The sequence below is a fragment of the Carica papaya genome, chromosome 3 (assembly GCF_054855325.1).
Source record: "Carica papaya isolate Zhongbai chromosome 3, ASM5485532v1, whole genome shotgun sequence".
Taxonomy (NCBI): Eukaryota; Viridiplantae; Streptophyta; class Magnoliopsida; order Brassicales; family Caricaceae; genus Carica; species Carica papaya.
The window spans coordinates 10,600,556-10,671,971 of record NC_142311.1 but is presented as its reverse complement, the minus strand read 5'-3'; the positions used below and the strand labels follow the sequence as shown (position 1 = coordinate 10,671,971).

Sequence of the window (71,416 nt, the reverse complement as noted above, 5' to 3'; positions counted from 1 at the left end):
GGTGATGATGATTCATTATGATGGGCATTCAACTCAGTTTGGGGAATGTTGTGCGTTTTATGGTTAGCTTCGAAGGTAAGACAATATTAAATGTGGTAGCAGAGGAATCACAAAGTGGATTAGTTTTTTTAAGATAAAAGGAAAATATTATAAAAAGTAATTCCCTTACATATAAATCTTACTGTTTGGTGAATTTTCAAGTTAGTGCAATTTTGGGTCTTCCATCTTGTAGGTCTTTGAATTAGGTTTTCCTCTTGATGTTGCAGGACAAATAATTGGAAACCTTTGTCCTCACCACACTCTTTCTCCTCTCCTTTCTAATTCTAATGATGAGCCTTCTTATTCACTTTGCTTCTTGAGTGGGAATTGCATACTTGTAATATTGTATGTTTTTGGTTTCTACATTTAATTATACTTATCTAACCGACTTATTATCACTCATTTTTTTTGTTATTATTTATTTTTTTCTTTTTTAGTGGTAGACATTAAATATTTAAATTTTTATTTTAAAAAATAAATAATTATTTTAATGACATTATATTTTTATAATATTTTATTAAAACATGAACCCACCTCTTTGGTGTAGAAAGAAAATCTTTTTTAATAACATTACTTGCTCCTCCTCTCTCTTCATATTACAAGTGATTTTGATATAATTCAATTTTTTTTTTTTATAATGTAAACTATTTTAATATTACTTTCCAATAAGATAAAAAAATTTAATCACAAAAACAATGTAAATTACAGTAATTTAAACGTTATTTCAACTCATATATTTTAGTAGGAGTATGACTCGAATGTAATTATTTGCAAGCACAAAGGCAAATTTGGCAACAGAAGCTCTCCGTTGATTTCACCGTTGCAAAACGATGTCGTAATCTCTTCAGTTTCTAACTTAAGCAACCTGGACATGTCGACACAAGACGATGTCGTTTTCTTCTTCCGCTTCTGAATTCCTCGATCCTTGACTGATTTCTTTTGGCGCAGAGTGTAACCAAATCCGTGCTCCTGATGCTGGTCCAAGAGCAGGTTTGATAGATTCTGATTGAAAGAAGCAGAGAGTATGGGGGTGAGTCTGGAGGGTAAAAGAGTGATTCTGGTGCCATACATGGAAGCACACGTCCCAAAGTACCACAACTGGATGCAGGACCATGGTCTCCTCCAGGCCACCGGCTCCGAACCCCTTTCTCTTGATCAGGAATACCAGATGCAGCTCTCTTGGACCCAGGACCCTCTCAGTTAGTCTCTCTCTCTCTCTTTCTATGTGGTATATGTATATATGTTTGTTAATTTATGTATGCTATACATGTGTTTTAGTTGCTTTTGTCTTCGGTCACAATTTACTCAATTGTTATGTCTTTGTTTTGCTTGCCTTTCTTTGTCATCCACTAATATTAGTCTTTGATTGCGATTATTCAAGAGAATTTTTTGTTTTGATGGATTTGAGCATATCATTTTGCAGAACGCACTTTTATTGTGCTTGATAAGGAATTAGTAGAGGGAGAATTTGTTCATGGGGATCCTCGTGTTGAAGGTTGGTATTGAGCTCTGTCAGTAATTACTTTAGCCCTCCGCCATGTCTCACCAATTACAATTGGTTGGGGGAGAAGGGGGGCGAGGAGGTTTGAGGCCCGAATGAATGTTCATCCGGACTAGTGAAAAATGTCCATGTTCACCAATGACTAGTAAAATCACACCAGTGCATAGCCTGTCCTCTTGTGAGCAGCTGCAGATTACGGTGGATTTTATGATGATACTAATTGCAAAGGATGAGACATGAACAATCCACTGTGCATGACTCTTGTCATTTTCTTGAAATTTTTTTCAACTTCAATACTGTGGTTTGTCTTTTTTCCATTTTACCTAAAATTAGTAGTTGTTTTAGGTTGTTTCTTTTAATATTCGAGTTTCTTCTCCAATTTAGATTTGTTTATACTTCAACCTCCACATGTACATTTCTCTATAAGCACAAGCATCTGGAGATTTTCTATAAAAGAAACTAACTGTATTATGTAAAGTGGCAAGCCCTAAAAATTACTGGAGTTATTTGTACACATAATAATACAAGTACAGAAAGTGAATATATCTTAGTCGTAAGGTTAATCAGTACTTTTCATGAGAAGTTAATATTTGCTTGGGTTCTCCAAGATCCATATTAGTAGGTATCTTTATCTAAAATCCATTTTAGTTTTTAGGGGAGAAGGAAATTGTTTATCAGATAATAGAAGTTCTTGTGTTGTCCTACTTGCAATTTCACATTGGTTATTCTTTAATTATTATTTTTTTGTTGTTGCCATTTACAGCAATGGTTGGTGACGTGAATATTTATATGAATGACTTGGATGATATGCAATTGGCAGAGATTGAAATAATGATAGCTGAACCGAAAAGGTACCTACTTTTTCATGTCTGCTTATGTCATTCTTGCCTTCATTCTCCTTTTTCCCCTCTCGTCATGTGCATGTCATGTGGTATCAGAGCACAAGTAGTAATTCTTTTGTTTTGGTTAATTTAGCATTCTTCTGAAGAAAGATTGTTAATGAAAATAGGTCAATTGTTGCACAGAGCAACATTACTTTGTCATATAATTTCAGAGGTGGTTTCATTTTTATGGTGATTGTCTGATTAATACGAGAGGACTAATAAATGTAACCATGGAGATCTTCCCTCCTTCATCACTCAACTTCAACAAAATGCCATTGAGCTGTTTTTCCATCCATCTCTATTCTTAACAACTTAAAATCATAGCGGATCGTCATTGGGTTTCTGTCTGTCTCATTGTAATCTGTCTCCTTATATGTCAATGTTTTGCTCAAAGAGACATTTGATTAAAAAGATCATGTAGAGACAGTTCAGAAAAAGGGAATCAGAACCTAGAACAGCTATAACTTCTTACAAACTGGCTTAACCAAAAAACATATGAATATTACAAATTGCTCATGCTGAAAAAGTTTGTTGGCAGTTTATACCATCCCTTAATGACCTTATCATTTATTTGCATTGTTCTTTCATACACACGCAAACACAGGCATACCCACATGCGCATATCTAACATCATTTTTTTTTTATCCATTCTTACATATTCTCTGCTGAATGAGAGATGCTGCTCAATGTGTGGCGCCCAAGAGAAATTAGTGACACAAAAAACTTGAACAGCTAGTGACATACTTATAAGAAAAAGTAGTTAAGAACTAAGTAAGTTGAAAATTTGAAATTTACCAGATAAAAGAGTGAAAATGTTCATAGAATACTGAAGCTTTTTAGTCAAGTTTAATTAATACGTGAAACAAGATCAGGAACAGATTTCCTCCATTTTGCATTATTTTGATTATTATTTTTACAATCCTCATATTCTCTTTCTGGTTATTATTTGGTTAAGAGTTTGTACTTTAGGTGTCGCGGTATTCTCATGATAGGTTGACGACTCAAGTTCAAGTCAAATTTTCCATACTAACTTTAAAAAAATCATGCTGGAAACATAGGAAGGTTATTAAGTGTCTCTTTAGCCAACTAGTAATATGATATGAGTGGTTAAAAGTGATGTGAAAATGACTTTTGGTTTAATGTTTGTTAAAACTAGTAGAAGTGTTGTTAATATAAAATGTATATTATTAATTATATTATAAAATAAGCAATAAATTTTAAAATTATAAAAAAATTGCATAAGAAAAAAAATTTCTTAAATTTTTTATTAGTTAAAAGATATTTAATTTGATTTAATTATCTCATCTATTTAATTTATTATAGTATTAATATTAAATCATCGTTATTTAATTTACAAAAAAATTATTTAAATACTTCATAATAAACATAAATTATCAATAATAAAGAACGTCATATTTATGCTAAAAAAATTAAATTAGCAACTAATGAAACATAAAATATATAAACATAGTTTTAAAACTATTAATTATCTCCTGCAGCATTAAGTAAATCCCAAAAGTATCTAGGTCCAGCTTTTAATTTCACCTTTATCAAAATCCAAAAACAATTATGCTTTTACTTATAAACATTACTTTTCTTAACATTTCACCCAACTTTTACTTTCTGGTAGCAGAAACAGAAGAAGTCTGACCAAATAGACACTAAATGCTTAAATCGAGCTTCAGTATGTTCTATAGTACCTTGTTTATTCTTAATGTTATTCCTCTTTGTTTTTCTCTTGGTAGAATAGCCGGGGTAAAGGACTAGGCAAGGAATCTGTCCTGATGATGATGGCACATGCAGTGCAGACTTTGGGAGTACACATGTTCCGTGCTAAGATTGGAGAGTCAAATGGAGCATCACTTAATTTATTCCGTAAACTGGTCTGTTGTCAGGATACTTTTTTTTTTTTTGAAATAAGTCTAGTTTTTTTTATGTAACATAAGCCATCCATTCAATGAACCAACATGTTCTTTTGGGTTCATCCTTTATGATTGATGCAGGGCTTTGAGGAAGTTTCATACAGTGAAGTCTTCAAAGAGGTGAGCATATTTCTTTACAGCGAATTTTAGACAAAGAGACACGGCTATATGCCTACATCACCAAGATTGTGTTCTTGCTTGTGTTTATATTGGCCTTTGCGGAATTAGGGGATGCGTATATTGCTTGACTGAAATAGGGGCTACTTAACTCGCATTGACTTGATGAATGAAGAGAATATTCTTCTCTAATGTTACCTTATGTTGGTTTCAGCTTTTCCATTTAATCTTAAAATCCTGTAACTGCTTGATCTAAATTGTGAAAATTCCAAGAAGGAAAGAAAGCACAAGTTAGTTTATCACTTCTCTTCCTGCTAAAATGGAGAGGGAGCATATGTACATATACAAATATAAATTCTTTGTTCAATATAAGATCCTTTTGTTTAAATTTGCCAATTTTAACTAATTTTCTCTGTCACATCCAACAGGTGACACTGGATTTTCCGGTGACAAAGCCCAAGCAAGAGGAGCTTCTGGATTTGATTGGTAATGTCATCATTCATACATAGCCTGGATTAATTGTATGTGTTGCCAATAAAGGAAATTCATTAAATCCGCAAGAATTGTTACGAGATACATCATGCAAGGTTATTACCATATCATCTTCTATATGTTCCGTCATATTGGATGGCAATTAACTTTTGATTTTATGTAATGTAAGCACCGACGATCCCCATTGGATTTGAAACTGATGTTGAAATATGAAAATAACCAAATTCTCAGTTCCTAACTTTCTTTATGAATCTTCTTATTTTCTCTGGGCCAAATTAGGAGTTGGTGAATGTTTTTATTATCATTTCATTTCCCTGTAGAGGTAAGATGCAAGATGTATATGAAGAAAGAGAAGACATGTTGAAATTTAGAAAAAACTTTCACTAGATACGTCAGACTAAGAGTAATAAGCAGTTTTTAGACCATCATGGTCCACAAAAGGAACTGCATGATCTCCTGTAGTGGGCCCTCCTCTTATTTCACTCCCACCCTAAATCCTACCTTGATGTTTGACCTGGAAAGCCGAATTGAATTTAGGACATTCAATGGCCTCATTGATTGAATGTTTGACTCGGATGTTGAGTAATTGTGGGTCTAGCTGAATTACCAGCTTTAAGACATGATGTAGAATAGATCTTAGTTACTCATTGGTAATATTCTGTAGAGATGCAGGAAACTGGAAAGCTGAGAACTCCAGGTTGCATTAAAGGGTTGTAACTGGTTATCAGTTTTGTATAGCAGGAGATCATACTCCGTCTGAAGGCAAAATGCAATAGGTCCAACCATGAATGTTCCTGTTGGATTGGTTGATTGTCAATGCAATCCACCAGGTGGCAGCTTGCCCCTGGCTTCCTTTATGTGCAATATGAAGACTTTCTATAGATGCAATATAAAAATTCGGGTAGAATATGGGGATGCAGGCTGAAATTTCGATGCAATAACTGAAGCCTTGGTTGCTAAGGAAGTTGTAAGTTTACTTTTAGCAGGTCTGAGCTGATGAATAGGCGGGGAATAGAGAGACAGCCAAGTTTATAGGTCATCAAAATGGTCTTTGTGATTATAGCTATGAGGCATATTTGAAAGCTTGGAGGTACTTCTAATTAAATGGATTTCCATATTGGAGAGAGAGCTACTGTTAGACCTTCTGTGCTAGGTTAAACTAAGATGCTGATATTGTGAGGTAATGATGAAAAGAACTGTATGGGTTTTGGTATCATTAATAACGATGTTTGGTAGGGATTAGTCAATGAGAGATTAAGAAATAATCTATAGATTTAGGATGTGAGAAATCTTGGAAATGTATTTGGCATTTTTATAGGAGAAGTAATCAAGATTTGAGAAAGTCTCTAGTTGTTGGCACTTAATGTCCAAGAAGTAGGAGTTTTGATGATTAAAAGTGACCAAGAGATTTCTTATACCTGTATGATGACATTTAAAGAGACATAAAATTCGTATTTCCTTTGCTTGTTTTACAAGTATACAAGAAAAAACATGCGGGTAAGTGGGAACATATGAAATGTAAAGAGAAAAAGTTGGAAGAATTAATTATGTGGTGATCATATATTATAGAACTTTCTGGGTAGAGAAAATTCTTCTTGTTCATTCATGTATTTAAGATAAAAAGCTGTGTGAAGGAGGAAATATGTTTTGGTTTGTTGTTCAGACTCCTAATGTTTGGTATCAGAAAGTTCATCATATTCTGTTCAGACTCTTAGTTTTTTGACAAATTGTGAGTCAGATCTCAAATAAGTTAGGAAATTGAATGAAGAGGGTGTTTTTCTTTTTTCCTTTTTTTTTTTCACTTGAAATTATTTATTAACCCTTAACAATGAGTGTGTTTAAGAAAATACATTTTAAATAAAAATGTAGATGGAACACTTTCAGTCGAAGAGATTGAGATCACTGATTACGCATTAATTACCCAAGTTTACCCATATTTATTATCTTGTTATCATCTTATATTTTCCGAAATTATTAAATCAATCAGACAGCTTTTTCTTTTTTTTTTTTCCTAAAAGTAATACGCAGTCTTTGTTGAAAGTTGTGGATGGATGGCATCCATCTCAATCTCTCAACATGAACGAAGATTCCACCCACCTAACCCTTTTCTGTCACCTCAATCCCTTCTGCTCTTCCCTTGTCTCTTTCCCCTTCATTCAATTCACATTTAATTATTTTTTTAAATAAAATTTCACTTTTTTATATGTCCTTATTCACTTAATTAACAAGATATATAAGTTTTTGTTAAAAATATTTAATCTATTTCGTAATTAATTAATTGTATATATTTTCGTTTCTTATTAATATTTTTCTCATGCATTAGAATTGAAAATGATTATTTATTTATTACAGATATCATATATTTTATAGTTTTTATAAGATGAAGTTGTAATATAATAATATTTAATTATGATTTAATTTCTCCTATCACTAGTTGATGGTATTACGATCACTTAATTATATTCACAAATATTTTTTTTTTCAATTTACATTAATTCGGAACTCTAAAATAAAACATTTTCATGGACAATGCCCAACCATATAAATACAATTAGCAATTGTTGCCTTATCAATAATTAAGCAAATTATTCAACTATTTCTTATGGCAAAAAAATAAAAAAAAGAAAGAAAGATTAAAACAGTGAAAAATAAAAAGTGGATTAGTTAAAATGGAGCTATCAATCTCTTGCGTGAGAAATTCAATTGCAAATATGACATAATTAGCTTTGTAATAATCCTAATTTAATTAACTTTTTTTTTTCACATATTGATATCATTAGGTGACAACATAGTATTTGCTTAGTTTTTAAGATCTGATAATTATATATCTATGCACTTTTTAATATTTAGTAGATAAGTGTCCATTAAATAAATGTCAGATGGTGTCACTTAAAATAATTAAAAAAAAAATCATATGTGATGAATATTGTATTAAATGATAAAATATATTAATAATTCGAATCATTGTTGACATATTTTCATATCTAGGAGTGGTAATTTATCAAAATTATTTTGATCACTTACAACACAATGACATTAGAAAACTTGTATATTTTTTAAAACTTAATCTTCCCAAAAAAAAATGTTACATTCTCTTTTTATAATCATCGAGTTGTTTAAAAAAAAAATTTAGTTTCAGTCGGTCCAATTAATAACTCCTTCATTATTAATAGACATAAAAAAAAATTATTTCAAAATATATTATTTTTGAAAAATAAAAGAAGATATTTATATATGTACATATCAAAATTAAGTGTAAGTGTGCAGTTTGAATGTGTATTTTCAATCAAAAATATATATATAACCACAAATAAATATTATATTATGCAAAATGTTATGTAAAAACCCAAAACCCTACCTAAAATTTGAAGCGTATAACTAAGTAATAGTAAAATAAATAATAATAAAATTTATTATTTAGCGGAAGCAATAATATTTGTAGGTTACATTTCTTGCACGTTTACTTAAAATGCCCAATAAAGTTATAAGAATATTTTTGAAACTTAAACGGAAAAAAATATAAAAAGAAAACAAATAGAGTTAACCTCTACTCGAAACTGACGAAGTAAAAAAAGTAATTCTTTAACTAGTCTCTTGTTATTCACTATCTGGATCTTAGTCGTCATAATCTGAAATGGTTACTAAGAAATTGGTAAGATACACTAGTTTAGTAAGAATATCAACGTTTTATCACTGATACGAAAAATTAAAAGTTGTAGAAAAGATAAAAAAACCAATGGAGCCCATTCTTAATAAAATCCGAATGCTAGTGGATTCATTATTCGTTTCACTGAAAACGTTAGCATTTTCGAGTAACCTGTAACTTCTCAGATACCATTCATTACAATAAAAATTACAATCACAAAAAACAGTATACGTTTCTATAGGCATATAACGTTTGGTTCCTCACTTTTCCCAAGCCGGATTTCTTACCAATGTCGCTGAGGGTCCATAGGGATCCCCACTACACGTGGATACGAAACATTTTCTTATAATTAAATGGTCATCATATAACCCGTCTGGTAATGAACGCCACAACCAACAGTCACCTTAATACCTTATCTAGTATAAGCGACACAAATAAACTCCTAACTCCTTCCGGTATGGGACTTTTTAGCCCTGTATGACTGAGGGTGACGTCCATGGTAGGGTTCACCCTATGTTCCAAGTCCGTATACTCTTACTCGTGACACATGGTAAGCCCTTTTCATTCAATTACATTAGTTCACGCATTTTATTTCTTTCATTTACTATTTAACCCAAAATGGCACACATACCGACATCCTCTGGCAAGATAAAAGTACGGAATTCATACTTCAGAATACGTGAATGAAATAAATATACATCATGTTGACCAAAACGTATCATGCACAAAACAGAATAACATAAAACATAGATTAAGGTAAATAAATTAAAGTAGGTTAAAATAAAATAAAGTAAATAAATAAGCACAATAAAGTGACCAAATAAATAGTTAACATAGTTAAGTAAGCATAGACTGACCAGTTACTGGCTCCATCGACAACCTGTACTTAACTAATCAAGGAATCGCCAATTATCTAAAATTTTTGTTTATTTTTAATTTAGTTTTAATTTCACCGTAACAGGAAAAAAGGGGTGAGGATTCTTACTATGGGTCGTTGTCCAGAACACTGCTTTTTTCACTACGGTCCTTGACGATTTTCGAATCTTGAATTTTCTTGGATTTCTTGATAAGATTGAAAATACGTCAAAATAGTATGAAAATGTAGATTCCCAGAACTTAAGAAGTAATAAGATAATAAATTAAATACAAAAGCGAAATAATAGAATTTGGAGTTTACATTCCTTACACAATAATTTAGAATGCCCAATAGGGTTACGAGAATATTTCTTTTAAAAAAACAAACAAAAATTAAAGAAACAAACAAAAAGCAAATAACTGAGCATTTTAGTACAACTTTCACTAGCTTTTGAAGGGAGTTCGGGTGGTGAACTTATTCACAATCCTCTTGTTGATTGGGATCTGGGTCTTTTTCCTCTTAATTTGAAATAGTTAATGAAAGGGTGAGCTACACTAGCCCAGTAAGAATATCACACTACTCATTGATACAGAAACTAAAGGTTGGAAAAAATTATAAAAACAACAAATAGAGATCTTGATTTAAGTAAATTCATTTATCATAAAGAAAACCATTTATTGCATATATTTACTGTTACGAGATTTTCAAAATCGACCTATAGAGACAATAACTCAAATAACATTCTAATCTCATTTTCGGGTGAGCAATAACAATAACTTTCTCTTTTTATTTGTCTATTAGTATCCCTAGGGGCCCATAGGGTGTCTCACTATGCGTGACCTAACATTGAATATTGTCAACTAACCAGTCGTTCCCATACCCCGTCTGGTATGAGTGCCAAAAATATCATTTCTCAATACCTCATCCGGTATGAGACAACGTTCATGGTAGGATTTTTCATGTACTCGGTCCATCTATCATCTTTCAGGATATCCAGTAAGGTTACTATTCATTAATTCACATAATCAAATAATTTTTCGTTTACATATTAATTTCTAATTTCACAAATCAACCGCAAATCACGCAAGACAAACAATATATATATCAAGGAAGGATAATTGAATTATTTAATCATTCTAGTATATCATCATGTATTTAAAGTTGTAAATTTAACAATTAATCAAACATGAAAAATAAATAACTAACTGATTTTGCATCTATTAGTAACCTATAATTATTCTCAAAATTTTATAAATTATACAAAATACCATATTGTCAATTATTAAGCTTTAATTCCATAACAGAGAATAAAGTGAGAGATTCTTACCCGAATCGGTGTCTGAAATACTGAACTTTCTACTGCGCCTACTGGCGGTCCCCGGATTTTCTGAATTTTTCTGCAGAGATTAAAACACGCTTCACGTATATAAAAATACATCAAAAATCTAAAATTGGTGTTAAAAATCTTTTCTTGGCCAATTTTAAAATTCTGGCATGGCGATACCACCGTGCTTTGGCGACGGCACCGCCGTCTGCGGTGGTGATTTGCCTCAGCCTGACCATTTTTTACCTGTTTTATTAGTTTCGACAGATTTTATACCCATTCCTATAAGAAAACACGTTAGGGGGTCTAGGTTGGCCGAAAAAAGTTAAAAAAATATAAACTGGTACCGGTTATGAGATTTTTTGGTATGGCGGCTCCGCCGGCTTACCTTCGCGACTGGGTGTTTTTCTTTGGTCAACCTGTAAAAAAGAGAACAATGAACACAATGCTGAAAAAATTGCACAAAATAGAAAACGGGAAGGGACCAATCGGAGGAGGTTTCGGGTTCTACCTGCGGCAGCGCCGCCGGACTTTACTCACGATTTTTGTCTCATCTGCCATTCCTTTTGCTCTAATTTGGCCATGTGGGTGCTCAAAATCAAATTTCAAGCGGATAGGAGAATTATTATCTTTTTTGGCGGTCAAAGATGACTCTAGCGTGACGGTGGTTGGCGGTCGGCTCCTCTCTATAGCAACTGGTCCTTCTTCTCCGGTGGGAGGCTAGCGGCTAGGGTTTGGATTTGGTGTGATGTGAGATATTTATACCCGTCTCGCGTTAATTTGGGTCGTTCATCGCGTTTGATCTCGACCATCCGATCGCGTTTAAAGAGAAAATAAATCTGAACCGTTCATCATGATTTGATTTCGATCGTCCGATCGCGTTTAAAAAAGGAATAAATCTGGACCGTTCATCGCGTTTGATTGCGACCATCTAATCGTGCCTGAGGAGAGGACGGATCCGGACCGTCCACGTGTACAAGAATGCTTTCGGGCCGTTCGATCATAGGACAAGCGGATCGCAGTGTGGCCTCCCACGTGGTACCGAGTCAGCAAATTTTGCCACGCGACATGCTCCAGTTCGTTAGAGCTGCTGACTGGGCAGTTTTACGTGGTAATTTTTTTTTTAATTATATTTTGACCTCCAGTTTCTGATTTTTTCTTTTAAAAACACCATCTGAACTCAAATTTTTTCCCATTTCTCCCAAAATTATTTTTAATTTCATCATCAATCTATTTTTTTCATAATTATACATTAAATTAAAATTTATTACTTTTAAAAATAGATTTTTATATATTTTTTGATGTTAAAATTAATTCTGTACCAAATTTCAGGCTCGAGTATTACAGAAAATATGAAAAAAAGAGCAAAAAAGGCAAAAAGAATTCAGCGGGGGGTTAGGTTGGAGTTTCGACACGGCGGCGCAGCGTGCTCTGCCATCTGGTCCTCCTTTTATGGTGGCTCTTCCTCTTGGTCAGACCAGTTTTGACCGGTTCTTGATGGAAATCTGTTTAAATCGTGGTTAAGGGATGTTTCTTGGCTAAAAGAGTAAAAAAATATATGCTTACTGGTAGTTTCGGTCCTTCAGTGCGGCAGCTCAGTCGAGCTCTGTCATTCCTTCCTCATGATTTGTTGCTTCTCTCAGTTACCTTGCATCGAAAACATGTTAGATGGCTAAGGGTGGAGAAATGGAAAAAACGGGAAAAATTTTCGGCTTACCATAGTATTTTTGGCGTTCCAACATGGTGGCGTCGGCGTTTCTTTGGTAGCTGGGTTTCCTTCTGGTCGTCCTTCTTCTTCTTCTCTAGCGAGGCATATCGGCTAGAGTTTGGATTTGGCCGAATGAGATGCTTAAATACTCCCCTTCCCTCGATCTGGGCCGTCTATTCGGGTCTGTGTGGATCAACCTCAGCAATCAGATCTTGTTTATTCGAAAAACAAATTTAGACTATTCAATTGAAGACATGTGAACTGTTCGATAAGGATTGCCTACGTAGCTTCATACGTGGAACTCGTGTCGGTGTGTCCACCATGCAGCGCGTGATGATTCGTCGTGCCACTGACTGGGCATACACATAGTCTGTATTTTTTCTTTTTGCGATTCGACTATTGTTTTCAAAATTTTCTTTCAAAACATACTCTTATTTATTTATAGTTTGACCATTACTTTTGAGAATTATTTCAAAAACATTCAAAATATATATCTCTAAAAAAGACAATAAACATAATTAAAATTAAAACTCACAAATTTTTATTATTAAAAAAAATTAAAATTTATCATTCCAAACTTAATTCTTGGACTCGGAACGTTACATATTATATTATCACTAGAATTTACAATGCTATTAATCTTACACACATATTAATATTTATAACCACAATTAAAAAAAAAAAACCAACAACTCTAAAAATTTCAAGTTGGTACAAACTGTTATGGTTTGATCTATTTATTTACGCTTTAAAACTCTTTTACGTATAAACAAAAGATTAATTAATTAAAGCGTTTTCCTAAACACACTCAAACCCAAATTAATAAGAAGTCAACAGACGGATCTGAAAAAAATTCGTCCGACGCCATATTGAAAGAGGAATTCAATTATTATTTTTAATTACTAAATATAAATTTATAATATTTTACTTATCACTATTTTAATTTTAATTTTTTAATGATGAAAATAATTTGGGTAATTTCCATCTTAAAAATTTAAAAAGGAAACTAGTGATAGTTAACATCAAATCAATTATGTTTTATTCTAAATTAAAGACTATAAATTGATCATTAAAAATATAATAAAAAATAAATAAAATACAAATTTAGACAGTGAGAAAGTAGATTAAAAAAAATAAATTTCTAAATTTAGACGCGAATATATGCATGTAGACAAAAAGAAAAATTAAAAATTAAAAATTAAATGGAGGGGATATTTGACTTCTGAAGTTTTGTACGTACATGTAAACTCTAGAATATAAGATGGACTCATTAGAAAATTTATAATCCGTGAACATGCAATTAGACATTTATTATTAAATTAAGTAATTTTAATTAATTTAACAATTTAACTAATAAAATATTTTCTTTAAGTATCTCTCGATACATTTTGCACCACGTGATTTGTAGTCAACCTTTCTTTTTTCATTAAAAAAAAAAAAAAAAATCAGCCATTTATACGGTGATTTCTTTTATACAAAATTGACGTGTTGTTCTTTTCAAAGTTTTAATGATAAAATATTTTGTAATAATTGGTCGTAAATTATTTATTTTGAAATTAAGAACGTGATTGACGATAATTTTGTTTTTATAATTTTACATCAAAATTCAATGAACAAAAAAACATATATTAACGAATTTTTTCATAAAATGTAGATGGTAAAAAGAAAGAGTTAAAGAAATGGAATTACCTACAGCATGCACAATAAGTCAAGAGCTCGGCGGCCGAGTTATGATTGCCACAAAACGACATCGTTTAAAACATTAATTTTCGCGTCACACGTGCGTAAGGCCATGAAGAAGCGAGGCGGTCCACGGTCCCACGGATCTCACACAAGAGTCGTATTACGTATGGGCAGAGGCTTGATTGGTCAAAGTAAACAATCTTCCACCACCGAATTTGTCATCTGTCAACTTCACTCAAACGTCAACGTTTCATTGGACCCAATTTTATTTTATTTTATTTTTTTTTCTTAAAAATATATCAATAATAAAAACCCAAAATCTGAAAAAATAAGGAAAATTAAAAAGAAAAATAAGTAATTTAGGCCTGCAGTTTTGACTGAGCGTGAGTCAACGAGGTTCATCTAATTATATATATATATATATATATTTGCTTTTCCTTTGAGACAAAATTTTGTAGGTGGTTTTAATTACGTGGTAAAATCAGTACAAGAGAAGGCAATAGTTGTTACTAATTTATAATTAAAAGCTCATTTTTAAAGAATTAACTCAATATTTCTTTTAAATAAAAACACTTGTATGGGTGAAAATGAAACTTGGAAGAAAGAAAAAGGTTTGGCAATTTATTCAAATTTATTTTTGTTTGAGAAATTTTCTGGTCGGAAATGAAATTAACGTAATTTGTTTTGAACGAGCCAAGTTAATTGCACAATATTCTTTTCCAAAGACAAGGAGTAGGTGCTCAGATGGTGATTGTTTTATTTATTTTCTTAGATGAAGTTTAAGCAATAATAAATTAATTTTTCAGACTTGACTCTATAATTATATAGCAACATTAACGTGTTGAATTATTTTATTACCCTCTGAATAATTTTATACCCAGCCCAGCCCAGCCCAGTTGTTAAAAATCTCATCTAAGCTACTTTCTCGGAAAGTTGCTGGTTCAATAAAAAACATGTGTGAACATGGGGAGTAGTTGAACAACAAATCTTATTTATTTACAATATGAACCGTGAAAAATGAAAATTATAAATTTCTGAATTATTTTAAAATATTAGTAAAAACTATTATTGTCATGCTCAATTATAGTAATAATTCATAAAAATACTAATTTTTGCTTGAATGTAATTCTTATCTTGTGTAATAGTTTTGATTAATAGTAATATTAAAATCTTATTTGATAAACTTTAAAATATATATATATATATATATGTGTGGTTAATTAACAGAGATATGTTTATTATATAAGTAACATAAAGTTTCACGTTTTGGGCATGTAAATGTAATTGGAAGAACGAGTCAAACATCTCCCCGGCCTATCTGAGCAGTCCTTAAAGGCCAGCCTCTCATTGATGACTCGTTCGCATCTGCAGTTTTTCTATTCAAACAACTCTATAAATCGAAGCCTTTCGCCGAAACCTGAAATTCAGAAAACCCATTTTCTTGGGAAACAATCTTCTGAACACACGTACATAGATATATATATATATATATATACGTAGATAGCTGACAACTAGAATTCACTCAGAAAACCCATTTACCTTGTCTTCTGATTTTGTAGCAGAAATTAGAGGAATAGTAATTCGCCATGGGTAAAGCTCTGATGATTGCTCTGTTTTCTTGTCTCATGGTTTCTATGTTGGTCTCATCCTCTGCCCAGCAGGCTTGTGAAGGTTTCAGTTTCTCCGGGAACAGGGTGTTCCGAACATGCGTGGATCTTCCGGTGTTGAACTCTTTCCTGCACTGGAACTTTAATGAATCAAGCAGCACGGCGGAAATCGCGTTCCGGCACACCGGAGCCAGCCCTTCGAACTGGGTTGCATGGGCTTTGAATCCAACCGGACAAACAATGATCGGTTCTCAGGCTATTGTGGCTTTCCAAAACTCTAGCGGCCAATTCCATGCTTTTACAACTCCCATAACCAGCTTCTTTCCCAGCTTCACAAATACTCCTTTGAGGTTTGGGGTTTCTGGGATTTCAGCGAGCTTTGTTGACAACGAGGCAATGATCTTTGCAACACTTGAGCTGACAAATGACTTGATAAACACAAACCAGGTATGGCAAGTTGGTCCCCTCGGCCCAAACGGTATGCCTAATCAGCATCTCACATCTGGACCTAATATGATGTCGGTGAACTCGATTAACTTCCAATCGGGACAGACCACAAGTGCCGGAGGAGATATCACCTCAAGGATTCGAAGAAGAAATGTAAGTTGATGTATTCATTTGATGCTGGTTCTGTTCTGTCTCTTGCATATGTTGCTTAATGGTGGATAATTGAGAACTGAAAATATTTCAGATTCACGGAGTGCTAAACGCGGTGAGCTGGGGCATACTGATGCCTATTGGTGCCATGCTTGCGAGATACGTGAAGGTGTTCAAAGTTGCAGACCCGGCATGGTTTTACATGCACGTAGTTTGCCAATTCTCAGCATACGTTATTGGGGTTTCAGGATTTGGGACTGGTCTTAAGCTTGGCAGTGAATCTCCTGGATTTACTCAGTACAGACACAGGAACATCGGCATAACCCTTTTTGTCTTTGGAACTCTTCAGGTAATCATTTTACCCACATCTGTAAAAGATTCAAAAAACGTTTTAGTTCTTGAAAGTTTATAAATCTTGAACTTGGTTGGACATATTGTAGGTATTTGCTTTGCTGTTGAGGCCAAAGCCAAACCACAAGTACAGATTTTACTGGAACATCTACCACCATTCGGTTGGATACTCCACCATCATCCTGAGCATCGTCAACGTTTTCAAGGGTTTGGACATCTTGAATCCAGACCAGAAATGGAAGAGAGCATACATTGGCATCCTCATATTTCTGGGTTGTGTGGCAGTCGTTCTTGAGGCTTTAACTTGGTTCATTGTCCTGAGGAGGAAGAGAGTGGAATCCGACAAGCTATCAGGCAGTGTTAATGGAACAACTGGGGTTAACCAGGGGGTTTAGATCGCACTCTTTCTTTTTTTTTTTCCTTTTCTGTTCTGCGGTCTTTTACGACACGATTGAGGAGGGTATATTACATGAACCTTACAGAGCTGCTTATTGATGTTTCTTGTTGTGTTAGATTACTTGGTAGAGAGGTGTTAATTTGCATGTGGATAGGCTGTAACTTTGCATCATATATACATATGTATAAATATATTCATGGGATTCCATTATTTTAGTTTCATATAATTAATAAAACATTGGATTATTCCATTTCATTGTTGCTGTCTTAATTCAGCTAAGCATGTGTTTTTCACCCATTTTCTCAATCCGCAAGTTCGGGAATTAATATCCCATTTGGGAGCTACATTAACACAGTATAAATTCACACATATATTGGCATTATATGTTTGGGAGTAGAGAAAGTAAAAGGAAGAACATGGCCTCCAAAAATGGATGAAATTTACTAACAGTAACATAATTTGGGAGCACTTACCTGTTCCTGCTGCAGGGGCGTAAAGGACCCTGTTTTGGGATGTTTGACTCTGCTTCAAGAATCTAGCCTATTTTAGCCAACTTAAAAAGAATATACGAATTTATAAAAAGAATGAACAAATTTATATTGGAAACGTAGCTCTAATTTTTCGAGCTGATGTAATGACTCTTTGTTATGCCATTTTGGGGTTTCTGAGTCCTTAGGCTGTGTGTTTATGGTTGTGGGTACCCATTATGGTCTGGTACGATATTGACATAGCCAAGAGCTTTGTCCTCTTAAATCATTGTGCTTTTTTTGGTGTTTTTGCCTGTAACTTTCTAGGGGTCAAGATAGACAGATTGATAAGTTTGTATCTTAAAGCTATGTCCGGTATGAGATATTTTCATTTAGATTGCTCATTGTTGTGGGGTATAAATTTTCCCTCCGCCTCAGGCTGAGTTGGTCTAACCAGAACGTTAGTCTCTTCAGGCAGCGCCACTGCTATATTTTGCATAGATGGTTGGTGTTTGGTACAGTGTTTTTTTTTTGTGGGTGCCGGGGAATGCCCTTTACGCTATATCAAGCCGTGGAAGTCTTTTGCTCTTTTTATATCTATACCAGTTTTGTTGTATTTATATTCGTTTTCTTAGGTTTGGTTTGGAGTGATTGACTTGTTGGTTAACCGACTTTTATTTGGTGGGGTTGTAGATATTTTTTATAAAGTTATCTTGCCTTCAAAGAAAATTAATTTTACCGAAACATAATGTAAATGAAAAATGGCAATCAAGCATAGGTTGATAAGAGGACAATGAGCTCCATCCATCAAGTGAAAAATGGAAAAAATTGCTATCTGAGGAATAAGCATCGGGAGCAGCAGCACTATTTGCTCCATTAACAAAATGTTTAGACAAGAAATGATGTCTGATTGTTTTCATGTAAAAAAATTGAACAAATGCAGGCTACTTTTGTTGTTAATTTAAACTGAAATCATTACGTTAGCTCTCCTTTACAGCTCCCTAAAAAGTACGCTTATGCTGAGAGGGCAGGACCTACACATGCCAAAGATATCCAGAATTTAGCTTCTATAAAAAAGATTGAGTAGTCGAAGCTCAACATGGATTGGCACAATCATCTATATCTGTGTTTGAATGATCTTTTAGCTGCAGAGTTGCAATTTCCTTGATAAGCACTGATTTGTCTGCTTCAAATTGTTCATCCTCTGCAAAATAGCAGAATATACACATCAAAGTTCCCACGAATACTATTGCCATGCTCCTCCGCATAGAACATAGATTTCAAAAAAATAGATGATTCTTACCTTTATCAATTTTGAAATCACCAAGGAAGCGGAGAATCTTGCTTCTATTAGTAACAAGTACATTGATGATCTCAGGAGGCTTATTTTGATTTGCAACAAATAGCTATCAATTTTCAAATAGCAAAATGAAGTATATTACTAAATTAAGAAACATATTATCTAGAATATACCAAGTCGAAACATATTATCTAGAATATACCAACTGGTAAATCACTGTTCCTTATCATACCTTGAATACATGAAAGGCTTCCAACTGTATAGTCTTGTTTGAATCCTGTAAGTGGGAAGCATAGAGAAAAAGACTTAGACGAATGCATAAAATTAAAATGCTAGAAGTTCAGGCACATATCTTGCGAGCAAATTGAGAAGAACGGTGAGTGCATACCCTTAAAAGATTCATTAGAATTCTCATGTTATCTAATGAGCTCACATATCGAACCATCACAGCAGAATTTGTGCGATCCAGTAACATTTTCCCCAACAGCTGAGAGATACTAAAGATTGTTAGCATAAAAATATTTGGCAAAGTGTCCTACTTCTGCCAAAAAATTGTTTGAAGTATTAATTGGTAAGATTATGATGGGCCATCTTTGTTTGCTTGATGAAATGAGGCTTTAGGAAAGTTGGGGTAAATACCCCAGCAAAAACACCCTGATGCTGACGAAAGGTGTCAAAACCATACGAATAAAATGTTTTTTTTGTGTGTAATTACTAGCACGTATGCTCATCATATCTATACCTGGACAGCATGACGTCTGGTGATGTAACTTGAAGATTGGAGCAACTCTGAATTGTATTCTGGGAAGAACTAGAATGAAAGAAAAAATGAAGAGAGCTCAGATGATGAAAGTTTATTTCACCAACTCGCTTTGTCAAGATAAATTTCAACAGAACTAAAATATCTTATCGAACAATAAAGTGCATTACAATAAACTCAGGTCTCTATCATACCAATAGAAGCAAAAACATTTAAGTTCATGAATGCCAAACACCCTACTACAGTCAACTTGCATATGGTTTTGGTGCCCAGGAAACCTGTTCTTTTACTTCTGATTTATATTTCTTTCATATAATAATAACTTAGTGGAATGCTATACATCTGAATTGTAAACTTGAAAATATTCTATACAAGGGCAACAAAGGATGAGTTAAATGATGAAAACTTAATTTCCAAAGTTAAAAAACCACACAATCACAAGCGGGTATTGAAGTAAACAAAATCGTAATTTAACTACAAATTATGGCAGTCGCTAAAAATATTGGCACAAGATTACCTTTCATGTATAATTCTACATTAGTAACAATAGAGCACTATATTGCTTGTGTTTAAACGAAAAGATTATCATTTCTGCAGCCACATTAGGAATTACTCTTATTATGTTAATTACTATATGTGAATTTTGTTATCCATCAACACTTCATTCAACAAATCAATCACATTATATTTAGCAACTGACTCCCTGACAGTAATGAAGCCATTTCCAGAAAACCATTATAAGGTTCCATCAGACCAAACATGAAAGAAAGATTCACAAACAAAATATAGATGAAAAATAGCAAGAAAGTAAACAATTGCTAACTCACTATCTAAGGAATCACAAGAGCAAAGTTCTGCCATTAGAAAATTAGGCCAACCTCAAATCCAACACTTACCCAGTCATAGTTTGTGGAAAGGAACTCTGCCACAGTAGACTTATGCCTTGTCAAAAGCTCCTGGTAAAAGCAGCAATATATCAACACCCGTGCTTGAGAAAGTAAAATGAAAACAGAGGATAGAGACATTAGAAAAGTTAAACATGTCTACTTAGTGAACACAAGCAGCATAAAATTTAACGAACACATCATCTTAGAAATAGAAGAATATTTTTCTGCCTGTTACTCAACTTTAAAAGTAGCTTGGGCATCCGATGCTGTGTCAAAATTCGGACTCTGTATATAACTGAAAAACTTCTTCACAAGCTCTGGATTCAAAAGATACCTGCAAAACCAATAAGGGGAATTGATAACAATGGCGCAAAATTGTTGAAAATTTCTTGCCAGTAAGAGCAAATTCCTTGATCTAACATATCTTCTTCCATTCTTAATGAAATCCTGAATACATGAATGTGACTAAATTCACGATTCGAGATTCATAATTTTTCGTTTGTGTAAGTGGCAACAATATTTAGTGTGTAAATTCTTCCGACAAACAAATTCAATCTTTTTAAAAAGCAAAAATAAAAAAAACAGTCTATTCACTAGGCATCAAAGGAGTGCAACCCTAGAAATTCACTAATTGCTCCCACTCAATGGAAAAATAATTAGTTAAAAGATTCAGCTATAGCAAAAATTTTTCAATTTGGCAATGAATATAGTTGGCCATATTGATCATTACAAAGCTAAATTGCTTACTGGGCAACGCTCTGATGGCGTATGCATTCCCTTGAAATTGTGCCATAAGTTAAAGCAATGTCTGCATTTTCATAACTGGACAAAGGAAATAGAAGTTAATATGCGATCATGTATATGCCACATTGCACGATTTGTTTTATGTTAGTGAAAATAATATTATATGCTGATTGTTAACAAAATATTACCCAGGTAGCAAAATATCCATAAGATCTAAGTTATTTTCCAAGTACTCAGAAGCAATCGATCGTGAATTAACCCTTTGTCTCTGCAAATTAGCAACCACATGAGCGGCATCTTGACGGGCCTGCCAATAGATCATACACAGAATCATGAGAAAATATACCATCATTAAAAACGATATAGTAGGAAAAAGGATGCTGCAAATGCTACTAATAACACTGAGTCTTCAGAGGGGGAAAGACTAAGCCTATATTGAAATAAAATCAGAAACATGGTGGAATTCACTTGCAAATCTGCATTTAATTCAATGACAAAAATTTTCCAAGCATATCCTAAGCTCATATTCCAGCTCAAATTTCCCATTTGGGGAATTGTAGGAAAGCCAAAGAGTTTAATTCAGCCTCACCCCCATGTCCAACTTTGGAAGACAAAAAATGAGAAGGCGGAATGTATCATCTCTGAAGAACTCCTGGGTTAACTGCGCACAAGCCTCGGAACTGGGCTCTGATTGACCATTGCCATAAAGAACTGTCCTAATCTCCAAGATCAGGTCACTGAGTTCACCCATCTGCAAAGAAGCAAAATATTTATTGGAAGTACCATTCAAGCATGGAACATTGTTAACAGCTCAATGTCAATTCATAGTCGTTTCTGAACTTTGCATAAACTTCAGAGACTTTGTAATTCTCATGTAAATAACCATTATCTCGTCAAAAACTTGAAGAGTATATTAAAAGAAAAAGTAGTTTGGAAAAAAAAGAACAAAAACTATTTGGCTTATCAATTTCATGATTTTATCAATCTCTATATAAAACTTTTTGCAATGTAAAATAGAAACATCCTAGATAAAACCGATAGATATGGCCAATATAAAATGCATAGCTTTGTTTTCTTTCCATTATCATAAGACCACAAACCAAATCAATTAACGCCTGGTAGAAACTTAAGAGACAAGAAAATCTCCATATGAAAAGCAATTTCCTTTTCTTTTCCTCGAATCTAACAGTAATCATTAAAAAGCTGCATCTCCAAAATAATAACAGAAAAATACGATAAAATCAAAGGTAAAAATAAAATAAAGGAGAATGCAGATTAAAAAAAAAAGGAAAACAAAATTGAACCTTTTCTTCTCGTCTGCGTTCTCGAGTCTCCGTGTTACGATCGACGTAGATGAGAAGGTCACGTACCTGATGCACCAGCTCCACCGGCGACCGAGGCTTGTTCTTGAATAGCCCCATCATTATCTTTCGTAATAATATCGTTAATTCGGTCTTTACTTGCGTATATAAATCATACTATAATCTCCTTAATTTTATTCTCCGCGTTTCTTCTTTTTGCTTTGGGGCATGATTAGGGTTTTACAGGAGCGGAGGAAGAAATTTAATATGACGATGAAGTCTGAAGGTGTAGGGTTGCATGCGCAGTTGCAATCAACGGTCGTTTGAGAGGCTTCAAGCTTTTTTCGCCATGGAAGATCCTGATTCCTGTGTCAGTTATAAATAGTGCCGAGAAAAAATGCTTACTTTCATGTGATATCGCGTGTATTATACTTGCGAAGAAGTAAAGACACGTCATATAATCGAATCGACTGAGCGGCTGCTGTTGGGAAATATATGTGGAGCGCGTGAATGTAAACAGTTTCAAATAAAGGATTTAATCTTTTTTTATTAGGTAAATGAATTTCAGTAAAATGTATTCAGGACGTTATAATTAAGTTAAATTTTGTTCCACATTAGCCTAAAAATCTTTTTTGAAAATAATGGATCTACAAAATAAAATCTTATATTATTTAATTAGTTATTGGTTAAACCGTAGAAATATTAAATTTAAAAAAAAAATTGTATTAAAAAATAAATTAATAATTTATTCAATTTAAAATCAAGTGTAACCTAAATTAATATATGAGATAATGAGTTTTATACACAACCATAAATTAAGATAGTAAATAAACTTATAATATATACTAATGGCAATACAATCAATAAAATTCAATTAAATCTAATGAAACACTCCTCTCTCTCTCTCTCTCTCTATATATATATATATATTATCAATAAAATTACATATTCATATCTTACGCATCTTTAATATAAAAAATATATGAATTAAACATAGAAAATTATTTAAAGAAAAGAGTTAAAAAATAAAATTTTTGTTATAAATAAAGTCATAAGGTAATATGTATCATATATCAAGCTAAGATATGTGCTACTAATCATAAGAATTAGAATTTTAAATAATAAAAATAAAACTAAAATGTTAAGAAAAAAAAACTTTAATATCATCTAACAACAAATCAAACATTGAAACATTTCTAAAATAAAAAAAGAAAGTTGATTAGAAACCAATGGAATATCTCTATTTATAATGAACTTCAATCCATCTAAAGTTAATTCAACATCTAAATAATATTGAATAATCTAAATTTTTATTATAACTATCATCGTAGGTTTATATGTTATTAGCATATATAAAAATATCATTTTACTCAGTTAATCTCGAAAAATCAATCATAATCTAGTTCAATCTAAAATTAAAAAGTTATTTATCTATTTGTCTTATATAAATCTTAATTATTTTTTTATTCTTATTTGTTATAAGTATGACAACTTTAATCAAATATCTGACGATAAATAATGAAATTATTTATTATTTTATTAAGAAATATATATATATATATATATATATAAAAGACTGTAATTCTACCTACGTTTAATGATAAATCTATTAATTATAAAATTTTTAAAGAAGCACTCAATTATCACATAATATAATTTAATAAGATTTACTATGAATGATAATAGTATTATATTGTTTACAAAAATAATTTATAACAAATTTTATGATATTTTAGGATCACAAGTGAGTTAATAATATAATATTTTTAATCATATACCATTGCACCAATAACCAACAATTTTTTGAATTGAAACCACTAGCATTAAAAGTTTATTAGTGTATGATTAAGTCTCTTGTCGGTGTGCAATTAAATTTTTTATCTACCAATTAAATATTTTATGTAAGATTAGAATATTACAATTTTTATAATTAAATTTTTTAATATTTTTATCAAAATATAATATTAGACAATTACAAATGATAAACCAAAAATCATAAGATCATTTCAGTTTGGAGTCTGCTAAGTTAACACATGCTTGCATAACGTTTGTAATATCTTGGTCCCAAGCCTTATTGGTCTACAATTTTATGGAATTAAATAATCAATTTAAAATCAAGTTATTAATATATTTGACTTAATTTATTATGTGTAACTTAACGATTGTATTTATTTTTATTATCGGATTTAGATATTAGAATAAAATTATTTGAGCTCGGTTAAATTAATAGATTTTTTTTTTGAAAGTATTTGGATTGACTTTTTTAAGTAATCAAACATCTCTACAGCATAATTTAACTGCAAAAATTATAGAATATTTAAAACTTCAGTATCAAAATTTTAACGAATTTAATAATGTTTATTTTAGTCAATATATCCATTTCTCTAATATACTAGATTTAATAAGATAAACTTTTAATTAAAAGAAAAGTTAATGTAGTTTTTATAGTTTAACTGAAAATTTTATTTTAAAACTAATAATTTACCAAAAATTTTATGAATTTTTGAGTTTAAAGTCAAAATAACTAAACTTGTTAAATGTTATGCATTTATTTTTGAATTGTTGATCTAATTAAGTTTACAAGTGTAACACCCAAATAAAAAAAATAAATAAATTTATTTATTTATTTATTTATTTTTATTATTTATTTATTTATTTGATTTTTTAGTTAACTTAATTTAATTTAATTTAATTCAATGAAAATATAAATAATAAAAATGATAAAATTGGGTAAAAATATTATTTGGATTTAATTGAAATTGATTTTGAAAAAAAGAGGTGAAAATTTGGATTATAGGGGTGTTTTTTTAAAAAAAATCGGAAACCAGGAGTCAAAAAGCAATTTAAAAAAGTTGTGCCACGTCAGCACCATGTCAGCAGCCACGTCAGCGGCCCGGTCAGCAGCCCCGACCAACCAGAACGCGCTGCATGGCAAGGCAACGCTGACCAGGGAACGGGCAACGTGGGCGATCAGCGTGCGCGCGATCGGACGGCCCAGATTCGTTCCCGCGCACACGGACGGCCCAGATCAAACGTGAGCACGGACGGCCCAGATCCACGCGCACGGACGACCCAGATTCAATCAGGCACGGACGGCCCAGATTGCATCGCGATCGGACGACCCAGATTTAATCTTGATGGACGGTCAAGATTAAAAGGCAAAGGGTATAAATACCCCTACCCACACCTGACCAAAGAAACCTTAGCCGCCAGTGCTCGTCGAAGAAGAAGAACCAGACGTCGGAGGAGCCGGCCGCCGCCACCCGCCGCCGCACCGGGGAAGTTTCCGACCGCCGATCGAGGTAATTTTTCTCCCCCTTACTCGTTTTTCGACACTGAGTCTGCCTATGGCCAAACCGGAGCCAAACCACCGGCCAAATGGCCGGAAAACCCAGCCGAAACCCAGCGGCGACGCCGCGCCCCTCCTCGGTTTTTGCCTCCAATGAGGCCCTTCCCGGCCTCCGTTTGATGCAAATTTTATACCACTGTGATCACCGTTCTTTTCTCTACAGGTTAATCGGAGCCAAACATCAAAACGCGACTCACGCTGAAGGAGCCACCGCACCCGAGAGCACCGCCGCCGGTAAGTTTTGATTTTTCGTGATTTTTCGGCCCACCGAGAGCCCTAGAGTTGTTCTATTGTGGGGACCGATGCAAGCGTGGCCGAATTCGGCCGAAAACGGCCAACCCGAGGCGAATCGCCGCCGTGCCGTCGCTGGAGTACGGCAGAGCCGCCGTGCCAGAATTGCGATATTGGCCGAAAGGGGCCCTAGGTCTAATTTGAGATTTTTTGGGACACATGCAGGTACCAGTAGTGCATTTTAGTTCCCCGGAAAAAATTCAGAAAAAATTAAGGACAGCCTGTAGGCGCACTGTAGAGCCGTATTCACCCCGAAACAAGTAAGGACCCCTCACCCTGTTTCCTATCACGGTATTAAAGCTAAATAAATAATTAAATTGTACCTTGTGACTTTATAGATGCATAATTGATTAAGGTTGTCAATGGAGCCCGAGTCTGATACAGTGTTGGTCTGTTATTGTTTGATTTAATTTTCAGTATTAAATGCAGCATGATGTTTGATGTAATTATATTATGGTCCCGTATGCATGAATCATGGTTTCCTTATTATGGTCGGTATTATGCTTAACCCGATACTGTGTTGTCTTGTTTGGTGTCCATTACTGGTTTACATGTTGTGTGTATTTAGATGATTGAAACCAAGAAAAAGGTCAAAAAGGTTATGTGAATTGATAAGTGGATAATGTGGCCAGCCTGACTAGATATCCTGGGAGATGGTGGACGGACCGGGTCCGTAGGGAACCCTATCGGGAACGTGGTCTCTCATACCGGACTGGGTATGGGGACGGCCCATTTCACCCTCATACCGGACGGGGTATTGAGGTTCATGATTTTGGTGCCCATACCGGACGGGGTATAGGGACGGCTCTGGAATCAAGTTATAAATGTTAAGGGTTCACGGGTAGTGAGACCCCTATGGATCCCCATGGATACTAGTAGGCTGGTAAATAAGGAAAATGTGTTGTTTAATGATTGAAAAGCAAAGGCGTGGTAAGTATTATGTTGTACAGTTCATATGATTTCATGATGATGATAATGTTATTGCTTTTATATGTCGTTTTATGGATCTCATCGAGGTAAGTGGACAGTAAAGGTTTTTATGCTAATAAACGAGTTTATTATAAGTTATGCTCAATTGGTCTTTTTGTGTTTTTTACCGACCTTTACTTCCGTGGTGGTGAGATAGTGTGATGTCTTTACTGGACTGGTGTACCTCATTCCTTATTTAACAATTTCAGATCAGGAAGACATTGTTCCCGAGCCCGTTCCGCAAGAAGACGACGAAGGGGACGCCTAAAGACTCCGTAGTTATAATTATAGTTCTTATTTTTGAATATCTCTTTTAGTTAGTTTGTTCTTTTATATTTTGAGCACGTTTTTGGTTTTAGTGTAAGGGATGTTAATCAAAATTTTTATTACGCTTCCGTATTTGACATTTTTAATACACATATTTCATTCAAAATTTCCGAGACCGTTACAACAAGATTAATTGTAAGTATTAGTACGATAACTGTTAAAAATATTAAATTTTCGAAACTCTCACTTAAAGGTTATATCCTACTCCAATTCCAATTAACATTTTTTTTTTATCTAAAATATTTTATTGTTAGGTTTTTATGGGAATTACAAGTAAATATTCGGGTCGGGTCCTATTTACCCACATTGAGATTTTCGGACTCTAATCTCTCTATCCACATCAAAAACTTTGGCACGCGCAGGAACCTTCACCACACGCTTCACTGCGTACACTCCCTTTACCCAGAGGCCTCGCAGGAGGCAGGCCCGCTGATCTTCCTTCACCCCAGAATGGCTACGTCCCATTCTCTTCTCTCCTCTTCCCATCTTTTCCTCTCCAAACCCTCCTCCTCCTCTTTTCACTTCCCTCTAAAGCGATTATTTTCGGTTCCGACATCACTCCTTCCCAGTCAACTCAGGCCCGGGAAAAATTGCTTATCTGCAGTCTCCGCCGTAGCCACTGAGTCCACTCTTCCTGAAGTTGCCGCTGAAAAAGACGGCGCAGTCGAGTCCCAGACAGATAAAGACAAGACTCAGAGAATCGTGCTTCCTACTAATGAGTCTTCTGAGAAACTCCTTAGGATCCGCCATACGGTAGGATTTTTTACTTATTTTATTTTCGCTTCTGTGAATTTATTCATTTGTCTATGGTTTCTAGGTTCTGTGTATCCTCTGTTTGCTTACTGGGAAAATGGGAATAGAAGGATGGGAAATGTAGAATCAAATTTCAATTTTCCCTTCAAGTAGGTCTTCAATTGAGGGAAGGGAAACCGGATTCAGGAAAATGGTTTATTGGAAATTTCAATGGAATGGAGTTAATCTTCAGTCATTTTCTTGCTAATTCTGGTAATTTTTTACTTTAAATACAGTGTGCGCATGTGATGGCCATGGCTGTTCAAAAGCTCCACCCTGATGCAAAAGTGACCATAGGGCCGTGGATTGACAATGGGTTCTATTACGATTTTGATATGGAGCCATTGACCGATAAAGACCTCAAGAGGATTAAGAAGGAGATGGTGAGTACGCTCTGCCCACGAGTGCCATCTTTCTAATTTTTTGCCAATCAGAAAGTTTACAAGCTTGGAAAGATATTCATTGCTCCATTATTTTTCGGTACAGAATTTATTTCTTACATCATCTGTAGGATCGCATTATTGGTAGAAATTTGCCACTTGTAAGAGAAGAAGTGTCCAGAGATGAAGCCCAAAGAAGGATCACGGCTATGAACGAGCCTTACAAGATGGAGATTTTGGAGAGTATCAAAGAAGAACCTATCACCATTTACCATATTGGTAAGACGCTCATTATACATGCACATCATAGTTCACACATGTATATGCACAATTTAGCACTCCCTTGTTTATCCTGCCACCGTATCATGCTCTTAATTTGGTTTTTCAGGTCTGAAATTCATGTTAAGCTTCATACTGCATTCTGTTTGTTAATTTCAGAATTGATATTTTTTTCTTCCATTTGTCACATCTCTTCACTCTAAATTGACATACGAAGGTTCTGCTTTGACATTCTTCTGGACATTGAAATAAGTTTACCTGATTTATTATGTTTTCAACTGTCTATTTTCATGTATTTTTTTGTTGAAGATGTAGTGGCATACATAGATTTCGAGTTTATGAACACCATATCTCTTTCTCGTTTCATTTCCTTAAAATTTTATTATTTCATAATTAATACCCTTCCAGGTGATGAATGGTGGGACCTTTGCGCTGGGCCTCATGTTGAGTCTACTGGGAATATTAACAAGAAGGCTGTAGAACTTGAGTCTGTTGCTGGTGCTTACTGGAGAGGGGATGAAAAAAGACCAATGCTTCAGAGGATCTATGGTACAGCCTGGGAGAGCGAAGAACAGTTGAAGGCATATATTCACTTCAAAGAGGAAGCTAAACGTAGGGATCATAGACGCATTGGTCAAGATCTTGATTTGTTTTCCATACAGGTAAGTCCTTCCTAAGCATGTATGCAATTTTTGTTGCAGTTAATGATATTCTCTAGTTCACGTGTTTTACATACTTTACAGTTGGTAATTAATGCATTGTAGGATGAAGCTGGCGGTGGTTTAGTCTTTTGGCATCCAAAGGGTTCAGTTGTTAGAAGTGTCATTGAAGATTCATGGAAGAAAATGCATATTGAACATGGTTATGATTTGATATATACACCTCATGTAGCAAAGGCAGACCTTTGGAGGGTTAGTGGTCATCTTGACTTCTATAGAGAGAATATGTATGACCAGATGAAGATAGAGGATGAACTTTATCAGCTTAGACCAATGAATTGCCCCTACCATATTTTACTGTACCAAAGAAAGCTTCAGTCCTACCGAGATTTACCTATCAGAGTTGCAGAGCTTGGAACAGTTTATAGATATGAGTTGTCTGGAAGTTTACATGGACTTTTCCGTGTTAGAGGTTTTACCCAGGTACTTTATATCACTTCCATGCTGTTGTTTCTATAATATCTGGGGTTGTGGATTTACAGGATCTAATTTTTGGATTGGTGAGTGTCAACTGATCAGGTTTTTAAGGGAATTTATGGTAGGGGATGGGGTATGAACTGCCAAGTACTGTTCCTTGGCACTGGCTAATTGTAGTTTTTAACCTTATGTATCTAGAGATCTCGGATTAAGCATTCGATGTCTTACTTTTCCGGTATGTTCATCTGTGGTAAAATAAATTTCAATTGTTTGGATGTAATGCTACAGTGACAAAGTTAATCGAACTATGCTTTTGCAGGATGATGCACATATATTTTGTTTAGAGGATCAGATTAAGGATGAAATCAAAGGTGTACTAGATCTTACAGAAGAGATATTATTGCAATTTGGTTTTAGTAAGTATGAGATCAACCTATCAACCAGGCCAGAAAAAGCTGTTGGAGGCGATGATATATGGGAAAAGGCAACTTCTGCTCTTAGAGATGCTCTGGATGATAAGGGCTGGATCTATCAAGTTGATGAAGGTGGTGGTGCCTTTTATGGGCCAAAGATTGATCTTAAAATTGAGGATGCTCTTGGAAGGAAGTGGCAGTGCTCAACCATACAGGCAAGTTTCAAAATTGAAGATGCTGAAATTCAATATTTCATTCTTGCCATGGGTTAGTTTCGGATAACTGGAGTGTCTTCCCACTTTTGTGTACCCCTCATTTTATCTTCATCCATCTCAAATCCTGCTTTTAACCCCTTCCCTTGGCATCTCCTCCAATGTTGGTATATCTTATCCAATTTGGATTAGATTCATGTATTGGAAAATCATCTCTCTGATTGATCAATAATGTCCTTTCTCTCACTGCTCTATCCGTTACTCTCTGATTTCCTGTCACTTGCAGGTAGATTTTAATTTGCCACAGAGATTTGACATTACTTATGTTGATTCAAACTCGGAAAAAAAGCGTCCTATCATGATCCACAGAGCTGTGCTTGGATCTCTGGAAAGATTTTTCGGGGTCCTCATAGAACATTATGCTGGGGATTTCCCCCTGTGGCTCTCTCCAATCCAAGCTCGAGTCTTGCCAGTTACAGACAAACAGGTAACTATAATCCTTGCCAAATTCCATTTAAGTATACACTGCAGGGTGTTGACTGCATATTTTCCCTTTTTTTGGGGGTTTTTAGCTTTATTTTCTTTATTTGGACTTAAAGAGTCTAAGCCACCATTTTGCATCTACACAGTTTGAATTCTGCAATGAAGTGACCCGCAAACTGAAAACTAGGGGCATTCGAGCTGAATTTTGCCATGGAGAGCGGCTGCCAAAGTTAATCAGAAACGCAGAGAAGCAGAGAATCCCATTAATGGCGGTTGTGGGTCCCAAGGAAGTGGAAGATCAAAATGTTACTGTGAGATCGAGATTTGGAGGGGAGCTTGGAACCATGAGTGTTGATGAGTTCATTAGCAAAATCAAGTGTGCTATTGAAAACAGAATCTTTTTGTAAATATTTTGTAAGAGAATTAAATATAATTCTTTTAATACTTGTAATTTAAAACAAAAAAAAAAAAAAAAAAAAATTGAAGGCAAATATACGAACACGCTGTCCGCTAATGTATACTACTTCAGTAGTTAATTAGTTTCATTACGTATTGATCTGTACGTACATTGGTGTAAGCTTAAGTTTATTTGGTAGCTAAGCAAATTTCTGCAAATTTTAAATTTATTAATCATAAAATTAAATTTCAAACCATATTAGTTCTGCTAATTAGATTAATTAAAGGCTGGAATGAGAGAATATTTACATTTTAATTAACAGCTTAAGTGAAGAACTAAATTGAAAAGATAAATTTGTTTAAAAAAATCATGTCAATCAATATAAATCATTTAAAAATAAATGTGCTTGTTCTACAAGTGATCTTTTACTTTGAATTTATATTTAGGTTCATGTAAAAAATATAATCAAGGCAACTATAGGCTAGACATAAATTAATATCAGAGACCCCATAATTTAGTAACTACTTCCAATTCCATTAACAAAATTGCGTGTGAGATGGTTTAAAACAATATGGTTTAGAATTTTATTTAAATATTACATCAAGTCTGAGATTATAAAAATAGAAAAGTTGACATTGATTAATAAATTAAGAAAGTCTAGTTAATTTTTTCTTTTAATTATTAGATTACATAAAAATTACCTCATTTAAACAACCAAAAAACACGTATTCATGTTGTTACAAGGTTAAATTTGGCACTTGAGACACTAAGAATAACAAATCCTTGTCATCGGATGTCCTAAATCTAGCTAGCTTGGATTAGGGTCAACTTTTATGCTTAGATATTCAGGTGGTCATCATAATAATCATTTCCTAATAATGCAAGCATTTTAAATTAGCTTCCTCCAAAAACAGAGATATATTCATAACTCAGAATTTCATCTAACCTGCAAAATCCAATAAAAATGGCCTCTTTCCAGTTTGAAGCTGTCATCTTCTTCTTCTTCTTCCTCCTGGCATCTAATGCTAATGGTGTTCGAGTTTTTGATGTGACCAAGTATGGTGCAATACCAGGCGGCAAAAGTGATATTAGCCAGGTCATATAGTTTCACCTAAATAAATTTTAATTCCACATAGCTAGATATATAAAATATGAAGACATGTAATGGTTGGATTATCATAATTACATAGTGTGAGATTAAAATCCTAACATGCTATATGCAATGAGAGGTGACAAATTTGCTGTAGATTGTCATTACTTTCTATATCTTAGTACTAACTTTTTTTTCTCCCCCCTAAATTGTGTTAGGCACTATGTAATGCATTTAAACAAGCATGTGCTTCCACGAGTCCTAGCCAAGTTTTGATTCCCAAAGCCTTATTTGGTTTAGAGCGAGTGATTCTCTATGGTCCTTGCAAGGCTCCTATTGAAATTCGGATTGAAGGCACATTGAAGGGTCCTTCTGCCCCTAAACAATTTCTTGGGCTTGATAATTGGATTAACTTTGGCTATATGGATGGTTTCACATTGAGTGGTAACGGAACCATAGATGGCCAAGGTGCCTCCGCTTGGCCTTACAATGATTGTTCTACAAACTCTAATTGCAAAAAAATTCCCATTGTACGTAACCTTAACTCTTTATCTATATATGTATATACTATTTTAAAATTTTATTTACTTCTTAAATTAATTTATTACTTGACAATCAATAAAATACAGAGTATGAGGTTCGATTTCATCAGCAATGGACATGTAACTGGCATAACTTCATTAAATCCTAAATTCTTTCACATCAACGTACTAGGTTGCAAGAATTTTGTTATTGAACACGTGAATACCATTGCTCCTGAGCAAAGCCCCAATACTGATGGAATCCATATTGGTCGATCAAATGGTGTTATTATTGCCAATACAAAAATTTCAACAGGTGATGATTGTATCTCTATTGGTGATGGTACCAAAAACTTGACCATCAAAAGCGTAGATTGTGGACCTGGTCATGGCATTAGCATCGGGAGTTTGGGAAAGTTTGTAGGAGAACAACCAGTAGACTTAATTATCGTACAACATTGTAATATTCGAAAAACTATGAATGGCGTGAGGATTAAGAGCTTTCCTTCCACCTCAGTGAAGACAAATGTCTCAAATGTGCATTTTGAAGATATTTTCATGGAAGACGTTAGTAATCCAATTCTCATTGATCAATCTTATTGCCCACATAATATGTGTAGCCAACAAGTACGTAAATAATTTTTTAACTATGTAAATAGATAATAAATAAATAAATTTTTGATTTTTTAATATTGTTGTTTTGTCTTTTATTTTTTTGTAGAGTCCGTCGTTGGTAAAGATCAACAATGTAGTGTTTAAGAATATTCGTGGTAGCTCCGCGACGCAAGTGGTGGCTAGACTTTCTTGTAGCAGCGCCAACCCATGCCAGAATGTGGAGATTGGCGACATTAATCTAAGCTACAATGAAGGGAATGCTAAGTTCCAATGTTCAAATATAAAGCCAATACTTTATGGCAAACAGATCCCTTCTGCATGTACTGAGCCTGCTGGGAGCCTGGAGGGCTGGGATGCCCTTTTTAATTAAATTTTAAATAGGGTCAAATAATCTTTTTGGCCACTTAATTGAATCAAAACAGTAATTAGATCAAAATTGTAACGATTTTGGAAATTCTCATTAAATAAATTATAAATTTAAATAGGGTCAGCATCTCTTATCACGCGGCGAATTTCGCTTCGTTAGGGTTGTTGACTGGGCATCCTACGTGCCGCAGTGTTCTTAAATTACGTTTAAACCTCTAATTTCTGAATTTTCTTTTAAAAATATCCTCAGAACCTAAATTTTCATTTTTTTTTTCAAAATTATTTTTAATTTCATCATCCATTTAATTTTTTTTATTTTTATATTAATTAATAAATTAAAAAATAAAAAATTAAATTTTATACATTAAATAAAAAAATTTAAAAATTCAAAAATTACATTTATACACTAATTTTAAACATTTTAAAATTAATTAAGGGTATTACAAAAATACGTAAAAAAAAAAAACTTTATCAAAATTAGGGTTTAGGAAAAACTTTCTATTTTTAAATTTTTTTTTTTGTTTTCAAATAAAATGAAATATTGTTTTAGTTTGAAAAGATGAAAATTAATGTAAAATTTAAGATATTTTTTAGGTTTTTTTCTTTATAGCAAATTATAAATTTAAATCATAGTATAAATTCTTATATATTTTAGTTAGTAAATTATGTCATTAGCTTGCACATATGTAAAATTTAAGTCTACTTTACTTACTACTAAGGCTAGAAGGCCTTAATTACAAGTATAACATTTTCATTATCAGCAACGTTCTTGAATATCCTATCTGTGCGAATTGGGAAAAACTTTTTGTCATATGTCAACAAAAATGCTATATTTTAAAGTTAATATATTAATTAATTACAAATTTTTATTAAGCTAATTTTAAAATATACGACTAATTAATTATAGGAAAATATTATATATTTTCAATTGAAATAATTATCTGCTCACATTTTATGTATGTTAAAATAAAATATTTTAATTATAAGAAAAAATACAATTTACCAAGGAACAAAGGGGTCTATTTTTAATTAGTGATAATATTTTTGACGAATAAAAGTTTTTACAATTTATTAACCAAAATTCCATGGTTAAAAACTTGTCTAGCGGCTACATTTTTGGAGATAAAATGTTTCCTAACTTAATTTATAGAAGTGTTCTTCCATTTATAACCCATTGGAAACATTTTACATAGCAAATTCCTAGAAACATAATTCCACGGAAAATATTTTTCTTTAGAAAATTTCTACATGAATTGTTGATAACTTATACAATAATTAATTTCCTAAAACGTAATGATGTGTTCGTAATTGTAGTTTAATCGATGTAAATAATATATGCGTGATATATATAATTATATAAAAAAAATACTACTAATATAATTAAGGATGAGTTACTAAATTAGTATTCAAAATTTAATTCTTATTACAGCTTAATTCATAATATTTTTATTATAATTTGCTCTCTAATATTTAACATTGATTTCAAAAGTACAAATTTCATATATTTTCTAATAAAAAATTTAAGATAATAAGATCATATTCAAAAACTTTTAAAAAATAACTCAGTTTTATAAAGGCCCAAACTCCCATCCGAAATTTCGAACGTATAACTCAATAACAATAAAATAAATAATATTAGAATTAATTATTTAGAAGAAATAATTAAAGTTTGAAGGTTACATTCCTTGCACGTTTACTTAAAATGTTCAAATAGGGATTATGAAAATATTTTTAAAACTAAAACGGAAAAAAAACATTAAAAGTAAATATGATTAACCTCTATTCAAAATTGACGAAGCTGAAGAGATAATTTTTTAACTGGTCTCTTACTGTTCAAGATCTAGGTCTTGGTCGTCCTTATCTGAAATGATTAATAAAAATGAGGTGAATTACACTATCTCAGTAAAAATATCAATGCCTTACCACTGATACAAAAAATCAAAGGGTTGTAGAAAATATAAAATAATTAATGGAGCTCATTCTTAATAAAACTCGAATACTAGCATATTCATTATTCGTTTCATTGAAAATATTAGCATTTTTTCGATTAACATATAACTTCTCAAATGTCATTCATTAAAATAAAAATCAGAATAATAATGTAACAATATATATTTCAAAAGACGTATAACATTTGACTCTTCACTATTTTCCCAAAATAAGATTTCTTATCGTGTTAAACTCTACTCTATCATTTTATCTTTCCTTACCAGTGTCATTGGGGATCTGTAGGGATCCCCACTACACGTGAATGTGAATATTTTCTTTGTAATCAAACGGTCATCCTCATACCATGTCCGGTAATGGGCGCCACAACAAACAATCGCCTCAATACCCCGTTTGGTATGAACGACACTTATAGACTCCTAACCCCATCTGATATGGGACTTTCCAACTCCGTATAGCTGAAGGTAACGTCTACGGTAGGATTCATCATTTACACCAAGTCTGTACACTTTTTTCCATGACACCCGATAAGCTCTTTCTTTCAACAATATTAGTTCATACATGTCTTTTCTTTTGTACATATCTTTTTTTTTTGTTTACCATTTAGCTTTAAATGACACGTATGTCTGCATCCCCAAGCAACACAAGAGTACAAAATTCATATTTCAGAATACATGAATGAAATAATTATACATTATGCTAACTAAAACATATTATGTACAAAATAGAACAATATAAAACATAGATTAAGGCAAATATATTGAAATAGTTTAAAATAGAATAAAGTAAATAAATAAGTACAATAAAGCGACTGAAGAAATAGCTAACACAATTAAACTAATAACAAGCATAGACTGACTGGTTATTGACTCCATCGACAACCTGTACTTAATTAATCAAGGAATCACCAATTATCTAAAATTTTTATTTATTATTAATTTAACTTTAATTTAATCGTAATAGAAAAAATGGGTGAGAGATTCTTATACTGGGTCGGTGTCCAGAACACTGCCTTTTTTACTATGATTCTCAACGGTTGCCGATTCTTAAATTTCTTGAATTTTCCTAATAAGATTGAAAACATACATCAAAAGAGCATAGAAATACGCAAGGAACAGTAAAAAAAAGGTAAAAATCTCACCGGATGTCGGGTTCGGATTTCGATACAGCAGCCCGCCGAGCTCTGCTGGCTAATCCTCATTCTCCGATGGTTCTTCCTTTCGGTCAGACCAATTTTGGCTGAGTTTTGGTAAAAATCTATTTAAATCATGGTTAGGAGTATTTCTCGGCAAAAGAAGGGGAAAAACAGAGCCTTACCGGTGGTTTCAGTCCTCTGGTATGGTGGCTCAGCCGAGTTTCGCCATTCCTTCCTCGTAGTTTGTGGCTTCTCTCAGTCATCCTACATCAGAAACGTGTTAAGTGGCTAAGGGTAGAGAAACAGGAAGAAAATTCAGCTTACCGGAGTGTTTTTAGTGTTCCAGCATGGTGGCGCTAGCGATTCTCTGGTGGCTGAGTCCCCTTTCAGTCACCTTTCTTCTTTTTCTCTGGTGGTGTGTGTCAGCTAAGGTTTAGGGAGTCGGGTAAGAGAGGTTTAAATACCTCTCTTCTCTCAATCCTGACCGTTTGTTTGGGTCGCGTAGTGCACCAAGAGCCGTTCGATCTCACTTATTTATAAAATAAATATGGACCATTCGATTGAAGACATGCAGGCCGTTCAATATTTGGGGAATTGATCTAGGTCGTTCGTGCCCGCAGGAGTGGCCCCGAGCTGTTCGTGCCCGCAGGAGTGGCCTTGAGCCGTTCGATCGGCCTGGTACGCGGATTGTTTGTGTGGCTTCACGCGTGGAGCCTGTGTCAGTGTGTCTGCCATGTGGTGCGCGACGATTCGCCGTGTCGCTGATTGGGCGTACACGTGGCCCATATTTGTCTTGTTTGCAATTCGACCCCTGTTTTCAACTTTTTCTTTCAAACATACCTTAATTTATATACAGTTTGGCCCTAGCTTTTGGAATTCATTTTCAAAGACAACTAAAATGTATATATTAAAAAAAATCAATAAAATGATTAAAAATAATTAAATTTTAAGAACTTAACATTATTATTACTTAGAAGAAAATATAAATCTCTATCTTGAGCCTAATTTTTGGACTATGAATGTTTCAACTCTCCCTCCTAAAGAAAATTTAGTTCCTCAAATTGTTATCCCCTAGTCAAACAATTGAGGATGCTTAGCATTGAAGTCCGACTCTAACTCCCAAGTGGCCTCATCCTACAAGTGATTTTTTCATAGAATTTTGATAAAGATAATTTCTCTATTGCGAAGCACCCTACTCTTTCAGTCCAAAATACTGACAGGTACCTCCTCATAAGATAAATTCTCCTGAAGTGGAATTGGCTTGTAAGACAAAATATGCGAGGGGTAAGGGTTATACTTGAGCAACATTGATACATGGAAGACATTATGGACTCTGGATAGTTCTGGATGCAGTGTTAGTCTGTAGGTAGATATTCCAATTCTATCCAAAATTTTAAATGATCCAATAAACCAAAAATTCAAATTTTTCCTCTTTCCAAACTTGGTGATACCCTTAAGGGGGGTGACCTTAAAAAAAATTCGATCACCTGTCTCAAATTCCAAATCTCTCCTTCGGGTGTCTGTATAACTCTTCATCTACTCTAGGATGTTTAAATATATATATTTTTTATTTTGGTAATCTTCATTGTGGTATCATCTATAAGATCTGGGCCAATCAATTTTCTGTCTCCTACTTCCTCCCAACAGATTGATGACTTACAAGGTCGACAATACAATGCTTCATACAGAGTCATACCAATAATTATTTAATAACTGTTATTGTAGGTGAACTCCATCAGGGATAGGTGATCGTCCCAGTGTCTGCCAAAGTCTAGAATACAAGTTTTGAGCATATCCTCTAGTGTGCAGATAATTTAGTCTGATTGTCCATCTGTCTGAGGGTGGAATGTCCTACTAAAAGATAATTTCATTCTCATCGCTTGTTGAAGGCTCGTCCAAAACCTAGAGATTAACTTGGGGTCTCTGTCTGATACTACTATCATCGAAATGTCATGTAGTTTGGCTATCTTTCATATATAAATCCTAGGTAGCTTATCCAAGGGATCTATTATTCTGATATCCAAGAAGCGGGAAGACTTAGTGAGTCATTTGAAAATTACCCAGATCGTATCGTGTCCCGAACATGCCTTAAACAATCATGTTACAAAATTCATGGTGTTATGTTCTCATTTTCATTCTGGGATTGGTAGCGGCTGAAGTAGCCCACCCGAGAGTTGATGCTCTGTCTTAACCTGTTGGCATGTGAGGAATTTGGAGATGAAATCAGTAATATTCCTTTTCATCTTGCTCCATCAGAATTAGTGTCACATGCTTTGGTACATCTTGGTACTTCCTAGGTGCATGATGAACTTGGAACTGTGAGTTTCTGTTATGATGTCTCTCTTTAATCCACTATCACTATAAACACACAACCTATCTTAAAATTTGAAGAACCCATCTATAGAAACTCAGAACTCTGAACTCAAACCCTGTTCTGTATCCTTTCTAAGAGTTCGTAGAGTGGAATCAATCAGTTGAGCCTCCTTATTATCTAGATTAACTCGGGTTGGACTATTAAATAAGTTAGGCATGTGGCTCTTTTTAAGTTTTGGAGTTGTATTTATTGTGTGGCATTTATCATCCTATACTTAGAGACCATTATATGATCTAACATACTTGCATTATTCCTGTTAAGAGCATTGACTGTTACGTTATCTTTGCCTGAATGGTATAATATCTTACAGTCGTAATCTTTAAAGAGTTCTATCCAACGCATCTGACGCATGTTGAGGTCCATCTAGTTGAATGTATGTTTTAGACTCTTATGATCTATATAAATTTTAAATGTTTTCCTATACAAGTAATGACGTTAGGCCTTCAAGGCATGGATAATCGCAGTAAGTTCCAAATCGTGAGTGGAATAATTCTTTTCATGAACTTTCAACTATCTGGATCTGTAAGTTATGACTTTCTTGTGTTGCATTAAAACACAACCCAACCCTTAGTAGGATACGTTACGGTATACTGTATATTCACCTGTTCCATTTGGTAGAGTCAACACTGGTGCAGTAGTCAGTCGTTCCTTTGAGTTATGTAAAACTTCTTTCATATTTCTTATTCCACTCGAACTTGAAATTTTTCTTTGTGAGTCATGTCAAATGGACTGCTATACTTGAGAACCATTCTACAAACATGCGGTAATACCATGTCATACCCAAGAAACTTCTAATTTCCTTGATCTAGGTCAATTATTTCCAACCCATCACTGACTCAATCTTCTCGAATTCACTGACACTCAATCTTTTGATACTATGTGTCTTAGGAAGGAAGTCTGCTCAACCCAAATTCACACTTACTCAACTTTGCATATAGCTTCTTTGCTCTGAGAACCTGTAAGACTAGAGTAAAATGTTGGACGTGTTATTCTTTGCTCTCAGAGTAAACTAGGATATCATCAATAAAAACTATGACAAACGGATCCAAGAATGACCTGAAAATCTTGTTCATCAAATCCATAAAGATTGCAGCCACATTAGTCAATCTGAATGACATAACAAGGAACTCATAATGCCCATATCGGGTCCTGAACGCTATCTTAGGGATGTCTTATGTTTTGATCTTCACCTGATGGTATCCTAAACATATGTCGATATTGAAGAAAATCTGAGCACCTGGTAACTATTAAAAAGATCATCAATCCTAGCAGGGACTTGTTCTTAATTGTGACTCTGTTCAGTTTTTTATAGTCTATGCACAATCTCAAAATCCCATCACTCTTCCATGCGAATGTAACTCTGGCACCCTAAGGGGATATGTTGTGTCGGATGAAACTATTATCCTGTAACTCTTTGATATATTTTTTCAGTTCTTCAATTTCAACACGACTCATTTGATATAGGACAACCGAGATAGGTTGGGTGCTAGGCTGAAAATCAATGATGAATTCTACTTCTCGATCTATTGGCAATCATAGTAGTCTATCAGGGAATATGTCTGAAAAAGGTTCAGACAACGAGGATATCTTAAATGCAAATCTCTTCTATGAGTTACCTAATGCGAAAAAAGAATGGTTAAATTAAAGGCATTCGATTAAATTCAATATACTACTACCATGCGCCCACAATATCTAAGATTTTATTAATTAATGAACGACTTTTCATTAATAATGTTGAATACAAATTTCTTGTGATAACAGTCAACAGTAGCATGATAAGCCGTTAACGAGTTCATCCTCAGGATTACATTAAAATCTCCTGTATCTAGTGCTATTAGATTTATGCTCACTTCCCTACCTGCTATCTTTATAATATAAGTTTTGTATATAATCTAGTAATGTTCCATTCTTAGGTGTAGACACAAAAAATATATAATCAAGACGTTCAGGTAACACATTTAAATTTTGAATAAAAGCATATGAAACAAAAAAATGTGAAGCACCAGTGTCAATTAAAACATTTACAAGGTGTTTGCAAATAGTATACGTACATATGGGTTGACTCTGACAATATGTTGGATGAGCGTGTAGACTTTGCCCTAGACCGCGAGCTTGACCTGATTTTGATTCTTCGGGCATTCTCTCGTATAATGTTGGGTACTCCCGCATATGTGACAAGTGTTATTGAGACGATAACAGAGTCGGTCTCTATGATCTTTACCATAGTGTTGGCAAATCTTGCCACATCCTGCTATTGGAGCCAGGGAAGGAACCTGAAGTGGGGGCCTTTATCTCTTATTTTGCTAGTTCAACGCAGTAGGTGCTGGTCTGCAATGTAGAATCGGGGACCTGGAGTTATCCACTGCTGGGGAAAAGATACGGATGTTCCTCTCAATCAACTGTGTCTTAGCCAAGATTGCCGAATAAGTGTCAAGCTCAAACACATATAGCTGCTGTCTGATTTCAGGATGAAGACCCTATTCAAACCTTCTTGTCTTTTTGCCTTCATCTGTCATGTTCCTAGGGGAGTACTAGCCTAACTCTAGGAATTTTTGAGCATATTCTGATACTGACCAATCTCCCTGAACTAGGTGTGCAAACTTCATTTCTTTCAGATGTGAAAGATGTTTTGAAAGATACTCAGCATTGAAAGTTGCCAAAAACTGTTCTCAGGTGACTGGAACGAGTAGAGTAGTCTGCTTGAGTTATCATCAATGCCTTGCCTCACCTATGAGGATATAAGTGGCAAAGAAAACATTATATTTGGGAATTACTCTAAGAGTTGCGAAAGCCTTCTTTGTCTGCACTAACCAGTACTCATCTTTATCAAAAATAGATGCCTATACAAAAGTAGATGGGTTAAATATGTTATACCTCTCAATATAATCTGAGTCCAACATAGGCGGAATTGGGTCCTGTTGGAGGGGAACTAGATTATGCTGAGGAGGAACCGGGTGGCCCTGTGCTCTATGCCCACCGGATTGTATGGTGGAGGCACCAAATTGTACTGCAACGCTGCCAGATAGCACTGTGGAGGAACTGGGTTATACGGTGGGGTTACTGGATCCTTTCTATATGGAGGTGACTCATACTCTGGCAGGAGTGGAGGGGGATCAGACAGCTTCCTTCTCTCCTCCCTAGCCTAATGGGCAGAAATAAGTCTCTCAGGCATCTCAAAAAGTTGATCAACATCCTTCTGAAGTGATCCATCCCAGGCTGCTCTACTTAGCGAGGACCTCCCTCTTCTCATGTTTCCTTACCTACATTTTATAACAATGATTTGGGATTCGGTTGCATTAAATTTACTCTAACCCTATGTGCAAGAAATGGTTTCGAAGAACGCAACTCTGATACCAACTGTAAAGGCTCAAATTTCTATATAGAATTTCAAGCGTATAACTTAGTAATAGTAAAATAAATAATACTAAAATTTATTATTTAGCAAAAGCAATTAAAGTTTGAATATTACATTCCTTGCACGTTTACTTAAAATGCCCAAATAGGGACTATGGAAATGCTTTTGAAACTCAAAGGGGAAAAAACATTAAAAATAAATATAGTTAACCTCTACTCAAAACTGGCGAAACGGAAGAGTTAATTCTTTAACTGGTCTCTTACTGTTCAGGATCCGGGTATTTATCGTTCTGATCTAAAATGGTCAATAAGAATGAGGTGAACTACACTACCTCAATAAGAATATCAACACCTTACTACTGATACGGAAAATCAAAAGGTTGTAGAGAACATAAAACAACTAATAAAACTCATTCTTAATAAAACTCGAATGTTAGTGCATTCATTATTGACTTCACTAAAAATGTCAACATTTTTTCGACTAACCTGTAACTTCTCAAATGTCATTCGTTAAAATAAAAATTAAGATAACAATATAACAATATACATTTTAAAAGATGTATAATATTTGACTCTTTACTATTTTCCCAAAATCGGATTCCTTACTATGTTCATCTCTACTCTATCATTTTATCTTTCTCTACTGGTGTCACTGATGATCCATAGGAATTCCCGCTACACGTGGATATAAATATTTTCTTGGTAATCAAACAATTGTCCCCATATCCCATCTGGTAATAGGCATCACAACAAACAACTACCTCAATACCCCATCTGGTATGACCGACATTTATAAACTCCCAACCTCATTCGGTATTGGACTTTCCAGTCCCGTACGGCTGAAGGTAACGTCCATGGTATGGTTCACCCTATGCACCAAGTCCGTACACTCTTTCCTATGACAACCGATAAACCTTTTCATTCAACAACATTAGTTCACGCATATCTTTTCTTTTGTTTACCGTTTAACCTTATAACGTGTATGCCTGCATCCCTAAGCAACACAAGAGTACGAAATTCATATTTTAGAATACGTGAATGAAATAATTATACATTATACTGACTGAAATGTATTATGTACAAATAGAACAACAAAAAATTTAGATTAAGGAAAATAGATTGAAGTAGTTTAAAATAGAATAAAGTAAATAAATAAGCATAATAAAGTGACTGAAGAAATAGCTAACACAATTAAACTAATGACAATCATAGACTAATCGGTTACTGGCTCCATCAGCAACTTGTACTTAATTAATTAAGGTATTGCCAATTATCTACAATTTTCATTTATTATTAATTTAGTTTTAGTTTAACCGTAACAGAAAAAATGGGTGAGAGATTCTTACACTAGGTCAGTGTCCAAAACACCATCTTTTTCACTATGATTCTCGACGATTTCTGGTTCTTGAAGTTCTTGAGTTTTTCTAATAAGATTGAAAACATTCATCAAAATGACATGAAAATATGCAAGGAACAGTGAAAAAATGGCAAAAATCTCATCGGGGGTCGGGTTAGAGTTCTAGCGCGGCGGTGCCGCCGTGCTCCGCCGCTTAGTCCTCCTTCTCCAGCAATTCTTCCTCTCAGTTAAGCTTATTCGGGAAATTGATATGGGTTGTTCGTGCACGCGAGAGTGGCTCCGAGCTATTTGATCGGCCTGACACACAGATTACCCGCGTGACTTCCTGTGTAGAGCTTGTGTCAGCATGTATGCCACGCGGCGTGTGGTGATTCAACTCTTGTTTTCAATTTTTTCTTTCAAATATACTCTCCTTTATTTACAATTTGATCATGGCTTTTGGAATTCATTTTTAAAGACACCCAAAATATATATATATTTAAAAAAAATCAATAAAAATGATTAAAAATAATTAAAATTTAGGAATGTAATATTATCATTATTTAGAACAAAATAAAATTATCCATCCCGAGCCTAATTTTCGGACTCGGGATGTTATAATTTTCAATTTTAAAGTAATTAAAAAATATATATATATATATACTTTTTAAGACAATCTCCCTCTCCCTTTTTTTTATTTAATAATATCGAATAATTAATTAAGATAATTGATAATTTAATTTAATCTTAGGGTTTGTTTAATTGTCGAGGTTAAAAAGGGAGGAAGGGGAAAGAATGAGAAATACACCATTTCCAAACGCCGTGAATGAGTGATGGGTGAGGCCGCGAAAAGCGAACCGGGTGACCCACGTTGATCTTCTTTAGCCCCTTCCTCCATTTGTCCTCAATAATCAAATTAATTAGTTATCATTAATTATTTTAATTAATTAATCATTATTATTACTAAATATATATTATTTACTTAAAATGAGTGCTGCTTTGATTTTTAATTACTTTAAAATTCATTTTTTTAAAATTTTTTTAAACATGACCTAATTATTTCTTTTTTTTTCTTTTTTTCTTTTTAATTCTTATAAGTTGATGATATCTATATCATTATACGGAAGAAATTATAACTAATGACTATGCCCAACAAACCATCTACAAATAAACATAAAAATTATAGATAAAAAATAAAAAAAAAATTAAAGATACTTCTTATTTTTTATTGTTAATATATTTATAGCTGAAAAATGTATATATAAATATTTCTGATATTAATTTATTATTTTTTTGTTCTTTTTCATATATTTCTTAAAATAATTATGTTAGTTATAGTTTAGACCACCGAAGTTTGATGTTCGTAATTAAATATTTTTTAGTAATATTTTATCATTTTTTAAATATTTATACAACATCAAAACCCATTTTATTTATCCTAATTAAATTTGATAACATTTTTAAATATAAGATATGATATTTTGATCGTTTTTACCTGGTTGTTTTATTAACACAGCTTTTACATGAATTTAATTTTTAAAAATATTTATATTGATTGCTTATAATATAATAATTACTTTGGTTAACCATTTAGACTATTTTGTTATTTTTAAAAATTGCTTCAAATTTAACTAAAATTTATATTGGCATTTGATATTTAATTGCTTTGTAGGGTTTTTTATTTGGCATTGAAGTAATTTTATTGACAATCTCCTGAAATAGGAAACTTGTGAGGCTTGTATGGCAAAGAGTTAATATAGGATAGCCAATTAAGACTAAGCGTAAATTTTATATGTTGTCCGTCTCCTAAATTCTATTAATAGGCTTGAGAGTTTGGCTATATATATAAATCTTGTTGCTTTGATACAATCAGAAGGGAGTCAGGTCTTAAATCACTAAATAAAAAGGCAAAACATGGGTCTTAATAATTACTCCCTTTTTGATGTGGTTTCCTCTTTCTTGTCATTTTTTCTAATTACTAACGTTCAAGCAGGTGTTTTTGATATAACAAAATATGGTGCAAGGCCTGACCCTAAGAGGGACATTAGCTAGGTGATTATATATATTCCAGAATCTTTAAATATTACCTATTAGATCTCGATTAAATTTATTTATTTATTTTTTAATATTATTATCTCAGGTTCTATTAGTAGCATTTAAAGAAGCATGTGTTTCACCCACTCCTAGTAAAATTATCATTCCCAAAGGGCAATATGCTTTAGGTCGAGTGGTCTTAGTACAGCCTTCCACCCCCAAACTGATGGACAATTAGAGAGGACAATTCGTACGCTTGAGGATATGCTCCGAGCTTGTGTCCTTGACTCCGGGGGCCATTGGGACGACCATCTACCCCTAATAGAGTTTGTCTACAACAACAGCTACCAAGCAAGCATCGGCATGGCCCCATACGAGGCGCTATACGGGCGTCCTTGCAGGTCACCGATTTGTTGGGAGGAAGTGGGCGATAGAAGATTGTTTGGCCCGGATTTGGTAGAAGAGACCACCTCCAAGATAGTTAAAATCAAGAAGAACATTCAGACAGCTCAGAGTAGGCAGAAGAGTTATGCTGATACCCGGAGGAGAGACCTGGCTTTTGAGAAAGGCGACCGGGTGTTTCTTAAGGTCACCTCCTTCAAGAGAATTAGTAGGTTCGGCAGGAGGGAAAAATTAAACCCCAGATATATTGGACCCTTTGAAATCTTAGACAAGATTGGTACCACTGCCTACAGACTTGCACTGCCTCCGAAACTCTCCCGGGTTCATAATGTGTTTCACGTATCTATGCTACGTAAGTACAACCCGGACCCTTCTCATGTCTTGGCTCATGAACCGCTCACACTCCAAAAAGATTTGTCTTATGAAGAAGTACCGGTCGGTATCACGGACCGAGAGAGCAGAATACTCCACAACCGGGAAATATCATTTGTAAAAGTTGTGTGGCAGAACCACACGCCCAGGGAGGCTACTTGGGAATTGGAATCAGAATTTAGGGCCCAATATCCCCATCTGTTCGATCAAGAGTAATGAGGCAAATTTGGGGACCAAATTTCTTTAAGGGGGGGAGAGTTGTAACGCCCGGAAAATTGAAGAAGGAAAAAAAAAAGGGTCACGTCAGCAGCCACGTCAGCAGACCCAGTCAGCAGTCCCGGCCAACCAGGACCTGCCACGTGGTAAAACCACGTCGACCGGGAATGGGCCACGTTGGCGATCCGCGTATGCGCGATCGAACGGCCCAGATCAAGCGTGCGTACGGACGGCCCAGATGCGATCGCACGGACGACCCAGATTTAATCAAAAAACGGATGACCCAGATTAAAACAAAATGGACGGCTGAGATCAAAAGGCAAAAGGGTATAAATAGAACCCCCACACCAGACCACAAAAACCCTAGCCACCTGCCCTCGCCGGAGAAGACGAACCAGACGCCGGAGACGCCGGCCGCCGCCACCCGCCGCCGCACCGGGGAGATTTTCGACCGCCAATCGAGGTAAATTTCATACCCCCGACTCATTTTTCCACGCTGATTTCCTCTGTGGTCAAATCAGAGCCAAAATCCCGGCCAAACGGCCGGAAAACACGACTGAAACCCAGCGGTGCCACCGCGCCCCTCCTCGATTTTTGCCTCCGATGAGGCCCTTCCCGGCCTCCGTTTGATGCAATTTTTATATCACCGTGATCACCATTCTTTTCTCTACAGGTTGATCGGAGCCGAATCACCAAAACACGAACTTCACCGGAGAGTCGTCGCACCCGAGAGCACCGCCGCCGGTAAGCTTAGGTTTTCCGTAATTTTTTGGGCCCCGAGGGTCCTAAGGTTGTTTTATCGCAAGGATCGATGCAAGTGTGGCCGAATTCGGCCGGAAACGGCAAAACCGAGGCGAATCGCCGCCGCAAGCGGCAGCGCCGTCGCCGTGCCAGAATTGCGATATTGGCCAAAAAGGGGCCCTGGGCCTAATTTTGGGATTTTTTGGAACACGTGCAGGTACCAGTAGTGCGTTTCAGTTTCCTAAAAAAAATGCAGGAAAAATTAAGGACAGCCTGTAGGCGCACTGTGAAGCCGTGTTCGGACCCCGAAACGTGTAAGGACCCCTCATCCTATTTCCTATCACGGTATTAAAGTTCAATAAATGATAAAACGGTATTTCATGAATCAACGAATGTGTGAAATTGCTTAAAGTCGCTAATGGAGCCCGAGTCTAGTGTGTTTGTCGGTTAACTGTTATTTAGCCTGTTTTACAGTTTTAAATGCAGTATGAGGTTTGATGTTTTCATTTTATAGTTTCGTGTGCATATTTTACTGTTTTACTGATTATGGATTGAATGACTGGGATATTGATGTTGTATGTTGTCTGTTTGATATAAATTACCGTTTTGCTAGTTTGTATGTGGATTGATGATGCTGACTGAGGGAAAAGAGAATGAAAGATTATGTAAATGGGTAATTGTATAATGTGGTCAGCTTGACTAGATATCCTGGGAGATGGTGGACGGACCGGGTCCGTAGGGAACCCTACCGGGATTGTGGTCTCCCATATCGGACGGGGTATGGAGATCTTATGTGTTTTGGCGCCCATACCGGACGGGGTATGGGGACGGCCCGTTTCACCCTCATACCGGACGGAGTAATGAGGTTTATAGTTTTGGCGCCCATACCGGACGGGGTAATGAGGTTTATAGTTTTGGTGCCTATACCGGACGGGGTATGGGGACGGCCTTGAAATCTGATTTCAAGTGTTAAGGGTTAACGGGTAGCGGGACCCCTATGGATCCCCATGGATACTAGTGGGCTGGTAAATGAGGAAAATATGTTGTGTAACGATTGAATTACAAAAGGCTTGATAAGTATTATGTTATACAGTTCATATATGATTTCATAATGATGATAATGTTATTGCTTTCGTATACTGTTTTATGGATTTCATCGAGGTAAGTGGATGGTGAAAGATTTATTATTAATAATAGAATTTGTTGTAAATTATGCTCCATTGGTCTTTTTGTGTTTTCTACCCACCTTTACCTCCGTGACGGTGAGATATCGTGATGTCTTTACTGGGCTAGTGTAGCTCATTCCTTATTTAATCATTTCAGATCAGGAAGACATTGTTCTCGAGCCGGTTCCGCAGGAGGACGACGAAGGGGACGCCTAAAGACTCCATAGTCATATTCGTAGCTTTTACTTTCAAGTTTCTCCTTTAGGTAGTTTGATCTTTTATATTTTGTGAGCACGTTTTTGGTTTTAGTGTAAGGGATGTTAATCGAATTTTTGACTTCGCTTCCGCATTTGATATTTTTAATATACATTTCATTTTAAATTTCTGGGGCCGTTACATTTTTATTTGGCATTGAAGTAATTTTATTGACAATCTCCTGAAATAGGAAACTTGTGAGGCTTGTATGGCAAAGAGTTAATATAGGATAGCCAATTAAGACTAAGCGTAAATTTTATATGTTGTCCGTCTCCTAAATTCTATTAATAGGCTTGAGAGTTTGGCTATATATATAAATCTTGTTGCTTTGATACAATCAGAAGGGAGTCAGGTCTTAAATCACTAAATAAAAAGGCAAAACATGGGTCTTAATAATTACTCCCTTTTTGATGTGGTTTCCTCTTTCTTGTCATTTTTTCTAATTACTAACGTTCAAGCAGGTGTTTTTGATATAACAAAATATGGTGCAAGGCCTGACCCTAAGAGGGACATTAGCTAGGTGATTATATATATTCCAGAATCTTTAAATATTACCTATTAGATCTCGATTAAATTTATTTATTTATTTTTTAATATTATTATCTCAGGTTCTATTAGTAGCATTTAAAGAAGCATGTGTTTCACCCACTCCTAGTAAAATTATCATTCCCAAAGGGCAATATGCTTTAGGTCGAGTGGTGTTGGCCGGTCCTTGTAAGGCTCCCATTGAGTTCCAACTGAAAGGCACATTATTGGCCTCTCAAGACACCTCAAGATTCAAGGGATTTGACAATTGGGTTAATTTCCAATACATCGAAAATTTTACTTTACAAGGTGGTGGAACTTTTAATGCTCAGGGTTCCTCAGCATGGGCTATCAATAACTGTCACAAAAAATATCAATGCGGAAAACTTCCCATTGTAAGATTCTAATTATATGACTCCTCTTCCTCATGTTTTTAATATATGTATGTCTTAAGTAATCAAATATTTTTTCTATTGGAATATAAAACAGAGTATAAGGTTCGATTTCATTACTAATGGATTAGTGAAGGACATAACATCTTTGGATAGTAAAAACTTCCACATCAATGTGTTGGTTGCAAAAACATTACTTTCTCCCATATGAAACTTATTGCACCTGATGAAAGCCCTAATACAGATGGAATTCACACGGGACGATCTGATGGTATTGTAATTGAGGATGTCATCATTGAAACTGGTGATGATTGTATCTCAATTGGCGATGGCACCAAAAACTTAAAAGTCTCAAAAGTATCTTGTGGGCCTGGTCATGGGATCAGCATTGGCAGTTTAGGACGTGTTCAAGAACAACCAGTGGATAATATTAGAGTATGGAATTGCACTATTAAAGGCACAAATAATGGAATTAGAATCAAGAGTTGGCCTTCAGCTCCTGGCAGAACAACAGTATCCAATGTGCACTTCGATGACATTATCATGGATAACGTCAGCTTTCCTATTCTCATTGATCAAGAGTATTGTTCACACAATTTGTGCAATCGCAAGGTACTATATCTGAAGTAATTTATTATGATTATTTATTATGAAAGTTTAAATTGATAAGAAAAACAAAATTTATTATTGTCATTGTAATATGTTTTTGGCACCAATATACATCAGGATAAATGCATGGATCAATGTTGGCTACTATACATTATGTAAGTTTAAATAATAATTTTACTAGAATCTTAATATAGACTTCTAACTTTTATTCTACTTTTTATTTTATTGTCTTTAGAATCCTTCAAATGTTAAAATAACAAATACTATTTTCAAGAACATCCGAGGAACATCAGCAACACAGGTGGTCACCAAACTTGCATGCAGTAGCGGAGCACCTTGTGAGGGAGTTGAGCTTGGTAACATTCACCTCACTTACAAAGGAAGGTTCAACGGTCCTTCCATGTTCAAATGTGATAATGTCAAGCCTAAAATTACTGGCAAACAGATCCCTGTTGCTTGTAGTACACCCATGGCTACTAAGACCTTGGACTCCTCCTAAAGGCTTTATTCAATCGATATGTCTCTCATAATTTGTTGATTGAGGAAAACGTGCTATAAAAGCATGATTTGGCTTCCATAGTTAAAGGTTAGCCTCAATTAAAAATTCAATATAAATATACTATTTAGGAATGTAACCCTTTAAAGCCTAAGAATAAAGGTTCAAGGGGTGTGAATCCACCGACACTAAGAAAAGTACATGATATGTTACATATAACATAAATGTCTATTTGTAGATTGATGTGATTTTACATGCTAAAAATGATTATTATTCTTCAACATCATAATCTTCTCTTTTTTTTAAATTAATTTAATTATACAGTTAGTTAGATATGTTATGACATTGCATGTTTTTAATAAAATTTCGGAAAGATATAAGCTCATTAATTAAGTAAAATTTATCTCTAAATGACACACATAAATTATCATCATATTAATTTTATTTTTATATTTTAAAATTTAAGTGGATAATATTTAAAAGTTTTCTTTTAATCAATATTAATATATTATTTTATTTTTTACGTCAAAAAATTAAGAAAATGTAATGTTGCGTTCTCTAATATATATAAATATATATGTTTATTTATTTCTCGTACTCTTGTTGATTCAACTTTTTCTTTACATGCACATATATATATATATATATATATATGTATATATACATTTTTGCTGCTTCTCGGACTATTTGAGTTCATGGTATTGCAACTTGTGCCATACCAACTTGCCCCCAAAAAAACTTTTTTAAGTGGACTAGTTTGAGCCTTTTCTTGAAAGTATAACCAGATTGGGCTTGGGCAGCCCGACCTAGCCCATACCAAGCTAGGCAGGCCGAAGTAAATAGGGCCCATCTTGGGCCCTTTTGTACATTCTTTTTCAAAATATTAGTTACATTTTTAAAATTTCAACTATCATAAATATATACTATATTATACATGAATTATGATTTTACTAAAATATTTAATTTATAAAAAAATATATAAAAAAGTTACTTTTGTTTGAATTGAATTAAAAAATAATAATTACATGTCATAATCAGATAACTAAGACATGCAGTACAACGTACAAATCAAGAATATCATATTAGAATTATTAGTTTAAAAACGTAAGTATACATCATACTTATTGATAAATGAGGTATAAGTAAGAAAATAGGTTATTGAGAATTTGTACAGTTTATGATTTATAATACACTAAATAAATTTTGTTTATATATTAAGAATTTTAAATAGATACATATTGTATATATTTGTTGTATTAATTTTATTTTCATATTTTAAAATTTTAGTGAATAATAATATATAAAAATTAAATGGATAACTATGATATATCATCACATTACTTTTATTTTTATGTTTTAAAATATGGATTAATAGTAATACCTTCAATTTTATCATTACATAATATATATTTTTAATTCAAAATTTAACATTATTATAAAATTTGAATGTGTAATAATAATAATAATTATTTATAATTTAAAAACTTAAGAAAATACTATGTATGTGATTCTTTTTGGTATTCTTTATCATTTAATTTTCTATTCAGTCAAGGCACCATGAGCTAGATTTGACAAATCTCCGCTAGCTTGACAATCTCCAAGTGGGTTTTAACAAGAATTATGAGATCGATTAGGGATTTATTTTGATTTGATATTTGTAAGCTCTCAACGAGGTATTCTCAATGATAGCCTGACCAACAAAATTGTAGTTGATGAGAGTACCACCGTACGGAACAACATAGATACATATATAGATATATAAACACTATTATACTAAAGCGTATATTACATATACATATACATACATAGTGATTAAATCAAGAAGGAATGAGATAAGACAAAGTAAGATATGTTAAAACAGCCATAGCTAGTCGGATAGGGAAAACAGCTATCCCATTAGTTTCAAAACTTACACGAAGGCCACATCATGCAACTCCCACAACTACAAAAACTTGCCCGATTAGAAGTTAACAATATATATATACATAACCCTATATAATCATTGCAACCTCGCACTTAGCACATATACCTTCAAGTACTAATGGGTAGAATTCATGTATCATGATTCATGCATCCATGACAACTAAAACTATTCTTATTACCCAATATAGCTACCATGTGCATGGCCGAGTGATAGATTATCAACGGTATAATTCAAAAAAAGATATAAAGTGAAGGAAATTGTAATATATATGTATGTATGTACATGGAAGGGATGGAGATAATGGAAATGGTTAGGGATGTGAATCATCAGCAGTAGTGCATATTGTTAGTCTCCTCAAATTATGATTATAAGCAAGTTGGTGGTGCAGCAGTTGACCATCAATTTTATTTTTATTTTTTCTTCTGTCGCACTAAATATGGACATAAACACAACCACATCATTTGCCCTTTCTCCCCTTAAATTCATCAACATATAATTACTTAATTAATTAATTTCCATTTTCTCTTTTATTTAATTTATAAATTTGATTAGGCCCCTCCACTTAATTCTGTAGATAAGATTCATCTTTACGAATCCATTCAACTCAAGCTTTCATTTTCCCATGGAAAAATTTTTTGTTTCTTAATTTGTTAATATGTATACATATATGTAATTAGCTTTTATTTTTATTTTTTAATTAAATTATGCTTCAAGTTATCCTGAATTATATTCCTTATTAATTAACTAAATACACATTTCTCCGAAATTTTGCTTCTTTTTTTTTTTTTTCCCCTTCTCTTTTTGCATATCCGTTATCTAGTTTTTATTATATTCATATATAGTCTTTTTCTAAGAAAATATTAATGTTAAGCTTATCGATTCAATAAAGACATTTATTTTATAATTAAAACAAAAGGAATATATAGCACCATACATTTAAAGATTATAAATCATCAATAATAAATAAAGATGGATCAATGATCCTAATGACAATCTTATCTTGATTCTTCTCAAGTGTTGGAAACTATACATAAATATATATATATATATATATATATTTACATATGTGCATGCATGCACGCATAAATATAAAAATATATATATATATATATGTGGAGGATGAATTAAAACTGTGGTATAGAGGAGTTAATGACAGAGAAGGGAGATGTTTGTCAGACAGTAACCCGCAGAATTTATTCCATATCTTGAGAGGGCAAAAAATTAAGGTTGGAAGGGTACTTTACTTTTCACCAATCAAAGCAAACTCAAAGGACAGTAGATAAGCTTAAGTTAAGATTATCAAAAAGTGTGTAGGCAAAATTTGGCCTATGAGAATTCGAATACGGACCTTACGAGCTATCCCCTTTTTAATCGTACATATATATACATAATATGCGTGCGTATGTTCAATATTATGCCACAGATTTTACTTGGGGAATTTGCTAAACAGATTGTACATGTAGATTTGATTCATGCATGTTTGGTGATTATATCATCATGGATCCTTTTTCTTATTATATTTAAGTTGATAAAGTAATTTTAAATACCATAACATTTTATTTTATTTTTTAATAATAATTTATATATTTTAATGATTAAATAATATTATCGCATCCAACAGCTATACAATTAACTTTTTACAAATTGCATATATAATAAAATATAAAAGTAATAAATAGTTAAAAATAGTACGTAATTTTAATGAATGAAGAATTGGTTATTATTAATTTATCTTTCTAGTTGAATTTTGATCTTCTCGTAATTAATTTCCCAGTTGATTTCATGTACTTGAAATTTGTACTTTGGGTTTATCATTATAACATTCTTTTTCAAAACAATAAATTAAATAATATTAATTGTTTTTCTCTTGTCCAATAACCCTTAATAGTTGAATTACCTGAAGATATGTAATAATGCTAGAAAATTGGAGTTGGGTCAATTACTTAATAAACCACGAATTAAATCTAACTAACAGATTTTAGGCTGAAATTAAAGCTCTTATAAATAATATAATTACTCTTAATTTTCACATTTCAACCATTAATTACCTAATTAGAAACGTCCTTAGACCACAACCAAGTCTCATGAATCATCATTCTTTCATTAATTCATGGAACTGAAATTTTCCAATTCTCGTGAACTAATTATTAATTATCACCGGATCATCGTAGCATTAATAAGAGAAAAAAGTGGAAAATAGTAATGAATGAATCATAATTTTATATATTTTTTTTAAAAAAGAAAAAAAGTAAATCGAAAAAAGAAGAAGACATTCCTTTCCTGAAATCCTGCAAGCAAACTAATCAAAGTACCTGGTACAATATTACAAGAGATCAAAAATCCCAGTTACTTTTCAGGCTCTGTAATTCCCCATATATATATATATATAAAGTGTTGTCTTTTTTATATAGTCATAATAATTACATCAATATTGCATAACGCATGCTGTCACTGACCATTAGATGATTCATCTCTGAAATCTGGGCAAATTCGCCTGATACCCAAACCCTATCGGCGCCATTAACGTGCGGCTGAGAGAAGCAAGAAATGATGGAGAAGGGAGCGCGAACGACGCTGCAAATGACGGAAAAAGCAGTCCACCTGGTGGATCTCCTCCTCATCTGATGCATATTGTCTCGGCCAAAAATCCCGACCTCGGCACCGTTGACGGCGGCCAAGACGCTCTCGTCGGCCACCCTTGGACTCTTCCGTATGTTCTGAAGGTTCTGGTTGAGCACCGCCAGCATCCGCCACATTTTGGTGAATAATTTTTTGAAAGAGGCAAGTTGGGGGTGGTGGGTAGTGGTAGTGATTATCAAAAAGAAAAGAAGGAAGCGGCTTTTAAAGGGGACTCTCACTCCTCGATTTTTCTAAAATTGTGGGGTCTTTGTTTTTTAACCCAGCATGTCGACAAACCTGCCTAATTATATAATTTTTTTTTTAATTTTTTAATCCCTTTCTTTTTTTTTTAACTACTATTTTTCAAAAAAATATAAAAATTATACAGGCTATTGTATCAATTTAATTATTTTCATCATTGGATAATAATTAAATAATAATAATTTCTTAATTTGGGGAAAATAAGAAAGAAAGATGATGCAAATTTTAGGAAATAGAAAAGAAAAAGAATTAAGGTTAAAGCTTTACAGTTCATGATTTGGAAATGAAAAGTGGGGATGGGTCCAAAATTATGGAGGTTGAGATTAGATGGGCAATTACCAAGTTGGAGGTAATTTAGATATGGTTGATTAATTGTGATTAATGATGGGTGAATGCATCTTAGCCGTTTGATGATTGATTGATTCTTAATCACTTTGTCCTTCTTTTTAATAGGAATTTAGATGAAGATGGCGACCCATGCTTAAGCAGGTGAGTTATGGGGTCCCTAATTAAGTACCCCCAAAAAAATAAAAAAAAAAATAAATAAATAAAGAGGGACCCAGAAGAGAATAAATACCAGTGTTGCATTCGTGCATGATAGGGACGTAATTATGGAATCATGAATGTTGCTCCACTCATAGTGCCTCCATTTTGTTTACTTCACATCCCCCACACATACATGCATGTTTCCTCATCAATAAACATCCATATATTTCACATCATGCACATTCATCTCATCATCATCAAAACAAAATACATATTAATTTAAACTTTTTAAAAAATAAAAATAAAATGTAAACCATATACTATTCTTATTTCAAAATGTACTAGTATTTTAAAATATTGTGACAAAAAAAAAGTGTAGCAATCGGTAAAACCTATCAAGAGATATATAAATATATGTTCTTAATATGTATCTATAAATACATATAATTCAACAGTCTGAATCACATATAAGAATTATTACTGTTTCTTTTTTTATGAACTGAATAAATTATTCTTGTGTCGATCTACTTGCAGTGCTTGATGTAATTGAAAAGAAACTTGAATTTTTCTTATAAATTGTGTGTAATGTGAAATGTGGAATGGGATGGTCATGTATGTGTTGATTTTGCCATTAGTCTACCATAATATATGCATATAAGAGAATTTATTTGAAGACCTAAATATTAGGCTCTTGTTTGTTCTTACATTATTGTAATAGCTAAGAAACTTATTTTTTTGAATGATTTAACTTAATGTTCTATAACAAAATGAAATAAAGTAATATAAAATATTAATTAATATTTATGTAAGAACATTAAATTAATAGAATGATTGAAAAAAGTAATTACATGTAAACCTCAAATTAATAAAACTATTTGAATTCTATGTATATTTATTAATTTTTAATTTTTAATTCAAATCTAAAATAAAAAGTGATCCGCTGACATCAGATTTAGCACCCTGTTTTGAGCCCATATTTTATAATATTTGTATTTTTAAAAACAAAACCAACATTCAATATATCTCTAATATTTATATTTTTATTAATAATTTCATAAAAAATCTATTTTATTAAATTTATTGGTCAACTAATTTTTTAATAATTTAATAATGAATACATTATAGTGCTTCAACATATACTTATTATTTAAATAATCTCCTCACTTTAGAAATAAATGCGTATAATATATTTTAAGTGATAAGACCAGAAAATAATTAAGCATATTAAAAAAGCTATGGTGATATGTAATCATTCAAGCAAGTTCATGAACTTTCTAATACATATGCTCGTTAAACAAACAAATTTACCAGAAAATGCACCTATTACTACCTTTAATCTCCATTAATATTATAATAATCTAATATATATATATATATATATATAAACACATATACTAAATTAATACACAAATGAAACGATAATTAAAAAAAAAAAAAAAACTCCTTACAAACAATAAAATAATTCACTTTTTAGGTTTCCTTAATGGAATATTAATTTTCTTTCCTCCTATATATGTGTATTATATATTATCTTCATAAGTATATATATGTACCCATGTGATGTATGTAACACGGGTGGGTGATAGATATGAGGGAACACAGGAATGGAAGGAAATGACTAGTGCTCCACCAGAGGACATGATTTTTAGAGCTTGATTAAAAAAAATAATTATTACTATACAATAAAATAATAATGATATAAATTTGGATATATCACCAACTTTTTAGTAATAATATATTGTAAATGCTCGTGATACAAACAAAGGGAAGTCAAAGTCAGCGCCATACAAATTGAGGTCACAATCTATGTTGATTGAAGGAGCGTACGACTACCATTAGATAATATAAAGTATTATTATTAAATAAATGTAATTACATTAAAAATTATATTACAATAAATTTGTATATATACATATATATCATTTTATTAATAACATGTAAATTATATGTGTGCCTTTTAAAAACATATTGACAAATGATTATTTAAAATTAAATAAACATTCGGGGTTTATTTTATTTTACTTAGGAGTTATGTTTTATATTTTAATGAAAGATAATGTTGAATGGTATTTATATAATTAAAAACTATTGATAGTGACACCCGTATTCATCTATGCATGTTATATCAACTAGCTGTACGCATTATTATCTAACCCCGTCTGGTATATATATATATATAACAACAAATGTCATATTCATATATCTATTAGATATACACAACAAAAGGCATAGATATCTATTACATATAGAACTAACAATTATAAATCGGTTTTATATGTGTCTATATATAGTAAATATATATAATTTAAAATTTTTATTGTAAAAAACAATTTAATGACCATACTTTTAATTAATCAAAAAATAAGGATTATATTTAAAAAAAAAAATTTCCAATATAAAAATAGCATATAAATAATACTTAAAATCTTTAATTTGAATAGGGATTTAGTAAAAAATATTATATTGCATATTTATTAATTTCTTTAAGTGAAAGGCTCCACATATCAATCAAACTCCAAATATAGATTAACAAATAAAACTAATTTTAATAATGATATAATTAATAAATGTTATTTATATTAATTAGTTAAAAAAACTATAAATTTACTATCTACTGTATTTTCTAAATTATATAAAATAATAATAGTTAAAATCTTTAATCTCAACATATAGTTTAGTGAAAATAGTATGTAAAACAATTATAATTCGTACGTAACATTTATAATTTTTTTTAAAAAAATAACAACATATAATAATTAAGGAAGAATGTAACAAGCTTGCTAGGTTTATTGATCATAGGTACTGATGTAACGACTCCGAAAATTCAAAAAAAATAAATAATAACTTAAGTGCGAAAGCGAAATAATTAGTTAGAATTTACATTTCTTATACAACGACTTAAAGTACCAAATAATCCTATGCAAATTACCCGTTTGAAAGAAATACAAAAAATTAACGAAATTTTGGTACGGCAACTCTACCGTGCTCCGGCAATGGAGTTCCTGCCTGTGGTAGCGGTTCGCCTCAGGTCGGTTGTTTTCGGCCGATTTTGCATCAATCACTGTGAAAAAACACGTTAAGGGACCTCGATTCGATGAAAAAATACAAAAAATCGAAATTCACCGGCGACGGGATTCTCCAGTACAGCGGCTCCTCCGACTCACGTTGCGGTTGGGTGTTTTGCCCCAGTTAACCTGTAGAGAAGGAAACGGTTATCAAAATGGTGGAAAAATTACATAGAACAGGAATAAAAAAGGGCATCATCGGAGGCATTTTGTGAAATTCCTCGCGGCTTTTGTTCGCAATTTTTGGTCTTTTTGCTCCAATTTGTCCATGAAGTGTTTAAAATTGAATTCTGAGCAAAGGAGAAAATTTTTATCTCTTTTGGCGGTCGGAAAGGGCTCCGGTGCGGCGGCGGGTGGCGGCTAGGGTTAGGGTTTGGTGTGAAGTGAGTTACTTATACTCATCTCCTTTTGATCTGGGTCGTCCATTGCATTTGATCTGAATCGTCCAATCGCGATTAAATAGAGAGTGAATCTGGACCGTCCATTGTGATCTAATCTGAACCGTCCAATCGCGTTTAAATAAGAAGCAGATCTAGACCGTTGATCGCGTTTAAATCTGACCGTCCAATCGCGTTCGGGGAGGGAACGTATCTGGGCCGTCCATGTGCGCAAGAACGAATTTGGGTCATTCGATCATGGGCACGCGGATCACCCGCATGGCACTGCGTCAGCGTCCATTGCCACGCAATACGTTATGGTTCGTCGGGACTGCTGACCAGGCATCCTACGTGTAAAAATTATTTAAATTACATTTTGACTCCCAGTTTCTGATTTTTCTTTCAAAAATACCTCCATAACCCAAATTTTTACCCATTTTTCCTAAAATTATTTTTAATTTCATCCCCCATCAAATTTTCTTCATTTTTACACTAAATTATATTTAAAAAATAAAAAATTATATTTATAAATTAATTTTAAATTACACTAAAATTAAATTTGGGTGTTACAACTCTCCCTCCTTAAAAGAAATTTGGTCCATCATGTAACGGCCCCGAAAATTTAAAGAAAATGTATGTATTAAAAATTCTAAGTGCGGAAGCAAAAAAAAATTCTGATTAATATCTCTTACACAATAACCAAAACGTATTAAACATATGAAAGAATAAACTAACTGAAGTAAACACTAGTAATGAATGCTATAAATAAATCTATGAAATCCTTAGTCATCTACTCGCCGTCTTCCTGCAGGACGGGCTCGGGAACCAAGTCCTCCTGATCTGAAATGGTTAAGTAAGGAATGAGCTAGACTTTCCCAGTAAAGACATCACACTATCTCACTGCCACAGGAGTAAAGGTTGGTAGAAAATAAAAACGATTAATAGAGCATAATTTATAGCAAACTCATTTATTGTAACACCCAAGTGTTATTATTTTTATTTTGTAATTATTTGAATTTTTTTTAAATTTTTAATTAATTTAATTTAATTTTATGAAAATAAAAATAATAATAATGATTAAATTTGGGTAAAAATATTATTTGGATTTAATTGAAATTGATTTTGGGAAAAAGGGGTGAAAATTTGGATTCTGGGGGAGTTTTTGAAAAGAAAATCAGAAACCGGGAGTCAAAACGTAATTTAGAAAAGTTGTGCCACGTCAGTACCACGTCAACAGCCACGTCAGCGGCCCGGTCAGCAGCCCCGGCCAACTAGGACGCGCCGCGTGGCAAAGAAATGCTGACCAGGGGACGGGCCACGTGGGCGATCCGCTTGCGCGCGATCAGACGGCCCAGATCTGTTCCGGCGTGCACGGACGACCCAGATCAAACATGAGCACCGACGGCCCAGATTCACGCTCATGGATGGCCCAGATTCAATCAGGCACGGATGGCCCAGATTGCATCGCGATGGACGGCCAAAATTTAATCCGAATTAAATCGCGATCGAACGGTTCAGATTTAATCTTGATAGAGGGTTGAGATCAAAAGGCAAAGGGTATAAATAACCCCACCCACACCTGATCACAAAAACCCTAGCCGCCAGTGCCTTGCTGGAGAAGAAGAACTAGACGCCGGAGGAGCCAGCTGTCGCCACCCGCCGCCACACCGGGGAAGTTTTCGATCGTCGATCGAGGTAATTTTTCTCTCTCTTGCTCGTTTTTCGATGCTGAGTCCGCCTATGGCCAAACCAGAGCCAAACCACCAGCCAAACGGCCAGAAAACCCAGCCGAAGCCCAGCAGCGCTGCCGCGCCCCTCCTAGATTTTTGCCTCTGATGAGGCCCTTCCCAGCCTCTGTTCGATACAAATCTTATACCACTGTGATCACCGTTCTTTTCTCTACAGGTTGATCAGAGCCAAACATTAAAACGCGATTCACGCTGGAGGAGCCGTCGCACCCGAGAGCACCGCTGCCGATAAGTTTCAGTTTTTCGTGATTTTTTTGCCCACCTAGGGCCCTAGGGTTGTTTTATCGCAGGGACTGATGCAAGTGTGGCTGAATTCGACCGAAAATGGCCAACCCGAGGTGAATTGCCGGCGTAAGCGGCGGCGCCGTCACCGGAGCACGGCAGAGCCACCGTGCCGGAATTGCGATATTGGCTGAAAGGGGCCCTATATCTGATTTGGGATTTTTTGGGACACGTGCAGGTACCGGTAGTGCGTTTCAGTTTTTCTTGAAAAATTTAGGGAAATTAGGGACAGCATGTAGGCGCACTATAGAGTTGAATTCAGACCCCGAAACAAGTAAGGACCCCTCACCCTATTTCCTATCACGGTATTAAAGATAAATAAATAATTAAACTGTACTATGTGACTTTATAGATGTATAATTGATTAAGATTGCCAATGGAGCCCGAGTCTGATACAGTGTTGGTCTGTTATTGTTTGATTTAATTTTCATTATTAAATGCAGCATGATGTTTGATGTAATTATGTTATGGTCTCGTATGCATGAACTATGGTTCCTTTTATTATGTTTTATATTATGGTGAACCCGGTACTGTATTGTCTTATTTGGTGTCAATTACTGGTTTACATGTTTCATATGATTGGATGATTGAGATTAAGGAAAAAGGCAAAAAGGTTATGTGAATTGATAAGTGGATAATGTAGACAGCATGACTAGATATCCTGAGAGATGGTGGACGGACCGGGTCGGTAGGGAACCCTACCGGAAACGTGGTCTCTCGTACCGGACGGGGTATGGAGACCTTATGTGTTTTGGCGCCCATACTAGATAGGGTATGGGGACGGCCCGTTTCACCCTCATACCGGACGGGGTATTGAGGTTCATGGTTTTGACGCCCATACCGAACGGGGTATGAGGACGGCCTTGGAATCAGGTTATAAATGTTAAAGGTTCACGGGTAGCGGGACCCCTATGGATCCCTATGGATACTAGTAGGCTGGTAAAAGAGGAAAATATGTTGTTTAATGATTGATATGCAAAGGCTTGATAAGTGTTATGTTATAAAGTCTATATGATTTTATGATGATGATAATGTTATTGTTTTATATGTTGTTTTCACGGATTTCACCGAGGTAAGTGGACAGTAAAGGTTTTTATGTTAATAAATAAGTTTGTTATAAACTATGCTCCATTGGTCATTTTTGTGTTTTCTACCCACCTTTACTTTCGTGGCGGTGAGATAGTGTGATGTCTTTACTGGGCTGGTGTAGCTCATTCCTTATTTAATCATTTCAGATCAGGAAGACATTGTTCCCGAGCCCGTTCCGCAGGAAGACGGCGAAGGGGACGCCTAAAGACTTTATAGTTATATTTATAGTTTTTATTTCGAGTATCTCTCTTAGTTAGTTTGTTCCTTCATGTTTTGAGTACGTTTTGGTTATTGTGTAAGAGATGTTAATCAAAATTTTTATTACGCTTCCGCATTTGATATTTTAAATACATATATTTCATTCAAATTTCCGGAGCCGTTACAGTTGGTATCAGAGCCGCGTTCCTCGGACCCATCCCTTACACAATAATGCTTAGAGAAATATTCACCGATAAACCGTTACTCAACCATTCCTTATGAAATGCAGGTGCAGTGAAATGAGGAAAGGAAGACCCTCACTGAACCGAGCGGCCCGGGATAATTCACTTCGGGAGGATGTAGACAGACTATTTGAAATGATGGAAGGATTCATAGCTGCCCAGCAAGGGCGAGAGGAGAGAAGGGAGTTATCTAACCCTCCTCCACTACCGCAGGTTGAGCCTCCGCTACAGCAGGCTGATCCCGAGCCACCCCGGCACGAGCCTGTTCCTCCACAGTACCACCCGGCACCACTGCCGCAGTACAACCCAGTGCCCCAGCCACGGTACTACCCGACACCGCCACAGCACGACCCAGTGCCCCCAGCATATCAGCAGGTGCCACCACAGGACCCCCTAGTCTATCCCCAGCCGGGTCCAGTCCCTCCTCCACGGGACCCCGCTCATTCCTTGATCGACCCGGGCTACATAGAGAGGTACAGGAGACTGAACCCTTCAACTTTTGTAGGGGGATCCTCTTTTGAAGAGGCCCAGTACTGGCTGGCGGAGACTGAGAGAGCTTTCAGGATCTTGGGAGTAGTTCCTGAGCAAAGAGCTGCCCTTGCTTCCTTCATGCTGATAGGGGAAGCAGGACATTGGTGGGAGCTCAAACAGACCACCCTGCCTACACCAGTCACTTGGGAGCAGTTCCTAGCGGCCTTCCATGCGGAGTATCTCCCTGAGCACCTCCGACACCTAAAGGAAACAGAGTTTGTTCAACTGGTTCAGGGAAACAAGACAGTATCAGAGTATGCTCGTAAGTTCCTCGAGTTGGGCTGATACTCCCCGGAGACATTGATGGATGAAGGCCGAAAGGCTTGGAGATTCCAGTCGGGTCTCCGCCCAGAGATTAGGCAACACTTGTTAGTATTGGAGCTCAAGACATATTCAGCAGTCCTAACAAAGGCACAGATCGTGGAAAGAAGCTTCAGCACCCGTCCTCAGCCAGGAGGGAGTTCCCGACCCTCAGCTCCGTTCCGCAGGCCAGCACCTACTGCACCTGCCCAACTAAATTAGAGGCCCAGACCAGCCATCCAGGCCCCTCCTCAGGCTCCAGGGGCAGTACGTGGGAAAATCTGTCAACACTGCGGCAGAGATCACGGGGATCGACCCTGCTACTGCCTCAACAACACTTGTCGCATTTGTGGCAGTGCCCAGCATTATGCCAGAGAATGCCCGAGGTACCAGAATCAAGGGAGGCCTCCTATCCAGGGCAGAGCTTACAACCTTACCTAGCAGGATGCCGACGCCGACCCGGATGTAGTACAGGGTATGTATACTATCTGTGACTATATTGCTCATGTTTTATTTGACACTAGTGCATCGCACTCTTTTGTTTTACATGCTTTTGCTTCCAAGATTAATGTATCACCTGATAAAATTGAATCATTGTTGTTTGTGTCTACTGCCGGGGGTGAAACACTACTAGGGGAAGCTATTTATAGGGCTTGTGCCATGAAGATAGCAAATAGAAAATTGAGGGTAGACCTGATAGGGTTAGACACGGGAGATTTTGATGTAATCTTAGGAATGGATTGGCTAGCGGCATATCACGCCACCATAGATTGCTTTAATAAAAAAGTTGTATTTAATCTTCATAACGATGAGCCATTTACAAATTAATAAAATTATTCAGTACGTATTCCTTGATGGCAAGTTTTCTTAACTTCTAGTGCCTTAATCTTGTTGTTTTCTCTTATTAGGCAAGTCCAAGAAGGAAATTTGTGTTCAAGAGATTTTGGTAGTCTGAGACTTCCTAGATGTGTTTTCGGACGAACTGCCCGGTCTACCAGTGGACAGAGAAGTCGAGTTCACTATAGACCTACAGCCAGGTACCCAGCCCATTTCGGTTGCTCCTTACCGTATGAGCCGCATTGAGATGGAAGAGCTGAGGAAACAAATCACTGAATTGTAAGACAGTGGTTTTATTAGATACAGTGTGTCCCCTTGGGGTGCTGGAGTCACTTTTGCAAGGAAGGGAGATGGAATGTTGAGACTGTGCATTGATTACAGAGGATTGAACAAGGTCACGATAAAAAACAAGTATCTCCTTTCCCGAATTGATGACCTCTTTGATCAGCTGCAGGGTGCATAGGTCTTCTCTAAAATAGACCTACGATCAGGTTACCATCAGGTGAAGATAAGAACAGAAGACATCCCCAAGACGGCCTTCCGAACCAGGTACGGACACTATGAGTTCCTGGTCATGCCATTCGGGCTAACCAATGCCCCGACAATATTTATGGATCTGATGAATAGAGTCTTCAGAGAGTTCTTGGATCAATTTGTCATCGTGTTCATCGATGATATCTTAGTCTACTTAAAAAGCAGAGAAGAACATGCTCACCATCTGGTCCAAGTTTTGCAGGTCCTTAGAAACAAGAGGTTATATGTGAAATTGAGTAAGTGTGGATTCTAGCTTGAGCAGACCGCCTTCCTAGGACACATCATATCGAAGGAAGGGGTATCAGTGAATCCTGAAAAGGTTGAAGCGGTACTTGGCTGGGAGAAGCTGACATCAGTTAAGGAAATCTGTAGCTTCCTGGGAATGGCAGGTTATTACCGCAGGTTCGTTGAAGGATTCTCCAATCTAGCAGCTCCTCTAACCTGACTCACAAAGAAGAATGCCAAGTTTGAGTGGAATGAAGACTGCGAAAGAAGTTTTTCAGAATTAAACAAGCGGCTGACCACTGCACCCGTGCTGGCTTTACCGAGTGGATCGGGAGGATATACAGTTTATAGTGATGCCAACTATCTGGGCCTGGGTTGTGTCCTGATGCAGCATGGAAAGGTTATAGCATATGGGTCCAGACAGTTAAAGAATCATGAGAAGAACTATCCCACCCATGACTTGGAGCTTTCTACAATCATTCACGCCTTGAAAACCTGGCGCCATTATTTATACGGAGAGACCTTTCAAATCTATACCGATCACAAGAGTTTGAAACACATATTCACTCAGAAGGATCTCAACATGCGTCAAAGAAGGTGGATGGAACTCCTTAAGGACTATGATTGTGACATCTTATACCATCCGGATAAGGGCAACGTGGTAGCAGATGCCCTCAGCAGGAAAAGTGCAAGTATCTTAGCCCATTTGATGGTTTTAGAATGCAGACCAATTGGGGCCACGCAACAGATTCGACTTCATGATTTGAGGAGAGTCACATGTTTGGGCCGCCTGACAGTCCAGCCCGAGTTAATCCAGAGAATAAGGGAAGCCCAGACAGTTGACCCCGCCCTGATTGCCTGCAGGAAAGATGCAGAACAGGGAGGGAGCTCAGAATTTCGAATCTCTGCCGATGGATTACTTCGTTTCCAAGACAGGGTGTATGTCCTAGATGACAGTGAGTTAAAAAGGGACATCATGATGGAGTCCCATAGCTCAAAGTTTGTCATGCATCCAGGAAGCACCAAAATGTACCAAAGTATGTGACCCCAATTTTGGTGGCATGGGATGAAGAAAGACATAGCCGACTTTGTATCTAAATGCTTGGTATGTCAGCAGGTCAAGGCAGAGCATCAGCACCCAGGTGGGTTACTTCAGCCTTTACTGATCCCGAAGTGGAAGTGAGAACATATCACCATGGACTTCGTATTGGGGCTACCCAAGGCACGTTCAGGACATGATGCCATATGGGTAATCGTTGACCGACTTATCAAGTCTTCCTACTTCTTAGCCATCAGGATGACTGATTCATTGGACAAGTTGGCAAGGATGTATATCCGGGAGATAGTCAGATTGCATGGGGTTCCAGTGATAATAGTATCCGACAGGGATCCTAGGTTCACTTCTCGATTTTGGAGTAGCTTCCAGCAAGGTATGGGAACAAAGCTGTCTCTTAGTACTTCCTTCCATCCCCAGACTGATGGACAATCAGAAAGAACAATTCGTACGCTTGAGGATATGCTCCGAGTATGTGTCCTTGACTCCGGGGGCCATTGGGACGACCATCTACCTCTGATAGAGTTTGCCTACAATAACAGCTACCAAGCAAGCATCAGCATGGCTCCATATGAGGCGTTATATGGGCGCCCGTGCAGATCACCAATTTATTGGGAAGAAGTGGGCGATAGAAGATTGTTCGACCCGGAGTTGGTAGAGGAGACCACGTCCAAGATAGTTAAAATCAAGAAGAACATTCAGACAGCTCAGAGTAGGCAGAAGAGTTATGCAGATACCCGGAGGAGAGACCTAGCGTTTGAGAAAGGCGACCGGGTGCTTCTTAAGGTCACTCCTTTCAAGGGAATTAGTAGGTTCGGCAGGAGGAGAAAATTAAACCCCCAATATATTAGACCCTTTGAAATGTTAGACATGATTGGTACTGCTGCCTACAGACTAGCACTGCCTCCAGAGCTCTCCAGAGTCCACAACGTGTTCCACGTATCCATGCTACGTAAGTACAACCCAGACCCTTCTCATGTCTTGGCTCATGAACCACTTCCACTCCAAGAGGACTTGTCTTATGAAGAAGTACCAGTCGGTATCACGGACCGAAAGAGCAGAATACTCCGCAACCGAGAAATATCATTTGTAAAGGTCGTGTGGCAGAACCACACGCCCAGGGAGGCTACTTGGGAGCTAGAATCAGAATTTAGAGCCCAGTATCCCCATTTGTTCGTCCAAGAGTAAGAGGCAAATTTGGGGGACCAAATTTCTTAAGGGGGGGAGAATTGTAACACCCAAGTGTTATTATTTTTATTTTGTAATTATTTGAATTTTTTTTTTATTTTTAATTAATTTAATTTATTTTTATGAAAATAAAAATAAAAATAATAATAAAATTGGATAAAAATATTATTTGGATTTAATTAAAATTGATTTTGGGAAAAAGGGGTGAAAATTTGGATTCTGGGGGTGTTATTGAAAAGAAAATCGGAAACCGGTGGTCAAAACACAATTTAAAAAAGTTGTGCCACGTCAGCACCACGTCAGCAGCCATGTCAGTGCCTCGGTCAGTAGCCCCGGCCAACCAGGACGCGTCGCGTGGCAAAGAAACGCTGACCAGGGGACGGGCCACTTGGGCGATCCATGTGCGCACGATCGGACGGCCCAGATCTGTTTCGGCGTGTACAGACGGCCCAAATCAAATGTGCGCATGGACGGCCCAGATTCACGCGCACGAACAGCCCAGATTCAATCAAGCACAGACAGCCCAGATTGCATCGCGATGGACGGCCCAGATTTAATCCCAATTAAATCGCGATCGAACGGTCCAGATTTAATCTTGATGGACGGTTGAGATCAAAAGGCAAAGGGTATAAATAACCCCACCCACACCTGATCACAAAAACCCTAGCCGCCAGTGCCTCGCCGGAGAAGAAGAACCAGACGCCGGAAGAGTCGGCCGCCACCGCACCAGGGAAGTTTTCGATCGCCAATCGAGGTAAAGTTTCTCCTCCTTGCTCGTTTTTTGATACTGAGTCCGCCTATGGCCAAACCAGAGCCAAACCATCGGCCAAATGACCGAAAAATCCAACCGAAGCCCAGCGGCACCGCCGCGCCCCTCCTCAGTTTTTGTCTCCGATGAGGCCCTTCCCGGCCTCCGTTCGATGCAAATTTTATACCACTGTGATCACCGTTCTTTTCTCTACAGGTTGATCGGAGCCAAACATCAAAACACGACTCACGCCGGAGGAGCCGCCGCACCCGAGAGCACCGCCGCCGGTAAGTTTTAGTTTTTCATGATTTTTTGGCCCACCGAGTGCCCTAGGGTTGTTTTATCGCAGGGACCGACGCAAGTGTGGCGGAATTTAGCCAAAAATGGCTGAAAACGACCAACCCGAGGTGAATCGCCGCTGCAAGCGGTAGCGCCATCGCCGAAGCACGGCGAAGCCGCCGTGCCAGAATTGCGATATTGGCCGAAAGGGGCCCTAGGTCTGATTTGGGATTTTTTGGGACACGTGCAGGTACCGGTAGTGCGTTTCAGTTTCTCGAGAAAATTCAAGAAAATTAGGGACAGCCTGTAGGGGCACTGTAGAGTTGAATTCAGACCCCGAAACAAGTAAGGACCCCTCACCCTATTTCCTATCACGGTATTAAAGCTAAATAAATAATTAAACTGTACTGTGTGACTTTATAGATGTATAATTGATTAAGATTGCCAATGGAGCCTGAGTCTGATACAGTGTTGGTCTGTTATTGTTTGATTTAATTTTCAGTATTAAATGCAGCATGATGTCTGATGTAATTATGTTATGGTCTCGTATGCATGAACTATGGTTCCTTTTATTATGGTTTGTATTATGGTGAACCCGGTACTGTATTGTCTTATTTGGTGTCAATTACTAGTTTACATGTTTTATATGATTGGATGATTGAGATTAAGGAAAAAGGTAAAAAAGTTATGTGAATTGATAAGTGGATAATGTGGACAGCCTGACTAGATATCCTGGGAGATGGTGGACGGACCGGGTCTGTAGGGAACCCTACCGGGAACGTGGTCTCTCGTACCGGACGGGGTATGGAGACCTTATGTGTTTTGGCGCCCATACTGGACGGGGTATGAGGACGGCCCGTTTCACCCTCATACCGGACGGGGTATTGAGGTTCATGGTTTTGGCGCCCATACCGGACGGGGTATGGGGACGGCCCTGGAATCATGTTATAAATGTTAAGGGTTCACGGGTAGTGGGACCCCTATGAAACCCCATGGATACTAGTAGGCTGGTAAAAGAGGAAAATATGTTGTTTAATGATTGATATGCAAAGGCTTGGTAAGTGTTATGTTATAAAGTCTATATGATTTCATGATGATGATAATGTTATTGCTTTATATGCTGTTTTCATGGATCTCACTGAGGTAAGTGGACAGTAAAGGTTTTTATGTTAATAAACGAGTTTGTTATAAATTATGGTTTATTGGTCATTTTTGTGTTTTCTACCCACCTTTACTTCTGTGGCGGTGAGATAGTGTGATGTCTTTACTGGGCTAGTGTAGCTCATCCATTATTTAACCATTTCATATCAGGAAGACGTTGTTACCGAGCCCGTTCCGCAGGAAGACGGCGAAGGGGACGCCTAAAGACTTTATAGTTATATTTATAGTTTTTATTTCGAGTATCTCTTTTAGTTAGTTTGTTGCTTAATGTTTTGAGCACGTTTTGGTTATTGTGTAAGGGATGTTAATCAAATTTTTATTACGCTTCCGCATTTGAGATTTTTGATACATATATTCCATTTAAATTTCCGGGGCCGTTACATTTATCAATAATAAAAAACCTTTACTGTCCACTTACCTCGGTGAGATTCATGAAAGACAACTTATGAAACACAATAACATCATAAATATCATAAAATCATGCACACTTTGTAACATAACACATATCAAACTCTCATTTTTCAATCATCAGACAATAATTTTCCTCTTTTATCAGCCTACTAGTATCCATGGAGATCCATAAGAGGTCCCCACTACATGTGAACCATTCACATTAATAACTTGATTCCATGGCCGTCCCCATACCCCGTCCGGTATGGGCGCCAAAATCATAAACCTCAATACCCCGTCCGGTATGAGAGTGAAACGGGC

General features: G+C 35.2%; 7 protein-coding genes and 1 pseudogene across 10 annotated transcripts in view; 5 read left to right on the top strand and 3 right to left on the bottom strand.

Annotated features, from left to right (window-relative positions):
* The window catches only part of LOC110824111 (Auxin-responsive family protein), a 1,610-nt gene extending 1,536 nt beyond the window's left edge, over positions 1-74 (bottom strand). The window contains exon 1 of the mRNA XM_022054652.2: positions 1-74. This exon is cut by the window's left edge and continues 1,536 nt beyond it. Coding sequence (XP_021910344.2) covers positions 1-28 — 28 coding nt within the window. The 5' untranslated portion in view covers positions 29-74.
* A 769-nt stretch (positions 75-843) lies between these two features.
* Positions 844-5,193, top strand: LOC110824119 (Acyl-CoA N-acyltransferases (NAT) superfamily protein). Of its 2 annotated transcripts, XM_022054665.2 has the most exons (6): positions 856-1,238; positions 1,463-1,534; positions 2,304-2,391; positions 4,175-4,307; positions 4,428-4,466; positions 4,892-5,193. In XM_022054665.2, the coding sequence occupies exons 1-6, from the start codon at positions 1,064-1,066 to the stop codon at positions 4,970-4,972; spliced, it is 588 nt and encodes a 195-aa protein (XP_021910357.1). In that variant the 5' UTR covers positions 856-1,063; the 3' UTR covers positions 4,973-5,193. The 2 variants fall into 2 exon arrangements, with proteins under 2 accessions (XP_021910366.1, XP_021910357.1); XM_022054674.2 differs by lacking the exon at positions 1,463-1,534 and having other exon boundaries at positions 844-1,238.
* A 10,407-nt stretch (positions 5,194-15,600) lies between these two features.
* Positions 15,601-17,334, top strand: LOC110824131 (cytochrome b561 and DOMON domain-containing protein At5g35735-like). The gene is made up of 3 exons (XM_022054686.2): positions 15,601-16,379; positions 16,471-16,725; positions 16,817-17,334. Exons 1-3 carry the CDS (start codon positions 15,759-15,761, stop codon positions 17,120-17,122), a joined length of 1,182 nt encoding a protein of 393 aa, XP_021910378.1. The 5' UTR covers positions 15,601-15,758; the 3' UTR covers positions 17,123-17,334.
* Positions 17,335-18,427: 1,093 nt separating this feature from the next.
* LOC110824100 (putative MO25-like protein At5g47540) lies at positions 18,428-22,911 on the bottom strand. The gene is made up of 11 exons (XM_022054641.2): positions 22,587-22,911; positions 21,872-22,033; positions 21,471-21,589; positions 21,286-21,360; positions 20,779-20,872; positions 20,548-20,607; positions 19,634-19,702; positions 19,280-19,378; positions 19,124-19,168; positions 18,895-18,997; positions 18,428-18,795 (listed from the first exon to the last, which is right to left on the bottom strand). The coding sequence occupies exons 1-11, from the start codon at positions 22,704-22,706 to the stop codon at positions 18,686-18,688; spliced, it is 1,056 nt and encodes a 351-aa protein (XP_021910333.1). The 5' UTR covers positions 22,707-22,911; the 3' UTR covers positions 18,428-18,685.
* A 4,973-nt stretch (positions 22,912-27,884) lies between these two features.
* Positions 27,885-31,776, top strand: EMB2761 (threonyl-tRNA synthetase, putative / threonine-tRNA ligase). Of its 2 annotated transcripts, none has more exons than XM_088215686.1 (8): positions 27,885-28,272; positions 28,548-28,694; positions 28,823-28,970; positions 29,379-29,632; positions 29,735-30,112; positions 30,426-30,738; positions 31,022-31,218; positions 31,361-31,776. In XM_088215686.1, the coding sequence occupies exons 1-8, from the start codon at positions 27,970-27,972 to the stop codon at positions 31,619-31,621; spliced, it is 2,001 nt and encodes a 666-aa protein (XP_088071812.1). In that variant the 5' UTR covers positions 27,885-27,969; the 3' UTR covers positions 31,622-31,776. The 2 variants fall into 2 exon arrangements, with proteins under 2 accessions (XP_088071812.1, XP_088071811.1); XM_088215685.1 differs by having other exon boundaries at positions 27,886-28,272; positions 30,426-30,734; positions 31,018-31,218.
* A 709-nt stretch (positions 31,777-32,485) lies between these two features.
* Positions 32,486-34,450, top strand: LOC110808687 (exopolygalacturonase-like). 2 transcript variants are annotated; one of them, XM_088214661.1, is made up of 4 exons: positions 32,486-32,707; positions 32,920-33,231; positions 33,331-33,789; positions 33,944-34,450. In XM_088214661.1, the coding sequence occupies exons 1-4, from the start codon at positions 32,576-32,578 to the stop codon at positions 34,205-34,207; spliced, it is 1,167 nt and encodes a 388-aa protein (XP_088070787.1). In that variant the 5' UTR covers positions 32,486-32,575; the 3' UTR covers positions 34,208-34,450. The 2 variants fall into 2 exon arrangements, with proteins under 2 accessions (XP_088070787.1, XP_088070786.1); XM_088214660.1 differs by having other exon boundaries at positions 32,487-32,707; positions 33,331-33,849; positions 33,944-34,445.
* Positions 34,451-40,088: 5,638 nt separating this feature from the next.
* On the top strand, positions 40,089-51,560 carry LOC110808686 (exopolygalacturonase-like; annotated as a pseudogene).
* Positions 51,561-55,684: 4,124 nt separating this feature from the next.
* On the bottom strand, positions 55,685-56,340 carry LOC110808729 (uncharacterized). The gene has a single exon (XM_022034314.2). The coding sequence runs from the start codon at positions 56,235-56,237 to the stop codon at positions 55,902-55,904; it is 336 nt and encodes a 111-aa protein (XP_021890006.1). The 5' UTR covers positions 56,238-56,340; the 3' UTR covers positions 55,685-55,901.
* Positions 56,341-71,416: the final 15,076 nt, after the last annotated feature.

Coding starts and splice junctions, on each gene's coding strand:
- LOC110824100 (XM_022054641.2), bottom strand. CDS start 22,706: ATGATGGGGCTATTCAAGAACAAGCCTCGGTCGCCGGTGGAGCTGGTG. Junction 20,873..21,285: donor CGCCATCAGAGCGTTGCCCA/GTAAGCAATTTA, acceptor TTGGTTTTGCAG/GTATCTTTTGAATCCAGAGC. Junction 18,998..19,123: donor AAGCCTTTCATGTATTCAAG/GTATGATAAGGA, acceptor GAAAATTGATAG/CTATTTGTTGCAAATCAAAA.
- EMB2761 (XM_088215686.1), top strand. CDS start 27,970: ATGGCTACGTCCCATTCTCTTCTCTCCTCTTCCCATCTTTTCCTCTCC. Junction 28,971..29,378: donor TATCACCATTTACCATATTG/GTAAGACGCTCA, acceptor ATACCCTTCCAG/GTGATGAATGGTGGGACCTT. Junction 30,113..30,425: donor GTGTTAGAGGTTTTACCCAG/GTACTTTATATC, acceptor ATGCTTTTGCAG/GATGATGCACATATATTTTG.
- LOC110824131 (XM_022054686.2), top strand. CDS start 15,759: ATGGGTAAAGCTCTGATGATTGCTCTGTTTTCTTGTCTCATGGTTTCT. Junction 16,380..16,470: donor CAAGGATTCGAAGAAGAAAT/GTAAGTTGATGT, acceptor AAAATATTTCAG/ATTCACGGAGTGCTAAACGC. Junction 16,726..16,816: donor TTGTCTTTGGAACTCTTCAG/GTAATCATTTTA, acceptor GACATATTGTAG/GTATTTGCTTTGCTGTTGAG.
- LOC110808687 (XM_088214660.1), top strand. CDS start 32,576: ATGGCCTCTTTCCAGTTTGAAGCTGTCATCTTCTTCTTCTTCTTCCTC. Junction 32,708..32,919: donor GCAAAAGTGATATTAGCCAG/GTCATATAGTTT, acceptor AAATTGTGTTAG/GCACTATGTAATGCATTTAA. Junction 33,232..33,330: donor ATTGCAAAAAAATTCCCATT/GTACGTAACCTT, acceptor AATAAAATACAG/AGTATGAGGTTCGATTTCAT.
- LOC110824119 (XM_022054665.2), top strand. CDS start 1,064: ATGGGGGTGAGTCTGGAGGGTAAAAGAGTGATTCTGGTGCCATACATG. Junction 2,392..4,174: donor ATGATAGCTGAACCGAAAAG/GTACCTACTTTT, acceptor TTGGTAGAATAG/CCGGGGTAAAGGACTAGGCA. Junction 4,308..4,427: donor TTAATTTATTCCGTAAACTG/GTCTGTTGTCAG, acceptor TGATTGATGCAG/GGCTTTGAGGAAGTTTCATA.
- LOC110808729 (XM_022034314.2), bottom strand. CDS start 56,237: ATGTGGCGGATGCTGGCGGTGCTCAACCAGAACCTTCAGAACATACGG.